Genomic DNA, 72089 nt, shown 5'->3' on the forward strand with positions numbered 1-72089 from the left:
GCCATGATATTAGTTTTCTGAATGTTGAGCTTTAAGCCAACTTTTTCACTCTGCTCTTTTACTTTCATCAAGAGGCTTTTTAGTTCCTCTTCACTTTCTGCTGTAAGGGTGGTGTCATCTGCATATCTGAGGTTATTGATATTTCTCCCAGCAATCTTAATTCCATCTTGTGCTTCATCCAGCCCATTGTTTCTCATGATGTACTCTGCATAGAAGTTAAATAAGCAGGGTGACAATATACAGCCTTGACATACTCCTTTTTCTATTTGGAACCAGTCTGTTGTTCCATGTCCAGTTCTAACTGTTGCTTCCTGACCTGCATGCAGATTTATCAAGAGGCAGGTCAGGTGGTCTGATATTCCCATCTCTTTCAGAATTTTCCACAGTTTATTGTGATCCACACAGTCAAGGCTTTGGCATAGTCAATAAATCAGAAATAGATGTTTTTCTGGAACTCTCTTACTTTTTCAATAAGCCAACAGATGTTGGCAATTTGATCTCTGGTTCCTCTGCCTTTTCTATAACCAGCTTGAACATCTGGAAGTTTATGGTTCACATATTACTGAAGCCTGGCTTGGAGAATTTTAAGCATTATTTTACTAGCGTGTGAGATGAGTGCAATTGTGTGGTAGTTTGAGCATTCTCTGACATTGCCTTTCTTTGGGATTGGAATGAAAACTGCCCTTTTCCAGGCCTGTGGCCACTGCTGAGTTTTCCAAATATGCTGACATATTAAGTGCAGCACTTTCACAGCATCATTTTTTAGGATTTGAAATAGCTCAACTGAAATTCCATCACCTCCACTAGCTTTGTTCATAGTGATGCTTACTTGACTTCACATTCCAGGATGTCTGTCTCTAGGTGAATGATCACACTGTCATGATTATCTGGGTTGTGAAGGTCTTTTTTGTATAGTTGTTGTTTATTTCCAATATATAAGCAGTAATAGTTTATTTCTGTATATAAGTAGTTCTTTATTTCCAATAAGGTCATTTATCAGATATATTCTGCAAACATTTCCCAAAATTTTATTGTTTATTTTTCTGTTTTCTTAACTTCTGAGGAGCAGAAATTTTTAATTTGGAAAAAATCATTTTACTGAGTTTTATTTTATAATTTATACTTTATTTCCTATTTAAAAGCCCTTGAACTAAATCACGTTTGTATCTATTAAGAATCTATAATTTTAAATTTCATATTGATTTTTATGATACATTGCGAGTTGATTTGTATATACTAAAAACAAAAGGTGCATTCATGTTTTTACACATAGATATCCTATTAGTTCAGCACCATTTTTTAAAATGGCTATTTTCTATTACCTGCCACCTCCATCAAAATTCAGTAGGCCATATGTGCTTTTGTTTATTTATTGGACTCATTTTTTTTTCTGTTTCACTGACTTATATATCCATATCGACTACATTCTTTTGATTAATATAGTACCAAACAGTAACTTTTGAAAGTAGACATTTAAATTGCCAACACGTACAGTGGCATGCCTTAAAGAGCAGGGCAGATACACAAACTGGTCTGAAAGTGGCTTCACAGAGCAAGTTGGAGCAAATGGTTAGAATTTGTCTGTGGTGAATGTTACCTCTCCAGACCAGGTATTATGTGGTTTAAACTTTCCTCCAGAACCAAAAGAGCAAGCAAACCGGCCATCCTTTCAGCTTTCCCTGATGTGTGCCAAGAGGAGAGAGAGTGAAGTGGGGCTTGAAGGCTGTCCCAAGTTAAACATATAAATGAAGAGACAGATTCTTTATTACTGCATTATAATCTCTATTATAAATTGGGCAAGTCCTCTCAACAGAAATTTATTTCAACAGTCAGTATGTTGTGTTCCTCATTTTATTACATTGAATATTTTTGTTTCATTCCATGTGGGCCTCACCTTAGTACCCAGACTTTAGGGTTTTATAACATGAAGTGCTATACTGAAAACTTTAAGGAAAGCTGAACTAATTACTACTTTTTTATAATATGTATCTTTTATAATTTAGAGGAGATAATTAGATCTGTCAAGTATTTTAAGTCTATGTTTTGTCTGACAACTGAAAATGAAGCACTTTTTCATGGTAAATAACTGAACCTTTAATCAGAATATTTTTGCTGTTTGAAATTTAATACCAACAAGCTATATGACCTTAATCAAGATTAGTTTACATATAGGATGTGTTCTTTATTTGAGAACTTCTGACTTGAGGGAAAACTATACAAATTTAGTAAAAGTTTATATTTATTAAAATTTAATGACTGCATGCCCAATTCATAGACCTAAGACTTTGAAACAACGAGAGGGAAATTAATATGTTTTCTTTGGTTATTTTTAGAAATACTCTAGTGAATAATTTGGAGCGAACATAACATGATTTTCAGAAAGTAGGACATATGATGCAGCAAGTAATTATAGACAGGTTAAACATTCATTACCTATGGGGAAAAAACAGTAAAAACTACCTTCTAAGCTGTTTTGAAGAAATAGCTCAGAAAGATGATCTAATTAGAAGTGATCAAAACGGATTGCTCAGAGTGGAAAGATAGTGCTTTAAATTTTGTTATCATTATTTATATTAAAAAACACAAAATGATGGTTATTTTCTTTTTTCTTTTTTTTTATTTTATTTTTTTAACTTTACAATATTGTATTGGTTTTGCCGTATATCAAAATGAATCCGCCACAGGTATACATGTGTTCCCCATCCTGAAGCCTCCTCCCTCCTCCCTCCCCATTTTCATTGTTGAGTATTTAAAAATATTTTGAAAAATATCAGGTAAAAATCTGCTTAAGTACAAATGAGAAAAATGAATGAAGAATAAGAGAAGAGCACTTTGTATTTTTGGTTTTGATTATTGCCAAAGAACAATTTCAATGATTTGATGAGTATACAGTAGCAAAAATGTCAGAAATCTGCCAAAATTATTAGAATTAATGGCATTTAATTTAAGGACTAAATTTTTCAGTTGATTTTTCTAATACATAGATTCTGGTGTAATAAGGAAAACATAGAGTGATAAACTTAGGGCAGATACAAAATAGAAAATGTGTGCTAACCTGGTGGGCTGCCGTTTATGGGGTCGCACAGCATCGGACACGACTGAAGCGACTTAGCAGCAGCAGCTAACCAATAAAGGAAATATATACAGTTGGTGTTAATTTCCTTGTTCCCCTCCAAACACTTAACAGCTCAGCTATTCTGTAAAACATTACAACTATAAAGATCACTTTTTCACATTGAGTATGTATGAAGGGCTTTCTTGGTGGTTCAGCGGTAAAGAATCCTTCTGTCAATTTGGAAGAAGCAGGTTTGATCCCTGGGTGGGGAAAATCCCCTGGAGAAGGGAATGGCAACCCACTCCAGTATTCTTGACTAAGAAATCCCATGGACAGTGGAGCCTGGCAAGCTGTAGTCCAGAAGGTCACAAAATAGTTGGACACAATTTAGTGACTAAACAATAGTAAGGAATTTTATGATAACCTGGTACAACAATATGGCCATTCAGTTCAGTTCAGTTCAGTTCAGTCACTCAGTCACGTCTGACTCTTTGCAACCCCATGAATCGCAGCACGCCAGGCCTCCCTGTCCATCACTGTCTCCCGGAGTTCACTCAAACTCATGTCCATCGAGTCAGTGATGCCATCCAGCCATTTCATCCTCTGTCGTCCCCTTTTCCTCCTGCCCCCAATCCCTCCCAGCATCAGAGTCTTTTCCAATGAGTCAACTCTTTGCATGAGGTGGCCAAAGTACTGCAGGTCAGGAAGCAACAGTTAGAACTGGACATGGAACAACAGACTGGTTCCAAATAGAAAAAGGAGTACATCAAGGCTGTATATTGTCACCCTGCTTATTTAACTTCTATGCAGTGTACATCATGAGAAACGCTGGGCTGGAAGAAGCACAAGCTGGAATCAAGATTGCCGGGAGAAATAGCAATAACCTCAGATATGCAGATGACACCACCCTTATGGCAGAAAGTGAAGAGGAACTAAAAAGCCTCTTGATGAAAGTGAAAAAGCAGAGTGAAAAAGTTGGCTTAAAGCTCAACATTCAGAAAGCGAAGACCATGGCATCCGGTCCCAACACTTCATGGCAAATAGATGGAGAAAAAGTGGAAACAGTGTCAGACTTTATCTTTTTGGGCTCCCAAATCACTGCAGATGGTGACTGCAGCCATGAAATTAAAAGACGCTTACTCCTTGGAAGGAAAGTTATGACCAACCTAGATAGCATATTGAAAAGCAGAGACATTACTTTGCCAACAAAGGTCCGTCTAGTCAAGGCTATGGTTTTTCCAGTTGTCATGTATGGATGTGAGAGTTGGACTGTGAAGAAAGCTGAACACTGAAGAATTGATGCTTTTGAACATGGTTTGGAGAAGACTCTTAGTCCCTTGGACTGCAAGGAGATCCTAATATATATATATAATTTCCTGTGTGTATTCTTCCAATAAAATTACTAGGATACAAGCTATTACATCTCTTGAGGGAGGGAGTAAAGATTCATCCTGCATCAATAAACAAATATCAGGACTGAAAATAAGATACCATTCTGAGTTATTCTGAGTTATTCTTATCTATCAGTTCCATCTGTAGGTAACTGAATTGAAGGGGGAAATGTATGATAAAAATAGGAATTACAGTGAATTTATGATGGAAAGCTTGATGCTGGCTCCAGAGAGAATAGGAAACTTTTTTCCAAAACAATACAAAAACTAGTTATGGTTATTACAACGGTTACAGTGTCCTGTTTAATGTTAACATTTCATTTAAAATGAAGTGAACGAAAAGCTAATTGCTCCAGTGAGTAAAATTGCTGTTTAGTTCTCCCCAGGAGGGAGCAAAGCAATGGATGTAAATAAAGAGGGACATAATCACAGCCCTCAGATATGTGAAATATAAGTTTCCTCCAGGGGCCCCTCTTTTGTACTTGAAAACCTAAGGCTACTCGGTCTTGAGTTCACCATGGGGACACTTAAAAAATGTGACGAGTACTTACTAATAGGTCTTATGGGGATGTTCATCTGCTTAGGATTTAAGAAAACAGTGAAAGATAATCACTAAGTATCCATAAGAGGTATGTTTTCCAATCCATTACCTGTGATTTTCTTCATAATTGCAAAATCATCTCTGCAATGTAGGTCAGTTAAGTGGATTTCTGATGATCAGATAAAGCACTGGAAAACTGAATGTAGAAACCTTGAAAATTGAAGAGAAAGTGTGATTTTCTTCTTTTTTTTTGTCTTTCTTGAACTGAATACATTGCTTCACTTAAAGATAAAAAGCCTACATTGGAGGTTATTTCACTCTCTTAAATCAAAGTAATTTAATCAAAATAATGAGATAACCTTCTCCAAGGGTACTTATTTTTCTTAATAATTATAATAACCTACATTCATTGATTGATTTCTTGCTACATATTTACACTCTTATTAAGCCAGACAACACCACCATGAAATAAGTTCTATGTTTATCCCCAGTATACAGCTAAGTAAATTAGGATTCCAAGAAGTTAAGCTCCTTTCCAAAGCCAGTTTGTAAATGATAAAACCTGGAGTCAAAAGTTAGCAAATTTACCAAGTCTAGGTTTTTCACAGCCTGACTTCTCTACAAATGCTTTAGCCCAGTCCATTTAACTAACTTGTATCAAAAATGTTTAAGGTTTATGCTAAATTAAGAAACTGTTTACTTTTCAATTAGACAATAATAAGCTGTATTTAGTTAAAATATTGGGCTCCCCTGGTGGCTCAGCTGGTAAAGAATCCACCTGCAATGTGGGAGACCTGGGTTCAATTCCGATAGAAGAAAATGATTACCTACTCTAGTATTCTTGCCTGGAGAATCGCCATGGACAGAGAAGCCTGGAGGGATACAGTCCATGGGGTCGCAAAGCCTCGGACATGACTGAGTGACTAAGCACAGTACATCACATATCTTAAAAAAATGGTTAAACTCTGTTCAGTATTGTAAAGATAGCATTTTCTGCATATTGATTTGTACATTCAATGTAAATTCGGCCAAAGACAAAGGTGTGTGTGTGTGTGTGTGTGTGTGTGTGTGTGTGTGTGTGTGTGACTGAGAAGCTGGTTTAAAAATATGTTTGAAAATCAAGCCAAAAAGATAATTTATATAAGAAGAACAGATTTGGAGGGCTTACATGACCACATTTCGAGCATGACTAAGTGATTATACAAACAGTTAAAATATAGAGAAATCAACTGGTTAAATAAACATGACTATCAGTAGTGCCAGTCCTTCTTTATATAAAAAGTGCAATATGATTTCTTAATAAATCCTTATATTTTATTTAATTAACATCACATTGGACATTACTTGAATTTTAGAACTGCCTCTTAACTGTTTACAGAGCCAAATATTCCATAAAAATTCTACAGTCATTTTAAAATTTGTTCCTTCTTCCATTTCTCATTCGCAGATATGTGTCAAACATACTGCTTCAATTATCTTCAAAGGTGGTGATGAAATAAATTAGGTTATGTCTTGTGGTGGTTTCTAAAGTGTGCCCCAAAATTATCTGGCATGCCTGCATTTAAAATGTGGACACTAACTTCCCTCAGCTTGAATGTGGGCTGGCCTGAGTGTTGCTAAATAAAAAGATAGAAATGGCGGTGAGTGGTTTTCAAGGCCAGGATATAAAAGAATGCTACTCTTGTTCTCTTTCCTGATTCTTTACTCTGTCAGCCCACCACCCTAAGGACACTCAAAAAACTCATAGGAGACTTCATATGGAACTAAACTGAAAATCTTACCAACACAAACTTGCCAGCCATGTCTGTGAGTCATCGTCAAGACAAATCCTCCAGCCTCCATTTTGTTTATCTCCCTGCTGACAATTTAATGACAACCTTAGGCTTCCCTGGTGGCTCAGTCAGTAAAGAGTCTGCACGCAATGCAGGACACCTGGGTTCGATCCCTGGGTTGGGAAGATCCCCTGGAGAAGGAAATGGCAACCCACTCCAGTATCCTTGCCTGGAGAATTCCATAGACAGAGGAGCCTGGTGGGCCAGAGTCAATAGGGTCACAGAGTCAGACACGACTGATGAACTTTTTATGAGAAACTCTGAGACAGGACTTCTCAGCTAAACTGCCTGAACCACAGGAACTATGAGATTCTACATACTTAATATGGTTTAAACCTCTAAGGTGGAAAGTTGAATTTTAAAGCAACTATTGATAATTAATAAATGTCTGTTCTCAACTCTTTAGGATTTTTCTGGGGATTTATCAGCAGGTATAAAAACAATCATTATTTTAGAAAATTGGCCATCATTTTATGAGAACTGGCTTTAAATATTGTTGAATAGTTATAGGCTTATAACCATATAATTTTGCATTGTGCAACTGCTTAAAAAAATAAGGTTTAATAATGATCAAATTCCTGGTGGATCAGTTGGTAAAGAATCCACCTGCAATGCAGGAGACCCAGGTTTAATCCCTGGAAGAATCCGCCTGCAATATAGGCGACCCAGGTTAAATCCTTGGGTGGGGAAGAGCTCCTGGAGAAGAAAATAGCAAGCCACTCCAGTATTCTTGCCTGGGAAATCCCATGAACAGAGGAGCTTGGTGGGCTACAATCCATGGGGTCACAAAGAGTTGGACATGACTTAGTGACTAAAACAAATATTTGGAAATGGCAACCCACTCCAGTATTCTTGCCTGGAAAATCCCATGGACTGAGGAGCCTGGTAGGCTACAGTCCATGGGGTGGCAAAGAGTCAGACACGACTGAGCAACTTCATTGATACTGCAATATTATAATTTTTATGAATTCATTTTTCATCAAAAAGTATATAGTCTTAATAAAAACTGGCAAATCAATATTGCTTTAAAAAATGCACATAAAACATACCTGAAAATTGCCCTATTTTGTCTTATATTTCCTTTGTTTCTCAAAATGCTATGGATTTTAACAGTTTAGTCTTTAGAAAACTAGAAGACAGGTTTCATGCAAATCAGTTGGCTCACATATTCTAAAGTAGACTTCTGAATATTCAGAAGTACCGGAAGAAACATTTAATAATGTTTTTATAAGTGTGCTTTCTCTCTTTCTCTCTCTCTATATATACATATATATTCACATATTATATATATAGCATACTATGAAAAATCATGCTGTGAAATGTCAAAAGCCTGTAGGAAATGCAATGTGCTATTATTTATTTTTAATACTGCTACTGTGTATAGGTATTATTTTAAAATGAACCATTTATGTTAACTACTATTGCATACCAGAACCACCTTCAAATGAGCTTTTTAAAAATATTTTATTTTTATCTCTCAGGATTCTGTGTACTTTCTAATTTCTTCTGGGTGGTTTTCTTTTGGGAACTCCCAGACATCTGCAAGTAACGTAGCAGCTGGGGATTGAGTCATTCAGAGAATGTAATCCAAGGTGGCTTATTAGGTTAGGAGACCTTGGGCTTTGTGTATGGCAGCTCTAGACACGAAGGGTTAGAAGTAGGAGTTCTCAGGCTAGTGAAGGGCTACTCCTAGCACTTCCATGAATTTATTTCCATTGTATTCATTAGGTCAGGGCAGTCAATGGGCCTACTTAGATTCAAAGAAATATAGACTCCATCTCTTGTTGAGTGAGTGGCCGGGTGACATTGCAAAAGAACACGCGGGGTAAGAAATATTCTTATATCTATCTTTAGTAAAACAGTTTGCTACATTATGTTTATAAACACTTTGAAATACATGAGAACCATAATTTTTAGGTTCAGTGAACAATAATGACAGCGCATATCATCTAGAGCTTCCAACATAGCGCCAGTGATAAAGAACCCCCTGCCAATGCTGGAGACATGAGAGATGCAGGTTCGATCCCTGGATCAGGAAGATCCCCTGGAGAAATCATGGCAGCCAACTCCACTATTCTTTCCTGGAGAATCCTATGGACAGAGGAACCTAGCAGGCTATAGTCCATGGGGTTGCAAAGAATCAGACACAACTGAAGTAACTTAGCACACACACATACCATCTATTTATAATAAAGAAATTTTCTTAATGCAGATTTCCCCAGTTTGACTCAGCTGGTAAAGAATCTGCCTATAGTTTGGGAGACCTGGGTTCAATCTCTGGGTTGGGAAGATCCCCTGGAGAAGGAAATGGCTACTCACTCCAGTATTTCAGCTGGGAGAATTCCATGGACTATACAGTCCATGGGGTTGCAAAGAGTCGGACACAACTGAGCAACTTTCACATAACATAGCCCCAGTTTTTGCCTAAAAATGTTATTATATGAACTTTTGGTCTTCAGATGGTATATTTATGTGTTTTTATCATTTAAATAACTGAATGAGTAATATAAAATAATACCAACTGGATTTTAATGTTTATGTTTAAATAATATTAAACAGTAAATTGTGTAATCTGAAATGATTAATTAACATAAATAATTTGTTATTTTTCATAGAAATTATTGAGGGTAGCCAAATATCTCATATGTTAAAGCTGAAACTCCAGTACTTTGGCCACATCATGCAAAGAGTTAACTCATCGGAAAAGACTCTGATGCTGGGAAGTATTAGGGGAAGGAGGAGAAGGGGACGACAGAGGATGAAATGGCTGGATGGCATCATTGACTTGATGGACATGAATCTGGGTGAACTCCGGGAGTTGGTGATGGACAGGGAGGCCTGGCGTGCTGCGATTCATGGGGTCACAAAGAGTCGAACACGACTGAGCGACTGATCTGAACTGAACTGTAATATCTCATATTGCTATTCTCATGTAAAACAAATCCTTCATTATTTTATTTATAAAAATGAAAGTAAAATATTAATTTAAATCTAGAGATGGAAACAGACAAACTTTTCCCTGAACTTCTTATTAAAATGCATAACAATTGGTATCTGCCAGAATCCAGTTCTTCCCTGGTGGGTCAGATGGTAAAGAATACTCCTGCAATGACAGAGGCCTGGGTTCCATCCCTGAGTTATGAAGATCCACTGGAGAAGGTAATGGCAGCCCAGTCCAGTATTCCTGCTTAAAGAATCCCCATAGACAGAGGTGCAGGGAGGGATAATAATAGTTTTATTATTTTATTAATACAATTTGTGTTTCTCTGTGGCTACTTACAACTGTGATTCACAGATGGTAATTTTTAAATGACAGAGTGATGTTATGAACTACTTCAGCTCAGTTCAGTTCAGTTCAGTCGCTCAGTCATGTCTGACTCTTTGCCACCCCATGAATCGCAGCACGCCAGGCCTCCCTGTCCATCACCAACTCCCGGAGTTCACCCAGAATCACGTCCATCGAGTCAGTGATGCCATCTAGCCATCTCATCCTCTGTCATCCCCTTCTCCTCCTGCCCCTAATCCCTCCCAGCATCAGAGTCTTTTCTGATGAGTTAACACTTCGCATGATGTGGCCAAAGTACTGGAGTTTCAGCTTTAGCATCATTCCTTCCAAAGAAATCCCAGGGCTGATCTCCTTCAGAATGGACTGGTTGGATCCTAGCAGTCCAAGGGACTCTCAAGAGTCTTCTCCAACACCACAGTTCAAAAGCATCAATTCTTCAGCGTTCAGCTTTCTTCACAGTCCAACTCTCACATCAATACATGACTACTGGAAAAACCATAGCCTTGACTAGACGAACCTTTGTTGGCAAAGCAATGTCTCTGCTTTTGAATATGCTATCTAGGTTGGTCATAACTTTCCTTCCAAGGAGTAAGCATCTTTTAATTTCATGGCTGCAGTCACCATCTGCAATGATTTTGGAGTCCAAAAAAATAAAGTATTACTCTGTTTCCATTGTTTCCCCATCTATTTCCCATGAAGTGATGGGACCGGATGCCATGATCTTCGTTTTCTGAATCTTGAGCTTTAAGCCAACTTTGTCACTCTCCACTTTCACCTTCATCAAGAGGCTTTTTTAACTCTTCTTCACTTTCTGCCATAAGGGTGGTGTCATCTGCATATCTGAGGTTATTGATATTTCTCCTGGCAGTCTTGAGTCCAGCTTATGCTTCTTCCAGTCCAGCATTTCTCATGATGTACTCTGCATAGAAGTTAAATAAGCAGGGTGACAATATACAGCCTTGACGGACTCCTTTTCCTATTTGGAACCAGTCTGTTGTTCCATGTCCAGTTCTAAGTGTTGCTTCCTGACCTGCATATAGGTTTCTCAAGAGGCAGATCAGGTGGTCTAGTATTCCCATCTCTTTCAGAATTTTCCATAGTTTATTGTGATCCACACAGTCAAAGGCTTTGGCATAGTCAATAAAGCAGAAATAGATGTTTTTTTGGAACTCTCTTGCTTTTTCCATGATCCAGCGGATGTTGGCAATTTGATCTCTGGTTCCTCTGCCTTTTCTAAAACCAGCTTGAACATCAGGAAGTTCATGGTTCACATATTGCTGAAGCCTGGCTTGGAGAATTTTGAGCATTACTTTACTAATGTGTGAGATGAGTACAATTGTGTGGTAGTTTGAGCATTCGTTGGCATTGCCTTTCTTTGTGATTGGAAATGAAAACTGCCCTTTTCCAGTCCTGTGGCCACTGCTGAGTTTTCCAAATTTGCTGGCATATTGAGTGCAGCACTTTTACAGCATCATCTTTCAGGATTTGAAATAGCTCAACTGGAATTCCATCACCTCCACTAGCTTTGTTCGTAGTGATGCTTTCTAAGGCCCACTGGACTTCACATTCCAGAATGTCTGACTCTAGGTCAGTGATCACACCATCGTGATTATCTGGATCGTGAAGATCTTCTTTGTACAGTTCTTCTGTGTATTCTTGCCATCTCTTCTTAAAATCTTCTGCTTCTGTTAGGTCCATATCATTTCTGTCCTTTATCGAGCCCATCTTTGCATGAAATGTTCCTTTGGTATCTCTAATTTTCTTGAAGAGATCTCTAGTCTTTCCCATTCTGTTGTTTTCCTCTATTTCCTTGCATTGATCGCTGAAGAAGCCTTTCTTATCTCTTCTTGCTATTCTTTGGAACTCTGCATTCAGATGCTTATATCTTTCCTTTTCTCCTTTTCTTTTCGCTTCTCTTCTTTTCACAGCTATTTGTAAGCTTAGACAACAATTAAAAGAAAGAAGTTGATGTGATATGTGACTAAAAAGGAAAATAATTCATTGTAAATATATGGAACTGGACAATGAAACAATTGATTGAAGGAAAAAACCTAATAACAAACTAAAGGCTCTTGGAAATAATTCCTTGAGAAATGTTTGCAAACATCATAATGTTACAAATATTAATATTTATAAAAAATGAAAAATATTCTAATTGATGTAGACAAATAATCTCTTGAAGACTTCTAAATATTAAATAGCTAAGTTTCAGTATTCTTACAGTTGGAATTTGTTACGGTTAGAATTTGAAACAAAGATTAGTGAAATCTATTTAAGCTTCTCCATCTCTGCCCTAATTCATAGAATTTCTGAAAGTCTATCCAGCACTTAATGTATTTTTCCTTACTGTTTCTTCTTTTTCATGTAATTTTTGCATTGCACATCATCTCACTTTAATTTGGTCCCTTACTTTTAACCTCTGATTTCAAGTGCTCTTCACTTTGAGAGTCACAGCAGCAGCAAACAACAACAGTAAAGAGGTTTTGCTCAGGCAGTGGTGAAAAGCATCATGGTAATGAAAAGGATAATTGTGGCTCCCTGCCTTTGCTATAATTGAAAATTGAGTATAGAGCCTTTTCCATTTAACTTTATTGCCTGAGTTCAAACCACTGTATAGGAAGGAAAGCAACACTAGAGTAATTCCTCTAATGTTGTTTTCCTGTCCATGTGACAGTTTGAAACCTAGCATTAAAGTTAAGCAGAAGAAGCAATTAGATTTATTCAATTACAGCTATGTGAAAGAAGTATAATTATTAGTTGCATTAGTGGAAATGCACTGCTTGCTAAATATTTGTTTACAAGCCTGGCTACTAGGTTTCTTCTACCAGACAGAAAAACTGGTAAGCATTTGATAGAATAGCTCAGTTATATTATTTATGTTTAGTTGCCAAGTCGTGTCTGACTCTTGCAACCCCATGGACTATAGCCTGTCAGGCTCCTCTGTCCATGGGATTCTCCAAGCAAGAATATTGGCATGGGTTGTCATTTCCTTCTCCATATATAATTTCACTGACTTCTAGTAAAGACTATTACATTGTGGCAATTGTAGTAACAGGACTAATGACTTTAATGCTGAATGAACATTGTGCCTTGACTTTAGTACGAGGCACATTTCATCAGAATCACATATTATGTTAAAGTGTCATTTTAAAAGCTGGTAAAGTTAGAGGGCAAATAGGATGTTATCTGGAGGAAAGAACACCATGGTATTTGTCAACAATTTTTATTTTAATAAAGTTTCTGAAATTTATTATGTGGTCCTGGAAAACAAAGTTTTCCAAGCTTTGCGTTCAATCCTTGAGTTGAGAAGATCCCCTGGAGAAGGGAACGGCTACCCACTCCAGTATTCTGGCTTAGAGAATTCCACGAACTCTATAGTCCATGGGCTCACAAAGAATCAGACATGACTGAGTGACTTCCACTTTTTTTGAAAAACAAAACATGGAAAATTTAGATGTAAGTCAGATAGCCTGTATTTGAAACCTCATAGCCTCTTTTCAGTGCTGTAATTTTGGATAAACTATTCAACTTATTGGCAACACATCATTAAAATATGTACAAGTTGTATGCAAGTAGATGTTAAATGGTAGGGACATTTGCTTCTTTTCAAAATGAAATAATGGGGATACCCTCCCATCTCCAAAAGCTAAAAAAAAAAAAAAGTACACAAGATACATTAAATCCATTTTCATCAAGGTACTGGAAATTAAGCGACAAAAGACACTTATCCCTGAGAGATTGAAATACAAAGAGGTGAGCACTGTGATTTTTCAGCTTTCTTCTTGGAAAGGATTTCCAGGATGTGGCATAGGGCAAGAAGCCTAGGAATAACCTTTTGGAGTTGAGGAGATGAAGCTTAATGTTTGGGAGACTATGATTGCTAGGATTTACAGAGTAAATCACTTTAGAAAAGAGAGAAGCTACACAGAAAGAAGCTCTGAAAATTCCCACAGGGTGTCATTTGGGTCTTCAGGAGGATGTTGATCAGCAGTGCTGCTCCTCATATTCTAAAGGACCTGGGTTAGTTCCTGTTATAACCAACCATAGCAGAAATCCTTAAAAACCATGGGGCATCCAATAAGCTATTCAAAATTGTTTTGCATATAGATTTGGATAAATTTATCCTACCTTAAACACGATTATTTTCTCACCTAACACGGCTTAAAAACAAGAAGTGATAGAATCAAGCTAGCTCCAAATAACTAGCTAAATCCCAGAGCAAAAGCTCAAGGATGTTCATATAAAAACAAAGATATGGTGCCTAAATAAAGGTAAAATACAAAGTCTGTCACTGAATAAAAATCATTAGTTATCTAAGAAAGTAGAAATTATAACCTGTAGGATGGAGGAAAATACCCAAACAAAACTGTCCCAGATATGAAAGAGATGATTGAATTAATTAGTAAGGACATTGAAACAGTTACATAACTGTATTTTATATGTTCTCAAAGCTCAAGGGAAAAATGATCATATGAAGTAGAGACTAGGAGCATATGAAAGTGAAAGGAAGTGAAATTTTTAGAGATGAAAACTGTCATGTCTGAGTAAAAAATATACAAAATATGATTAAAAACAGATTAGACATTGCATGAGAAAAGAGCAATAAATTTGAATAGATAACAATGTAAACTAGCCAAAATGAGAGAGAAGAAAATATGTTTTAAAAATCAGCAGAGCATTAGTTATTTGTGAAAGAATTCTAGGTGGCCTAGTGTATACAATTAGAATTCTTGAAGGTGGGCAGAAGAAAAAAATGTATTTCACAAAAATGGCTAAAAATAATCCAAATTTCTTGAAACTATAAACTCACACATGAAGAAAGTTAATTAACCCCAAGCACTAGAAATATAGATTAAATATACATAATCAGATTGCTTACAACTAGCAAAAGAAATGGAGAAGGCAATGGCAACCCACTCTGGTACTCTTGCCTGGAAAGTCCCATGGGCGGAGGAGCCTGGTAGGCTGCTGTCCATGGGGTCGCACAGAGTCGGACACGACTGAAGCAACTTAGCAGTAGCAGTTAGCAGCAAAAGAAAGAATATCTTAAAAGCAACCAAAGGGAAATGCCACATGATGTACAAAGGATAAAAAATAGGAATGACACAAATTTTTATCAGTAACAATGCAAACAGCAGACAGTTGTGGAGTTTGGGACTATTCTACAATACAGCCCTCTTTTCTGTCAACAATTGTTAAGTTTTGGACCCTGAAGTACTCAATTTTGATAATTTTCTAGAAGACTCACAAAACTCACTGAAAGCTATTATACTTATAGTAACTATTACAACAAGAAGAAACGGATTAATACCGGCTAAGGAATAAAAGTGTGAGGCCAAGTCCAGGGATGTTCTACACATGGAAATTTCAATTGTCTCCTCCTGGTGGATTTTTGGAAAGCATTAATTTTCCTGGCAGGAATATATGAAAATTGGAAGACTACTCCCAAACAGAAAAGTTTCCAGCACCTTGGTGCTCAGATACTTCGTTGATGTTTGGTCATGTGAACACTATTAACTGCCCAAAGAACTTATTTCAGTCTTAGCCCTTCCAGCAGTGAAGGCTGATAATGTGACCTAAAATCTCCACCATAAATCACATTGTTAGACTTTGGCATGGCCCCAAACCTCAAAGTTATTAAAAAAAAGACACTTTTATCAGGAAGGATATTCTAGGAGCCTAGAGATTATCACCTCCTGGGAGATGAGGGCAAAAGTCAGACCTCTCTTTGAGCAAGCTTAAATTATTTTAGTGCAGCGGATCAAGGTTTTTAAAGTGTACCAACCCAGAGTTCTATATCAATGAATGTATCTTAAAAATTAGGCAAAGACTTATTCAGATATAAAAAATTGAAAGAATTTATCAACTGTAATATCATACTACAAGAAATGTTCAATGCAATCCTACAAGCAGAAAGAAAATGATAAAAGATGATGTCTGGGTCTACAAAAAGCAACGAAGAGCACCACAAATAGTACTATATAAGTAAATATGATGTTTTTCTTATTATTTCAATTCCTTTCAAATATCATATATTTTAAATATACACTTGATGATATGAGATTTATAATACAGGTATAAATAAAATATATAGCAACAGTAGCACAAAGACCCAGAGAAAGACAATGGAAATACACTATTACATCATCTAATGTTCAAGCTGGTTTTAGAAAAGGCAGAGGAGCCAGAGATCAAATTGCCAACATCTGCTGGATCATCAAAAAGGTAAGAGAGTTCCAGAAAAACATCTATTTCTCCTTTATTGACTATGCCAAAGCCTTTGACTGTGTGGATCACAAAAACTGTGGAAAATTCTGAAAGAGATGGGAATACCAGACCACCTGACCTGCCTCTTGAGAAACCTGTATGCAGGTCAGGAAGCAACACTTAGAACTGGACATGGAACAACAGACTGGTTCAAATAGGAAAAGGAGTCCGTCAAGGCTGTATATTGTCACCCTGCTTATTTAACTTCTATGCAGAGTACATCATGAGAAACTCTGGGTTGGAAGAAGCACAAGCTGGAATCAAGACTGCCAGGAGAAATATCCATAACCTCAGATATGCAGATGACACCACCCTTATGGCAGAAAGTGAAGAGGAACTAAAAAGCCTCTTGATGAAAGTGAAAGAGGAGAGTTAAAAAGTTGGCTTAAAGCTCAACATTCAGCAAACTAAGATCATAGCATCTGGTCCCATCACTTCATGGGAAATAGATGGGGAAACAGTGTCAGACTATTTTTCTGGGCTCCAAAATCACTGCAGATGGCTATTGCAGCCATGAAATTAAAAGATGCTTACTCCTTGGAAGGAAAGTTATAACCAACCTACATAGCATATTCAAAAGCAGTAACATTACTTTGCCAACAAAGGTCCATCTAGGCAAGATTATGGTTTTTCCAGTAGTCATGTATGGATGGGAAAGTTGGACTGTGAAGAAGGCTGAGTGCCAAAGAATTGATGCTTTTGAACTGTGGTGTTGGAGAAGACTCTTGAGAGTCCCTTGGACTGCAAGAAGATCCAACCAGTCCATTCTGAAGGAGATCAGCCCTGGGATTTCTTTGGAAGGAATGATGCTAAAGCTGAAACTCCAGTACTTTGGCCACCTCATGCAAAGAGTTGACTCATTGAAAAAGACTCTGATGCTGGGAGGGTTTGGGGGCAGGAGGAGAAGGAACGACAGAGGATGAGATGGTTGGATGGCATTACCGACTTGATGGATGTGAGTTTGAGTGAACTCCGGGAGTTGGTAATGGACAAGGAGGCCTGGCGTGCTGCGATTCATGGGGTTGCAAAGAGTCAGACATGACTGAGCGACTGAACTGAACTGAACTGAACAAAGCTTAAAAAACAAGTTAAAGTATCAAAACTTACATGAGATAAAGGTTCTCATGCTTTACAGGAAGTACTAAACTACTGTTGATGAAAGATAAATTGAAGGTGAATACCATAAATTTTAATGCACGTAATTAAACAGCACAATGATGTGTTATTGCTGATAAACCAATGAAGTATATGTAGTAGTAAAATTACTCAAACCAGAAGAAATCACCTCTGTCCATTTAATTCCCCAGGCAAGAATGCTAGAGTGGGTAGCCATTCCCTTGTCCAGGGGATTTTCCCAACCAGAGATTGAATCCAGGTCTCCTGCACTGCAGGCAAATTCTCTATAGTTTGAGCCATCAGGGAAGCTTCATATAAACATATACTTGAAACTAAATGGAAGTTATAGCCGAGTATGGAAGAATTACCATTTCTCATTTTGATCACAGCGTTTCTTTGTCATGCTGAACCTCTCAATCCTTTCTACTGAGAGGGTAACAGGCAGAAAGGCCAAGGGTCTCAAAATGGAGGAAATAGCCCGCAAGTGTCAGACATTTTTATCTCTCTTAAGGGCCAGGAGGAAACAAACTAGGGATATTCTTTCCTTCTCTATACAAATTTAAAAGGAGGTTTCTCTTTAAATACTGTGTTGCCATAATGACACCTGGTTTCACCTGAAGTTAACTATTCTCAAACCTAGAGATAACCAATGCCTTTTTCTTATGGAAATGTTTGTCTTAAGCTATGCTAATGTACTATGCATTTACCCCAAACTCTGTCTTCAAGTGGGTTCCGCCTCACAGCTCAGAACCTACTTGACAAACCAGTATGTTATACTCAGATATTGTTCCCCTAATCTATGTAAATTAAACCATTTGCATGGTGGTCTGCCCTTCTTCAAGATTCAAGTTAATCGTTTTATGGCCCAGGATAAACTATTTGGTGCCAAGATTATCCCAAAATGCATCTTATGCGTGAGGGTCCTTGTGCCATTCTGAATTTTAAGACATTCCTTTCTTTCATTAACAGACTGCTAGTGACTATATAACATCCAGCTGAAGACTAGCAGTGGGGTACTCTTTCTGCCCCCTTCTGATGCCTATGTCAGAAGCTTTCTCTATCTCCTTTATACTTTAATAAAACTTTATTACACAAAAGCTCTGAGCGATCAAGCCTCGTCTCTGGCCCCGATTGAATTCTTCTCCTCCGGGGGCCAAGAATCCCTGAGTCTTCCCGTGATTCAACAACAACCTTTCACTACAATCTTTTGTTTTCAAATAACACCCATGTGGCAGGAGTTATTTCCCTAGGGCAGTGACACAAACTTTCATTTCTGAAATACTGAGACCTTGTGTTAGGATGTGGATGAAGAGACTTCCTATTACCTTTTACACTACATAAGCAGAATATGAAAGACCTAAGAGATTCCTTTTGTTCTATTCATGCTGCTTTCTGTTGCTGTTTTAGTCATTCCCTATCCCTGAGTTCAGTCAGACTCAGTCCTCTGTGACACTTAACCACCTCACCCCCACCTTTTTTTTCTTTCGTCTTATGTATATATAAGAGACAAGAAGCCTGAAAGACCTGGGTGCTTCTGTGTGTGCTCAGCCACCCAGTTGTGTCCACCTCTTTGTGACCCCATGGACTGTAGTCCACCAGGCTCCTCTGTTCATGAAATTTTCCAGGCAAAAATCCTGGAGTGGGTTGCCATTTCCTCCTCCCTTCCAAATTAGTAGGAATAGTATCATCTCTTGTTGGAAACATTCCTTCCTTGCTTGCTAAAACATTTAAGTCAATAGCGTGCCTGGATACTGGTATAGGAAACAATAATTTTGAAAAAGGATCATATAGAAAATCATGTAATATATTAGGCTTCGCTGGTGGCCCTGCATGCAATGCAGGAGACACGTGCAGAATTCTCAGGTTCAGTCCCTGGGTTGGGAAGATCCCTGGAGAAAGGTAATGGCAGCCCACTCCAGTATTCTTGCCTGGAGAATCCCATGGACATATGAGCCTGGAGGGCTACAGTCTGTGGGGTTGCCAAGAGTTTGACACAACTAAGCAACTGAGCATGCATGCATGTAATGTATTAACTATTTAGTACATTTCCACCCCGTGTGTTACATCCTCAGGTGTATGAGATGTGGGAAAAGTAGCACCAATTTGCCCATGACATCCTGTAGGACAGTATCAAAAACTTACCAGAAACCTTAAATAGAATATCTTATCTTTTTCATGAGTTAACCTCACTGGACGAATGAAAAGAACAGTACATTCCTTGAAGATGGTAACCAGTTTTATCCGATGTAAGGAAGTGTATGGCTTCCATCTCTTACAATATGTCCACTTGTATCTTTATAATCACATGTTTATTGACTTCACTGAGCAAAAATTAGATAGCTGTGGAAGAAGACCAACTCACATCCATAAAAAGGTCATTTTATCCCAATTTATTGGGAATCTTTTATAATCATTCAGATAGACAAATATTCTCATCCTTTGTGAAATGCAAAAAAACTAATTTTCATGCACTTCTCCCCTCCACCAAGTTTAATCAACTAACTGGCAATCTTCCTCTTGTTCCCTCTTTTACACACATGACTTTTTGAAGGAATCAGAAAGTAGGATAAAACTTCTATTTGCTGGAGATAACCATTTCAAATATGTACTCAGAAATTATTAAAAAACATTGGTTGGCATTCTATTAGTCCCAATTGCCATAATTCCTCAGTTTAACCAGTGGAAAGTAGCAAGTAGAAGCCTTTGGATCCCCAGAAATCAATGTCAATTTTCAGGAGAGATCGGAAGATTTTCCATCCATAGTTTACAGTGGAACTGGTAAATAACTGTCATTGTTTAGTTGTTAAGTTGTGTCCGACTGTTTTGCAACCCCATTGACTGCAGCCCACCAGGCTCCTCTATCTATAGGGATTTCCCAGGTAAGAATACTGGAGTGGGTTGCCATTTCTTTCTTCAGGGGATCTTTCCAACCCAGGGATTGAACTCTGTTTCCTGCTTTGGCAAGTGAATTCTTTACCATCTGAGCCACCTGGGAAGCCCTAAATAACCATAAATTATCATCATTCAAATTATTTGGCCCCAGTAAACTGGTTGAGATTGGATCTGCACACAGAGTAAGAAGCCATGGTTCTCTACAACAGTGGTTCAAAGCCATGTCTAATTTCCCTACCTGATTTTTATTTGTTTTCATAACAAATAAAATAGGACCTTGTTAGACTGTCCTTCTGTTTTATTCTAACTGGCTACAAGAATAAATACCTCAAACCAAAAATCACTGTGAGTCATAATTTTAGTTTACTGTGTCAACTGCCTCTTATGTAATTGTTCAAACCATACCTATAGCAAGCAAGTACTATTATTTCCCTTTTAACATTTAAGAATTTTCTTTCATATCCATTGAAATCCCTGGCCTAAAATACTTCTCAAAGTTGTTTCATCCCTTCCCTGTATATTTATTGGGATCTTCAAAAAAGATTGTTCACTTTCCCTCTTGTAATTTATCATCATTTGAGTACTAGCATGATTATTGCTAACAGTTATATATAACTAAATATGTACCAGGAAATTGTCTCAACTCTTTAATGATATTATTTATTTCTCATAATAATCCTATAAGAAAAGCACTATTAAAATTCCATTTTACAAAGAGGAAATGCAGTGACTTGTGAAAAGTTACTTATTTGAGGAGTAGTTGGTCATGTCATAAGTGTTAAAATTACTACTGCATTTTCATTTCCATACTCTTTGGAGTCTTTACTAATATCAAGGAATGTTTGGCATCTCAACTTAATTTACTTGGTGACATAGCTGAAGCTAGGTTTCATTCAACAGCCAAGCAAAAAATCAAAACCATTCCCAGAGGTTCCAATTTGCCTATTAAGGGAAACAAAAACAACAACAGACATAAAAGTCTGTCTGAGTCAGTGAATCCCAACCTTGGCTTCACATTACCTGGGGACCTTGTAAATATTATTGATGACAAGGCCACACCCAAACCAATTAAATTAGTCTCTTGGATAGATACTTAAGCATATTTTTTAAAGGATTTTCTAGAAAGGTGAAAACAGCCTGATCAACTAGATAATAAATGACTATGTTTAAGGGATAAGAGGATGAGTTGGAGTGTGGCTATGCAGTCTTCAGAATCGCTCAAATGATTCTGATTTTAAGACTATTTCCCATTCTTCAACAGTGTGTCTGGTTACATTAAACATCTGGTTAAGACTGTGAGTTCAACTGATGACATTCATCCATCGGTAGGAAAAAATGATGCATTTGGATTTTGGTTAATCATCCCTGTAGCTGCAAGAGCTAGACTATTTTAGCACAGATATAAAATGTCTCAAAGCCTCAGATCACAATATTTTAAAAGATGTGTTTATCTTTTAGAAGTAGCCACTCGGACCCATAGTCTTTGAATTACTGGTATTCTTTATTCTTTATGACAACGATGACAACAGATACTTGTTCCTCAGAGTTTTGCTGTTAATGGACAGTTCATTTTAGTGTCCATTAGCAATAATTTATTTTGCCATTTCATAACTATATGCCATGGGATGGCAGTACCTTTTACTACTAATTGATTTCTTATTGCCTTCAACAGCAACTAAGCCAGATAATCAAGCCCAGATCAGTTTTCCCACTTCTTCCTGAGGTTATGTTGACTATAAACCCAATACACTTCAACTCATCATGTTGCAAAAATAGAGCTTTTTATTACCTTAAACAAATTGCTTCTCATATATTGTATCTCCCTAAAGGTTTTTCTTGATCAACTTTTCAAGTGCAAGTTCTCTATTTTGTCTTCTATAATTATACACACTTTATATTTATTTGATTTTTTTTTTTTGTATTATAAACTGTCTCTTCCACTGGATTATTAGTTCATGAGGGTAACATAAGTGCCTAATTTTCTCATATCTACACCTCAGATACCTATGAATAGTGTATAATTCTGTTCAATCATGCTTAGTATATACAAGCACACATAACACATGCATGTAGATGCATAATTTATTAAGTGCCATGGAAAATATGTTCAAAGACAGCCAGTGACAACTCTTTCTCTTTTGGTACCTAGATGCTGCTCTTTCCATCAAGAGATGGAGTCCATTTTCTTCCCTTTGAATATAGACTGGCCTCATGACTTGTTTTGACCTATAGATTGCAAAGGATGTAAAGCTGTGAAAATTCCATTCTTAGATGTTAAGAGTAATGATACCTCTTTTTCTGTTTTCATGGAACCCAGCTACCATTCCATAGGGAAGTCCAGGATATTCTGCTGGAGATGCCACATGATGATAATAATATGGTTTGTATGTTATATTGAGAATAAATAGTATTCTTAGTATACTATACTAAGAATAAATACTATAATATGTTTCCAAAATACTAAATAAGAGTTCAGAAGAGGGAGAGGTAGAAAAAAAGACAAATGTTTACTACAGGTATACTATGAACATACATTTTATATTGACCTCATATATTAATTAATATTTTGAATATTAAATTTCCAAAACTATATAACACAAAGCACTTATAAACAAGCTACTGAACATCATTTTCACATTTTCTGTAGCTATGTTCTACTCTGAATCCAACTAACTTTTAGGCTAACAAACATTTCATATAGTTTGGGGGTAATTAGGAAGTACAAAGCAGATATGTTTTCTCTTCTAAAGTTGTTGATATTCTAATATGAAGATAAGCAAGTTATCAGTCTTGTTAGCACAATGTGATAAAGTTTGTTGATCAGAAACACAGGTACCATGGGACTTCTAGGAAGGGCACCTTGGTAAGGTTTGGGAATTTAGAGAAGGTCACTGAAGGAGAGATCTCAGTGATTAACAAGGAAAACATGATGGAGGAGAAAAGTGAAGGAATAAGGCAAGTAAGAATCTTTCCTGATGGCTCAGTTGGTAAAGAATATGCCTGCAATGCAGGAGACCCAGGTTCAATCCCTAGGTCATGAAGATCCCCTGTAGAAGGAAATGGTGACCCACTACAGTATGCTTGCCTGAGAAATCCCATGGACAAAGGAGCCTGGCAGGCTACAGTCCCTGTCCATGGGTTCACAAAGACTCGGACATGACTGAGTGACTAACAAGGCAAGTAAGGACATACCCATATGTGAAGGCCCAGTAAGTTGGATCACAAAACACACAGTGCTGAGCAAAATGAAAGAGTCAAGTCATAAGGAAACACCTAAAAATAGTTTTCAGGAATTTGGACATTATTGTGACTGTGATAGGAAATTATTGAGGGTCTTAGATTAAAAAAAGAGACATAATTATGTCTACAAATTTAAAAATATAACATTTCTATAGGGTGGAGTATGAACTGGTGAAAGATAAGACTGCAAAAAGCTGTTGTATCAGTTCAGACAAGAAAGAGTGTTTGCCTAATATAAAGTAGCAGCAGTAAGGATAGACATTCACATGAATGATTATCCTATTTTAAGGAAGTAAAAATCTATCAGTCTCGGTGATTAGATGTAGGAATGAAGGAGATGAAGGGGCAAGGATGATACTCAGATGTCTGGCTTGAATAACGGGGTGTATGATCTTGAATTTAATGATCAAAGAAAACTGACATAAGGAGAATAATTTCTTTATAAAGTTTTCTATGTTTATTGGATTCAAATATCTAATTAAATGTATTCCTTTAAACTTACTACTACAGCTTGCATAGATGAGTGACCATCTTCCACACATAAGTAGACCTTTGTATCATGTAGCTTAATATTCTCATAGAGAAGTTCTGCCTGATTTTGTTTTACTGTCATACATAATCTCATAATTGAGGGCAAAATTCATTTTTCCTGAGTATTTGTAAGATCTTAAATTGATTGTCTAAAAGTTTTTCATAGACTAGGTAAAAATTTTAACTAGAAGTGAATAGGGCAAACCCACTTTTGTCTTCTCTTATGTCAACATGAAGTACTGGTTAGTTCTTCACAAACAGACTAAATGAATTGACCTTGTGACATTATTTCCAGTAACCTCTTTATATTTTTATATATCTTGTGTATGATTTTTTTCACTTACAGTACTGTATTATGACTTCTAATTATTGTATTATATAAAAACATAAATTTAATAGGTAAAATTTTATTATTCTAGAGAAAATAATCTATATGAGTGTACTTGAAGTTTGAAACAAAGAGAAAAAATGACATGTACACTATTAATTCTCAAGAAAACTGATAGATTATATGTTTTATTCTAAAACAAAGGAACTATATGAAACAAGCTTAATATTTCATGGCAGTAATCTGTTATTTCCATAACAAATGATTGGTGAAAGCCATTTCCTTTTCTTTTTGAAATACTGTTCAAATAGAAAAAGTTTTTCTACTCTCAGAACTCTTGTAGTAATATTTTAGGAATTATTAATTTGCTTTCACTACTCAAGAGAATTAGTGCAGCAATGATGATGACTTCCGGTTTTGTATCTCTAGCCAAGATCCCTAATAAGTATTGAATTCATACATCCATTTAGACATTCAAATGGATATTTCACAAGAACTTCAACTTTAATAGCATCTCTAAATTTGCAAGGTTGACTATTCCCTATTTCTTTTCCTGGTAAAAGCATTCATCTTAAACTCAATAACTTTTGAACAGTGGAGACATACTAATTTTTCTTTTGGAACCCATGTCAACAAACTAGTATTGTCCTAGATTTCTCTCTCTTAACTCCCTTAAATATCTCATGTACTAAGCATCTTATAATAATGTTCCTACCATTCATCTTTTTTCTTTCTAAATGCTATTTGTCTATTTAAGAATTTGTCATTTATCACTTCATCTATTCAAAATTACATCTTTCTTAGTTAACCACTTTTCCCATTTCCAATTTATCCTTTATAATGTCTCCAAAATTATCACTCTCAACAGAGAAAGCTAATCATAGTAAAACTATCCCCAGTCAATAATCTTCATTAGTTTGCAGTTACTTAAAGGCTGAAATCTCAATTCCATTGCGAAATAAAAAGGATCTTTTGTTTTTATCCCTTGCCACATTGGTGACAATTTATTAGATGATTATCTTGAACTCTTCATGCCAACGCATTTGTTGTCTTCTCTATCAGAAAGTTCTTACTCCATTAGTTGGTTGAGTTCATGGGTGGAAATGCCTATTTATTTAAATTTCAACTCAATACCTTTCTGATTCTCCTTCCTAAAGATCTTTCTAAACCACTCATAACTCCTTCAGATTTTCCATTGAATCATTTATTAAAGTATTATTTAAAATTTTTCATGTATTTTGTCAGAACACACATATGTAGGTTCATATATAAATATATACACATATGCATATAGATATATTTTGCTATATTACACATATGTATATATCTATATATACATTTAATATAATTATATGCATCAAATTTATTGAGTTCAAAATGTAGATTTTGGGATAATGGGGCAAAGTTTGCCATGTCTTATTGTTTGACTTCTTAGAACCCAGGACAATGACTGCCATGAAATATGTATATGGTAAATGTTAAATGAATGAGTAAATCAGTGAATAATTTTAAAATAACAGTAGTAAATATTTACTAAGCGTTCAATTAACTTCTGCCTGTTTTATGGAATGATGTGAACCTTAACTATGTAATTTGATTTTAGCTGCCATTTATGCCTCATTCATTTTTAGTTATGTTATCTGGAAGAACAAGCAGCAAACAAAAACAATTCAACAACTAACCAAAATTTAACAAATAGTGTTTCTCTACAAATTGTCTCCATAGATTTTAAGGTGAAACCAAGTTACCTTCAGGCTGTACTGTGCTTAGTCACTCAGTTGTGTCCAGTTCTTTGGGACCCGTTGAGTGTTACCCACCAGGCTCCTCTATCCATGGAATTCTTCAGGAAAGAATACTGGAGTGGGTTGCCATTCCATTCTGCAGGAGATCTTCCCAACTCAAGGATAGAACCCAGGTCTCCTGCATTGCAAGCAAATTATTTACCATCTGAGCCACCAGGGAAGCCCAAGAATACTGGAGTAGGTAGCCTATCTCTCCTCTATCCCTTCTCCAGGAGATCATCCTGACCCAGGAATCGAACTGGAGTCTCTTGCATTTTAGGCAGATTCTTTACCAACTGAGTTCTTGGGAAGCTGAACTTCAGGAATTGGTGTTAAGTCATCCATTGAATTCCACAGGTAATTAATTACTGGATCTGAAGTTTTGTATATGTTTCTGAACTATAAGCACAAATATATCTACCCTTTCTTTATGTGGCATCACATCATACATCTTCCTCACAAAGGAGTCGTGGGGTAAAGAACAGTAATAGGTTTGATATAATACCTTAATTTCAAACTAAGGAAGATTGATGATGATAAATTCTGTTTCATATGTGACTTTGTTTCCTCAAGGTGAAACAAGATGGGGATATTTTGTAGTTGTTTCCATGCTTCTTCAAAACTAGGTTAGCTGAGAATGAATAAACATCAGAGACTCTGTGAAGTAAATAGAAAAATACAATGTCTCATTTGCAAAAGGGAAAAAAAATGGACTTTTTACAGAATCAGTAAATGCTAATAGGTTGTGTACAGTAACAATAGTGAAACATCCAATTAATTATTTTCTTTCTTTCTGTTTCTTTTGTTTTTCTTTTCTTTCCTAAATATCTCCCTATATATAGTCTTTCTAAATTTTACCCCAAGGATGCATATTTTTTCAGGGGGTGATTAAAAAATAGACCTAAATTTAAATAGTGACATTTCCTAAGGAATCCAAAACTAACCTCAGATTCTTTAGAAGAATGGATATTTCCAGGAATGACAGTTTTGGAGTAAAAAATAAATAAATAGTTAGTGCTTAGTCTCTTAGTAAGATGCATTCAATATATAAAATAAATTTGCATTAATGAATATTATGCTATTGAAACTGATAGTATTATTAGGACATATATCTTTGATTAGTAATGTATCTTCACCTGTCTTTTCAGTTCACACAGCAGACCAGAATCACAAGGAATTGAAAAATTGTCCCTAAATCAGGCAATTTAGAAGTGGCCAGAGGAACACTTGGTAGAAGGTTTTCTAAATCCACATTCACTCTCTGCCTCCATAGTATTGAACTTATCTAAATGGTCAGTTGACCATTTCTCTAGGTACTTGTGAAGATGTCATACAGTTTGAGAATGGGTTCAGGAAAGAGAATAGCTACAGAGAAAGTATTCCTGGAGTTTTGTGTCTTGGTTTGTTTATGGAAGAAGAGTAGAAAAAGCACTAGTTTTTGTTTTTTTTTTTTCTCCTCCAGTAGAAATAAGTAGGGGAAAGAAGAAAAAAAAAAAACAGTTGTGCATTTAGTACATAATAAGATAATAATGTCTTTCATACTTTCCATTAAGGAATATATAAAGCAAAACAAAGTCTTTACATAAGACAGGTAGTAAAGAGAAAAGAAAAATTAGAATTCTTTCATGCAGCCTTAGTTTATCCCTCCCCCATTTAGTATATGTTGTCTATGTTATTCTGTTTAATTATTTATTATATTTATTATTTATTTTTCTGTATTTTTAATTTTAGCCATTGTTCATAATTGATTTAGATTGGAGTAAGGTTCAATAAGATATTTGATAATCCTTGCTTTTCATGTTTATAGAAGGAACTCAGTTTGTTTTGTGTCAAGACCAATTTTTTTCCTAAAAACTATTTTGAGGATAATTATGCATGGTAATGTTTTGTACTTTATAAAAATTAAATATTTGCTCCATACAATATTCTATACTCAAGTTTATGAGTGATTTATAAATATTAACTCATTACATCTTGATGTGCTGTTAACAAGTTTAGGATAAATCGGATTTTGTTCCTTTAACAAGGATCTTCTATTTATATTATTTTGATATTATAAATTTTATCATGTTTTGTACATTTTGAGTCATTTTAATTTGAAATTTTTCATCTTTTATTCTCAGGAGGTTGTTTTTATTATTATTTCAAATATTTTATCTCATTTTCAAAGGTAATTTTCTTTTATTTGGTCATCTGGGCATAAGTACATGTCTTCTCAATATGCTTTTTCTGTATTTTTTATTGCTTTCAGCTATTATTCTCAAAAAGTTCTATGATCTAATCTTTTAAACCGCTCATTTATTTTCCAGTTATACCCATCCTACAACGTTTCATATATTTCTGTCTCCATCTATTTATCTATATCTATCTATCATCTTTTATGTGTCAGTTTATGACAAACTATGAGAATGACATATAGAATACTAGTAGTACTGAATTGCACATGTTTTCATTCTCTTAAGATTGATTTGTTGAAATGTCTGTTTAAACCATTATAAAATGCCAGTTGTTAACACTGTGTAATCTAAACAGAATATCCCTATTTGATTCTCCTTAATATTCTTCATTGTTATCTTATTTTGCTAATGTTTTTGTTTAGGTGTACCGATTTTACTTATTTTAAATTTGAGTCTATTGGTTTCAGTTCTTCTGCTTCAGATGGAATGCATATTACTTTTGTTATCTTTCTTCTGAGCATTTTCTTCTGGCTTTTAGTTATTTTAGTGTGAGTTCGTATTGCCCTTGGAGAAATCAGCTGTCCTATATACATGGGACATATTATGAAGCCCAGGTTCTCGTCCATGTCTCCTGATGAATTAAAAGATGTGGAAAGCCAAGCGGCACATGGAGCATACACATAATACAGAACTTTCATTGTCACTCTACCAAGTACCTCCTCAGATTAGGTCTTCACCTTTAAACTTATAGCCATTACACTTAAAATCTAAAATTCCTTAGAGATTAGAGTGAGAAGGGTACAGATTAAAATTCAGAAGGCAGCTAGATAGGAACACATATTTTCATTAGTTCTTTCCTCCATAAGAATGCCTGATATATTCAGTTAGCTTACAAATTGGGCTATTGCTGTTGATTTCAGTAGTAAAGGTGTATGCAATGATTTTCTGAAGGCAATGTAAGGCATTATCAAAACTCAACAAGCCTCATCTCAACATATCCAATCCCTGATCTACTGGTTGACCTCTGTACCACATCTTCCAGGTTAACAACAAAATAATCCAGACACCTTCATAGATTTTAGAACAGTCACCCTTCACTTGAGGATACAAGATAAGATAAGAGCTATGGAGAGTCTTTTCACTAAAGTCTAGAGAATAGTAATGATGCGAGTGGCTGAGTAAGGTTAAAGGTGTTTCCTATACCAGAGTTTAGCTTCAGATTCCAAGTAAAAAGTCACACATTTGTTCTTTATTTATTTATAATTGTGTTTGTGATCTGTGAGGACGTCTAAAGTACCTTGTCCTCTTATATGAATCTAAAGGGAGTGCTCATTTTTTTTTTTAATATAAATTTCAACCTGAAGCATTTGTAACAATGCTTAGCATATGGTAGTTAATCAATATGTATTACTGAATAAATGTTATTATCTTAATGTTATTTTAGGTGTAATGTCTAATTGATTATTTAAAAAAAAATAAAGCTATTTGCTGTGTAAACATTTCAGAAAAGATATAACAAAGAACAGACAGTATTTTGGTTTGTAAGAGATGCAAACATGTGAGAGATTCATGAAGAATTCTCAGTATAAAATTGCATAAATATTAATAATGTAAAATTTAAAATTTGAAACAGGTATAATAGAGCCTATCAATTAGACATTATACCTAAAATAACATTAAGATAATAACATTTATTCAGTAATACATATGATTGACTACCATGTGCTAAGCATTGTTACAAATGCTTCAGGCTGAAATTAATATTTAAAAAATATAAATATAATTTATATATATATATATATATTTAGACTCTACTAAGTCTAGAGAATAGTAATGATGAGAGTGGCTGTGTAAGGTTACAGGTGCTCCTCCCTTTGGAGCAAAGAGTAGGTTTACTTATTCTTCAGTTATCATAAAAATAGCATCTTCCTCTAGAGTAAAGGATAGACATGCTAACTCCTATTATAAAAGATCGCATGCCCTAACCTCAACATTTGTTCTTCTGTAATGCAATTTCTTGTATATGTAGATGTAACCTAGCCTTTTTAATCTTTTCCTGTGGTTAATGAATGGTGCATAAAGAAATGACAAAAGTTTTTCTCCTTGACCAAACTCTAGTTAAGTTCTTCTAAACTTTCTCCTCAACTAAGCCCTGACTTTTGAACTTCTGTGTTCATTTCTTCATTCTCCAGTTAGCAAGAATCCTAGCATATTTATTTATTTAGTCTAGCTAAAATCCCCTCTCCTTGATATCTGATCACTCTTATATTTGATCAGGTACCTTATCCTCCATAATCCCTTAGGTGATGTCTGTCCTCACCCTGGTCTGCCCTCAATAATAATCCTGTTATATAGATTGAAACACAATCCTTCCTTTCCTCTGATGTTTCTTCTCCTCAATTTTCTATCCACTGACCACTCACTGCTTCCCAACTATAAATTCCCACTTTTCTTTGTTGTATTTGGATTTGAGCCTAAGCTTGCTCCATTGCAAAACCCCATTGAAGTGAAGTGTACCTACCATGATGGTCCTGAATAAATTCTTCCTGACTGTTCTTTAACAGCTGTCATTGAATGAATAATTTATTCTTTAACAGAACCAGCAGAAATCTGACATATTTATTACTGCTAATATTGTGAGTAGTAAAGTCCATTGAGTCAGATGTTTTTCATGAAACTAGGGCAGGCTAACTTGCTAACAGGGATGTGGGGTAAGATTATAAAAAATTCATAATTCCTGACTTTTGGTGATGAAGATGGGATACTGGTAGAGTGATGGCTCTCTGGAAGAAGAAAGGTAAGGGCCCCATAGGCTAATTAATGGGATTTGAGGGAATCAGAGGAATCACTGTAGAAAATGTGGACAAAATTGTATGCTCAACTGGGCATAAATGGTACTCCACTTGATTGCATGATAAACAGGTGGAATTGAGGAAGGTTTCAGGCTGAGTAATTGGGTAGGTTAAAACAACTGACCAAATGTTTCCCTGCTGCTGCTGCTAAGTCGCTTCAGTCGTGTCCTACTCTGTGCGACCCCATAGAAGGCAGCCCACCAGGCTCCGCCGTCCCTGGGATTGTCTAGGCAAGATCACTGGAGTCGGTTGCCATTTCCTTCTCCAATGCATGAAACTGAAAAGTGAAAGTGAAGTCGCTCAGTCGTGTCTGACCCTCAGCAACCCCATGGACTGCAGCCCACCAGGCTCCTCCGTCCATGGGGTTTTCCCTGGATGTTATCAAATCTTAAACAATATGAGGATTCCCATGCCAATCTTTTGGTAAGACTCACTCAAGATCCTCAGATATTTAATATGAGGGGAAAAGTGTAGAATGTGTGAAAACAGAAAAAAAAAAAGAGAGAACTAAAACTATCTCTATTTGAAGGCTGTATCATTATATGTATGATATGATATATGCTGCTACTGCTGCTGCTGCTAAGTCACTTCAGTCGTGTCCGACTCTGTGCGACCCCAGAGACGGCAGCCCACCCGTCCCTGTGATTCTCTAGGCAAGAACACTGGAGTGGGTTGCCATTTCCTTCTCCAATGCATGAAAGTGAAAAGTGAAAGTGAAGTCGTTCATTCGTGTCTGACTCTTAGCGACCCCATGGACTGCAGCCTACCAGGCTCCTCTGTCCATGGGATTTCCCAGGCAGGAGTACTGGAGTGGGGTGCCATTGCCTTCTCAATCTATGAGTTTTCTTATATTTTCTTTGGGATATATATGTATATCCCAAAGAAAATATAAGAAAACTCATAGATTTATTGATTAATAAGTAACTTGAGTACATTAAAAATAGGATTTACGATATGAATCAATCATAGTTCTATAAGAGAAACAGAGCTAGAAGAGAGAGTCTGAAACAGAGACAGAGAGGGAATTGACTTACTGATTGCAGAGCTGGCTAAACAAGTCCAAAATTCACAGGAGCACACTGGAAACTCTCAGGCAGGAGCTTATGTTGTAGCTCACAAAGAAACAATTGGTTGTTTTTAAACCCTTTCAACTGATTGGATCAGATCCACCCAGATTATCCAGGATAATTTCCTTTAGAAAGTCAACTGATTATAGATATTAATCATATCTACAAAATACCAGTATTTTTATGTTTGAACAACTGGATACTAAAGACTCACTGAGTTGACAAAACTATCACACAATATTATCCAAAACTAAAGTGAAAGTTTTAGTCACTCAGTCGTATCCAACTCTTTGCCACCCAATGGATTCTAGCCTGCCAGGCTCCTCTGTCCATGGAATTTTCCAGGCAAGAATGCTGGAGTGGCTAGCCATTCCCTTCACCAGGGGTTTTCCCATCTCAGGGATTGAACCTGAGTCTCCTGCATTGCAGGCAGATTCTTTACTGTCTAAACCACCATGGTAGTCCCCATCTAAGACTAGGTTTATATTTAATAAGATATGTGCAAGATCTCTATATGAAACTATAAAATTTTGCTGACAGATACTGAAGCAGACAGATAATTGAATATATATTTTTTCATATTTGAAAGACAATATTTTTAAGACGATAGTTCTTCTAAAATTGATTTATCATATCAGTGTGCCTGCATGAGTGCTCAGTTGTATCTGACTCTTTGAGACCCCATGGACTGTAACTTCACAGACTCCTTTATCTGTGGAACTTTCCAGCCAAGAATACTAGAGTGGGTTGCCATTTCCTACTCCAGGGGAATCTTCTCAATCCAGGGATGGAACCCGACTCTCTTGCTTCTACTACATTGGCAGGCATATCCTTTACCACTGCACCACCTGGAAAGCCTCACATCAGTGTAATTCCAATCAGAATATAAGCATATTGATAGATTGATAGGATGATTACAAAATGGGTATGAAAGTGAGAAGTAACTAGATACACAGAAAATGAGTTTTGGAAAACTTATTTGACTTGCTATCTGACTCGAAGATTTATTTGCTACGTTAATCAAAACAGTGTGGTATTGACATAAAAATAGATATATGAAACAAAGTAGAAGATCCAGAAATAGATCTACACACAGGTGCTCCATTGATGATCAACAGTGATGCAAAGATGCTTGAACAACTGCGTATCCATACGGAAAAACAAAAATGAACCCTTAACTGTACCCTCCCCCATACAACAGAATTCAGTTAAAATGGATCTTAAATCTATATATGTGTGTTAAACCTCTGAAAATTCTTTTAAAAATATATAAGGTTTGTGACCCTGGGGTAGACAAGTTTTCCCAACTAGAAAACAGCTATCTATCTATCTTTAACATAAAATCCACTAATTCTACTTTTGGTTATTTGCCTAAGAAAATGTAAAAATATGTCCAAATAGACTTGTTCAAAATGCAGTCTAGACAAATATAGATGAATAGATATATGGAAGATAGAAAAGTAGATATAGTGGGTTGGCCAGAAAGTTCATTTGGGTTTTTCCATAATATCCTATGGAAAAATCTGAACAAACTTTTTGGTGAACCCAATATGTATTTTTTAGTTAGAAAAAAATTCCATATTATCTGTCTCTTAGAACATATTTGTCTACCCTATTTGAAATTTGTCACAATCTTCATGTAGTTTTCAAAATGTTTCCATATCTTTCAACTCGGTAATAAAAGGACAACCATTTTGATTAAAAATAAACAAACAGTTGAAGAGATGCTTCACAAAGTAAAATATATTAATGGTCCCAGAACAACTGCAAAGACATTCAGAAGAACATTAGAAATTAGTAAAGTGCAAATTGAAACTACAATGTGATATGACTATATAACCACTAGAATGTTTAAATTAAAAGACTGAAAATACCTAGTGTTGACATTTTCATTTGTTGGTGGGAATACAGCTAATTTCTTACTTATATACACTTAACATATAATCTACCAATTCCACTTTTATTCACGCACTCAAAAATATGTCCATACAAAACCTTGTACAAAATTGTTTGTGTCAACTTTGTTTATAATAGACAGAAATTAGAAACCTCCCAAATGTGCATCAGTAGGTAAAAGAATAAACAGATTGTATTGTATCCAAACTTGGTCGGCTGCCCAAAAATAATTAGGAATGAACTACTGATTTGCATAACAACATACATGAATCTCAAAAACATGCTGAATGAAAAATGCCAATCACAAATAAGAGCTCCCTGGATGATTCCATCTGTATGATTTTCATGATTATAGGACAGACAAAGCTAATCTACAGTGACAAAAAATAGATCAGTGGATACCTGGGTGGTCTGAGAATTTACTACAAAAAGACCTATGGGTTTTAGGTTGACACAGATACTCTATATTTTGATTTTCATGGTGCTGTATATTTGTCAATACTCATTAGACTTTTATGCTTAAAGCATATATTATTACATTAGATTATACATCAAAATTTTTGTTTTTGAATGAAAAATAAATTGAATCAGTTTATGTCAATAAAATGCAAGGTCCAGAAATGACAATTAAGGAGGATAGAGTTTGTTTTCAATAATTTGTTGGTAGTCAAAAAAGAAAAAAAAAAAGACTTTACATTTTATTCTCAACACAAGCAAAATACAATTTAGAAAAAATAAAAGGCTGTCATACTTAGCCAAAAGGAGGATCCCTTAAAAAAATTATGCAGCACATAGGAAAAATGTTGACATGTAGAAATAATGAAAATACCAAGATTTACATGTACATATTTTTTTTAATTTAATATCTGTTCCTTCAGTGAGACTACAACTGTCTAAGATCAGAGAACTTTGTCTCACATTTTTCCCCACTGCTTGGTACACAGCTTGACATGTAGTAGGAGATCAAATAAGATTTGTCACCTTAGTGGAGATCTCAGTATCTAACTTTACTTCTACTAGAGAAATAGTGTTTCTTGGCATCACAAGCAGAGTTTCTTTCTAGACCAATTTTAAGAAATGGTGTCAGTTAAATTGTTCAAATTTACCTTCATTATGTGTAGGCATTCAGCAGCTGCTAAGACCACTTACAGGTCAGTGCAAAAGTCCACAGACACTAACACCTGCCACAGACTTGTGACTCCATGTGTTTGACCATCAGCCTAACAGAGTTTCAAAGCAGTGAATCTGCAATAACTGATTCTCAAATAAGACTTGAACTGAAGATAAAAAATAATATGAAGATCAACAGTTCATAGTGAATATAATTACACTTGCATGTGATGAAAGGAATGGCACAATAGTGTGGTTTCCATTATCTTTCATCTTGTCACCATCAAGTCAGTGCTCATTTCACTTTTTTTTTTTTTTCATTTCACTTTTGACAAGTTATAAAATTGACAGAATATTTGCTACAAATTGCATGGCATTTCAGGAGACGCAATTTTGAGAGAGTTTTTTTTTCCTGAGTCCCTGGTTGAGTTACTATATAAAAAAACATATGATAGGCAATATGTTCAGAACTGGCAAATTATCAAAATTACTAAATAGACTTGCACTGTGACTAGAAAGTAGCCTTAAATTATGGGCTAAAATAAGTAATGTAGATCGAATGGGAAGAATATTTTTTTTTCCATCAGCTTAAGGAAATAGAGCAAAAGTGAAACCCTTCACTAATATATTTACATACATATAAGGATCTACCAAAGCATCTAAAACAATGATTAGTGCAACTGAAGGGATTCTTCTTGAAACTTAACTAGGTTATGTTTGTATTATCTCACATTTGGAACTGAACTGGTAAACCAGGTTTCAACAACCCTGATTTAAGGACTCAAATTTGAGAATGTAGCTTCCTGAGATAAAAGTATTCTTTTTCAAACAGCTAAGAGGGGAGTGAGACCACTTTTAACAGTGTGGTTTTCATCCATTGTCACATCTTACTTAAATCACTAGAATTCTCTAAACAAGTATTTGAGGTTTATTTTAGAATTTTTGTGAAACACCTCGATTTCCATTGAACTTGTCATCCCTGGTGGGGATGAGAAAGCAGAAAGGGCAAGACAGGCCACCAGCAAAACTGGAAATGTGTGTCCTTGAGGTCGCCAGTTTGTATGCTTACAGGCTTCATCCCATTAATGACATGTGTTCATCCGTCTCTCTCACTGTCTATCAGCCAAAGCTTACCCTGCTGATCCTACCTTCAGAACCGGCTATTGTCAGATGATCTGAAGAAACTCATTCAGATGTAGGCATGCATGAATACTACCTACAGATCTTTTCAGAATACATTATTAAGGAATGTAGATTTCAGCTGAATGTATAAAGTGAGAATAGTTTGATTTCAGATATTAGTGACATACATGTTTCTGGTACAATCAAAATGTAGCTATTCATTACTACAGAAATGTTGTCTCATGAAAAGGGAGTGTTGTCTCATGAAAAGGGAGGCTACCAAGAAAGAACTAGAACTGGATAACTCTCATTCCGTGTATATATTCTGGGACAGATGACCCTGGTGTTAACCCTTTTTATTTACATGCCATTTGCTATCCCAAACAGACTTCAACCACAAGAGGGCAGATTTTTATCTTTTGAATATGTCTATAGCAAAAATCTCTAGACTTTAAAACAACAGGATTAGGAGAATCACTGAACAACAATTTGAAGGAATAAATACTGTTATTTTTTTGTCTTGAAATACATGAAGATAAAGTATAAAAATGCAGATAAATAAAGAGTATAAGAATTTGGACTGCCTCAATATAATCCTGATGGTATGATTATTACTAGTATTTTAACATTGGATATATTATTACATAAACCACTTGTGTCTCAGGGCCTCATTCATAAAATTCTTACTTAACCCCTTTAGTAAACTGAGAGTAGCAGTAAAAGACACATCATTGAATTCTTAGAAGAATTATGTATGTTCAGTTCAGTTCAGTTCAGTCGCTCAGTCATGTCCGACTCTGCGACCCCATGAACCACAGCACGCCAGGCCTCCCTGCCCATCATCAACTCCCGGAGTCCACCCAAACCCATGTCTGTCGAGTCGGTGATGCCATCCAACCATCTCATCCTCTGTCGTCCCCTTCTTCTCCTGCCCTCAATCTTTCCCAGCATCAGGGTCTTTTCAAATGAGTCAGCTCTTCACATCAGGTGGCTAAAGTATTAGAAGTTTCAGCTTCAACATCAGTCCTTCCAATGAACATGTTAATCCATATGAAATGTGTTACAAGTTTCCGAGAGAAACAAAACATTGAATTCATGTTAATTCTTATCTTTCCTGGTCAGGATTCCTTTAATACTGAGTGCAACAGGCATAGCTACTAGCTCCTGAAACACTGAGATGACTGATCAAGTAAACCTACATTAATGGCTAATAAGCAGCTGAATCATGACTTGAACTTTACCAGTTCTAGGCTAAGGTCTCTTCTTGTAAGTCACAGTTGTTTAGTTGCTCAGTCATTTCTGACTCTTGCGAACCCATGGATTGTAGACTGCCAGACTCCTATGTCCATGGGATTTCCCAGGCACAAATACTAGAGGGGGTTGCCATTTCCTTCTCCAGAGGATCTTCCTGACTGAGGATTGAACCCACATCTCCTGCATTGGTAGGCATAGTCTTTACCAGCTTAGCCACCACAGTTGTTACCTTATAAATTTCTATCCTGCCGAGCTAGGAATGAAGGGAGAAGTCTTACAAATGGGAGACTCTCTCATGGCATGTCAACGATTCTAATGTACCAGACACACTAGATTTTATCTAGGGGTGTGCTTGTCCTCCAACTCTGATAGAATTCCTGGGGTTTTTACTGGTTGAATGTGACCACTAACCTTCAAGACCCATAAGCCAGTTACACACCTTTCTGTGCTCAGCACTCATAAGAATCACATTTAGATTCTAGCTGCAGTCAGAGAAAACTAAGTTAATAAGACAGTACTAAGCTCAAAATGTATCTAAGAAATTGAGTTAAACTTTGATGTGAAGGTTAAATTGACCTTCAACAGAACTGTTCTCTAATTTTTCTTCTTTCCTTTTTTTTGTGAATGTGTTGTTTCAATCTACCTTTCTGTTTCTCATTGTCTGAGAAATCTTCATCTTTTTTCTAAGCCTTTCTGTCTTTCACCATCTTTCAACCTAGGCTTCACATATTTTACTTTTCTTTGAACCTTTATTCTGTGAACTATCCTACCATATTATATTACACTTTGAGTCTTATATTCCTATTATATTTCACAGCCCTGGGAACTTAGTTTTAAGCAACACTGGTTTTAAGATTTCATCATTTTAAATCTTGAGAGGTATTTGGAGATTATTTAGTTCATCTTTCTATTTTACCTATTAGGCTGCAAAATTTGAATAATATTTTTAAGGATAAAGACTTGGCAGGAGATTAATTACCTTATTTACTTATATTTCTATAATCCTATTGATGTATTGAATTGGATGACTTTCTTCATCATATTTACATTCACTTAAACTTGATTTTGGTGTCTGCCTTAGTATCTATTATTGTCTACCTTTATTTTTTGTAGTTACATATTTTGCAAATTAGAAATAATCTTGGTGACATACTCCCATGCTGCTCTTTACAAATGAAGTCCTTCTTTTTTTGTTATCCTTCTCAGAGACATGGTCAACGTTTTTAAATTAAAGAACTTTACTTTTTAGAGTAGTTTTAGGTTCTCCACAAAATTGAACAGAAAGTACAAAGAGTTCTTATATAACCCTATGTCCACATATTCATATACTCCCCTACTATTGGCAGTGCACACAGAGTGGTATATTTGTTACAATTGATGAGCTTACACTGACACATCATTATCGTCTAAAGTCCATAGTTTACATTACAGTTCATTCTTGGTATTGTGCAGTCCGTGGATTTGGACAGATGTGAAATGATACGTATCTATCATTATAGTATCACACAGAGTATTTTAACAGCCCTGAAAAATCCTCCGGTGTTGTTCCTATCCATCTCTTCCTTCCCCTTTACCCCTGGTAACTACTTGATTTTTTGTTGTCTCAGTGATTTTGCCATTTTCAAAATGTCATATGGTGGGGCTTGTATAGTATGCAGACTTTTCAGATGGATTTCTTTCACTTAGTAATATATATTTAAGCTTCTTCCATATTTTTCATGGCTTAATAGCTCATTTCTTTTTAGTCTTTAATAATACTATGCTGTATGGATATATTGTATTTTTCTACTCACCTACTAAAAGACATCTCAGGTACTTCAAAATTTTGGCCATTATGAATAAAGCTTAGTAGGAGATTTTCAAGTTTTCCACCATTAACGATGATGTTAGCTGTAAGTTTCTTACAGATACATTTTATCAAGTTGAGAAAGTTGTCTTCTTTTCTTAGGTTCTTGAGATTTTTTAAAAAATGGGTGTTGGATTTTGCCAAATGATTTTTCTGCATCTGTTGTAACATCATGTGATTTAACTGCTGTAATCTGTTTCTGTGATGGATTGCATTAATTGGTATTCAGAAGTTGAACCAGTCTTGTATTACTGGGATAAATCCCACTTGGTCTTGATATATAATTTTTTAATGTATTGTTGGACATGGTTTGCTAGTATTTTGTAGAGGAATTTTTCACATATGTTTATGAGATATATAGGTCTGTAGTTTTTTTCTAATGACTTTGGTTTTTTCTAATGTCTTTGGTCAGAATAATGCTGACCTCATGAGTTAGGAAATACAGCCTCAGTTTCTATCTTCTGAATGAGGCAATGTAGGTAATTGGTTTAAATTTTTCCTTAAATGCTTGGTAGAGTTCACCATCCATTTGTGACTGGTGCTTTATATTTTGGAAAATGGTTAATAATTTATTCAATCTTGTAAAGGGGGCAGGAGGGCCATTCAGATTGTCTATTTCTTCCTGTCTAAGCAGTCATCAAGTTTTTATACATGCTTTTTTTCTTTCATATATGTAAATACATATATATATTCTCTATTCTCATTATATTCATTTGCTGATAAATCTATAGAAAACATGGTATACAAAGTAAAGACCTAAATATATGTACATGTTTCACATACTTCTATGTTTGATGAAGGAAAAATATATCATGCAGTTTACTGTCTTAACATAGAAAAATAGTTTTGTGGGAGAATATAACAGAAGGATTTTAGTAATGATAGAGATGGTGGTGGCTGTGGTTGTATGTGTTGGAATATCAGAAAATAAAAGGAGACCTGTGAGTAAATGTTAATTATATAGGTTAAGAGTGAAGGGAAATTGAAAGAAAATTCAACAATTCAAGTGTAAGAGACAAATAATACATACAAGGTCTTGAATTTTGTAAACATTAAAGACCACTATAGGTTTTACTCATTTAGTTAGAGGACATAATGCTAAAAGTAAAATCTAAAATATAAGTATGTGAAGATTATTCTAGCCCACCATCTAAGGATTTTGCAGTACATTACAAACTGAATTAGAGGTCATTTTAAAGAATTTTGATTGGTGGAGTGAACTGATTTGATTTAGTCATTAAAAAAAAAAAAGATTACTCTAGGTGCTACTTGAAAATGGACAGAGAAGAAGGGAGGAGGAAAGGCACAAGAGAGTTTCTTTTCATGTCTAAAAGCTAAATAATTTGCAGGAAGAAGGGCGTTTCCTGCAGAGACTTTTTTTCATTGTTCTTTAAAAAACAGCATTTTGTTATTAGCAGAATTTTATTACTGCAAACAGTAAATAACAGTGCAAACAAAATTTATAAAAGTAAAACATTTACAAATTGAATGCATTAGAAATTGAAAATTAGAATTCAATGAAGTCTAGAATCACTAAAATATGAAATTTTTATCTGATAATATGAGAGAGTAAATACCGCAATTGTCAGAATTTAAAACTTATTTAAATTTCAAGCAGTTCTGGGTTCCCTTACCCTACTGCTCTCCACCTGGGTGCCCTTTCCCAATAAAGTCTCTTGCTTTGTCAGCACATGTGTCTCCTCGGACAATTCATTTCCGAGTGTTCGACAAGAGTCCGAATGACCACTTGGGGTACTCAGGGGCCAGTTTGCCTGCCAATGGACCAGACCCAGTGGCTGCAACTGGGACCTTTTTGTCCCTGGTCTCCTCCTGATGCGGACAACCAGCCAGAGTGCCCTGACTGGCCCCTACAGTGGATTGGTCTATAGAGAAGACAGCTGACCTGATCTCACCTTAAAATGATGCTCCAGCAGGAGAAACTATACTACACCAGGATGAGAAGATGACGACATCAGAGGTAGACAGCTTGCCCAAGATGCTGGACGTGATTTGTATGATCATTTATGTTTTCTTGACTTCTTACACTTCTGCATATAAATCAAATGCTTTTCTATCATAGGCCTGATTCTATGCTAGTTTTAGAAATCAATTCAATTGTTGGGTTTGTGGCCAATTACCTGTGTCTAGTTCTGGGTTACCTTGTTAAATTTCTCTACTACAAGACTCTAACTGGTTGGCCCTGAGAAAATTTACTTTAAAAAAAATTATAGTCATATTCAGGTTACTGTGATATTACTAGATGGGATCCCCTCACTGGGCCAATTAGTTATGCCTGCTCTGACTCTGGCCATAAATTTGAGCTTTTTTCTACTACTCAAGCTCAATCAGAGCAACAAAAAAAGTTTCAGCAAAGGAGGAAAAAATCTCCCACAATTATGGGGTGGATTTATACAGATAACACCAGGCTATGGTAATTTAGGTTTAAAGTCTCCTCTGTGTTGGAAACAATTAGATCATACTAAGGGCAGACAAACTGAAACCATACTCACAGAAAACTAGTCAATCTAATCACACTAGAACCACAGCCTTGTCTAACTCAATGAAATTAAGCCATGCCCGTGGGGCAACCCAAGATGGGCGGGTCATGGTGGAGAGATCTGACAGAATGTGGTCCACTGGAGAAGGGAATGGCAAACCACTTCAGTATTCTAGCCTTGAGAACCCCATGAAGAGTATGAAAAGGCAAAATGATAAGATACTGAAAGAGGAACTCCCCTGGTCAGTAGGTGCCCAATATGCTACTGGAGATCAGTGGAGAAATAACTCCAGAAAGAATGAAGGGATGGAGCCAAAGCAAAAAGAATACCCAGCTGTGGATGTGACTGGTGATAGAAGCAAGGTCCAATGCTGTAAAGAGCAATATTGCATAGGAACTTGGAATGTCAGGTCCATGAATCAAGGCAAATTGGAAGTGGTCAAACAAGAGATGGCAAGATGAATGTCGACATTCTAGGAATCAGTGAACTAAAATGGATTGGAATGGGTGAATTTAACTCAGATGACCATTATATCTACTACTGTGGCCAGGAATCCCTCAGAAGAAATGGAGCAGCCATCATGGTCAACAAAAGAGTCCGAAATGCAGTACTTGGATGCAATCTCAAAAATGACAGAATAATCTCTGTTCGTTTCCAAGGCAAACCATTCAATATCACAGTAATCCAAGTCTATGCCCCAACCAGTAACGCTGAAGAAGCTGAAGTTGAATGGTTCTATGAAGACCTACAAGACCTTTTAGAACTAACACCTAAAAAAGATGTCCTTTTCATTATAGGGGACTGGAATGCAAAAGTAGGAAGTCAAGAAACACCTGGAGTGACAGGCAAATTTGGCCTTGGAATATGGAATGAAGCAGGGCAAAGACTAATAGAGTTTTGCCAAGAAAATGCACTGGTCATAGCAAACACCTCTTCCAAGAACAAAAGAGAAGACTCTACACATGGACATCACCAGATGGTCAACACCGAAATCAGATTGATTATATTCTTTGCAGCCAAAATGGAGAAGCTCTATACAGTCAACAAAAACAAGACCAGGAGCTGACTGTGGCTGAGATCATGAACTCCTTATTGCCAAATTCAGACTGAAATTGAAGAAAGTAGGAGAAACCACTAGACCATTCAGGTATGACCTAAATCAAATCCCTTATGATTATACAGTGGAAGTGAGAAATAGATTTAAGGGCCTAGATCTGATAGAGTGCCTGATGAACTATGGAATGAGGTTCGTGACATTGTACAGGAGACAGGGATCAAGACCATCCCCATGGAAAAGAAATGCAAAAAAGGAAAATGGCTGTCTGGTGAGGCCTTACAAATAGCTGTGAAAAGAAGAGAATCGAAAAGCAAAGGAGAAAAGGAAAGATATAAGCATCTGAATGCAGAGTTCCAAAGAATAGCAAGAAGAGATAAGAAAGCCTTCCTCAGAGATCAATGCGAAGAAATAGAGGAAAACAACAGAATGGGAAAGACTAGAGATCTCTTCAAGAAAATCAGAGATCCCAAGGGAACATTTCATGCAAAGATGGGCTCGATAAAGGACAGAAATGGTATGGACCTAACAGAAGCAGAAGATATCAAGAAGAGGTGGCAAGAATACACAGAAAAACTGTACAAAAAAGATCTTCATGTCCCCGATAATCACAATGGTGTGATCACTGACCTAGAGTCAGATATCCTGGAATGTGAAGTCAAGTGGGCCTTAGAAAGCATCACTACAAACTAAGCTAGTGGAGGTGATGGAATTCCAGTTGAGCTATTTCAAATCCTGAAAGATGATGCTGTGAAAGTGCTGCACTCAATATGCCAGCAAATTTGGAAAACTCAGCAGTGGCCACAGGACTGGAAAAAGTCTTTTTTTATTCTGATCCCAAAGAAAGGCAATGCCAAAGAATGCTCAAACTACTGCACAATTGCACTCATCTCACATGCTAGTAAAGTGATGCTCAAAATTTTCCAAGCCAGGCTTCAGCAATATGTGAACCGTGAACTTCCAGATGTTCAAGCTGGTTTTCAAAAAGGCAGAGGAACCAGAGATCAAATTGCCAACATCCGCTGGATCATCAAAAAAGCAAGAGAGTTCCAGAAAAACATCTATTTCTGCTTTATTGACTATGCCAAAGCCTTTGACTGTGTGGATCACAATAAACTGTGGGAAATTCTGAAAGAGATGGGAATACCAGACCACCTGACCTTCCTCTTGCAAAATCTGTATGCAGGTCAGGAAGCAACAGTTAGAGCTGTATATGGAACAACAGACTGGTTCCAAATAGGAAAAGGACTCCGTCAAGTCTGTATATTGTCACCCTGCTTATTTAACTTCTATGCAGAGTACATCATGAGAAACGCTGGACTGGAAGAAACACAAGCTGGAATTAAGATTGCCAAGGAGAAATATCAATAACCTCAGATATGCAGGTGACACCATCCTTATGGCAGAAAGTGAAGAGGAACTCAAAAGCCTGTTGATGAAATGAAAGAGGAGATTGAAAAGTTGGCTTAAAGCTCAACATTCAGAAAACGAAGATCATGGCATCCAGTCCCATTACTTCATGGAAAATAGATGGGGAAACAGTGGAAACAGTGTCAGACTTTATTTTTGGGGGCTCCAAAATCACTGCAGATGGTGACTGCAGCCATGAAATTAAAAGACGCTTGCTCCTTGGAAGGAAAGTTATGACCAACCTAGATAGCATATTCAAAAGCAGAGACATTACTTTGCCAACAAAGGTCCGTCTAGTCAAGGCTATGGTTTTTCCTGTGGTCATGTATGGATGTGAGAGATGGACTGTGAAGAAGGCTGAGCGCTGAAGAATTGATGCTTTTGAACTGTAGTGTTGGAGAAGACTCTTGAGAGTCCCTTAGACTGCAAGGAGATCCAACCAGTCCATTCTGAAGGAGATCAGCCCTGGGATTTCTTTGGAAGGAATGATGCTAAAGCTGAAACTCCAGTACTTTGGCCACCTCATGCGAAGGGTTGACTCATTGGAAAAGACTCTGATGCTGGGAGGGATTGGGAGCAGGAGGAGAAGGGGACGACAGAGGATGAGATGGCTGGATGGCATCACTGACTCGATGGACTTGAGTCTGAGTGAACTCCAGGAATTGGTGATGGACAGGGAGGCCTGGCATGCTGCAATTCATGGGGTCGCAAAGAGTCGGACACGACTGAGTGACTGAACTGAACTGAACTGAAAATTTCAAGAGTGATATTTAGTAAATTAATCTTCTGTGCCACTAGATATACATTAGCTCAGTGAATATGTTATGATCTCACTGGAAGGACTGTTCTCCATGAATGTAAAAAATAACAATAAAAAATGATTTTAAATACTGGAGGGGGTTCAAATTACAGTTTTAGAGATGGAAAGCTGATTTGACAGTGTATAAAGCATTCTAGGCAGCCATCTTTGATTTAATGTAAGGCATGGATAAAATTAGTATTTGATATCTGCAACTATCATTAATATGATGGTTTATTTATCTGTTTACTCTGTTAGCAAGATGAAGACATCTCAAGTATATATTATTATTTATTTATTTCCAACCATAAAGTCTCTGTCTTGGACTAGGGGAAGTGATGAAGCAAGTACTTAAATTATTGCAGGGTATATTTCAGTAAGGAATCTGGTTCCAGTGACTAGTAATTCTGGCAGGTATTCTCTAAGGTAATTAATCATCATCCCTTATTTTTAGTAGTAACTAATTTACATGTCAGAGATGGACTGTGGCTTGGCAAGTGATAAAGTGATTTTAAACTATTCTTCCTGATACTGCAGACAAGTTCAAGTAATTATGACATGTTTTGTGAGTCTAATTTTTAGAGAATATGAAAGGCATGGCCTGTACAAGCATGAGGGACTGCCTTATTTTCTTGTCATTCAGATATTATATTGTTTTTATTAATGCTACTTCTGAAATTGCTAAATTAAATCATATTCTAAAAACTATAGCAGTGACTGTTTTCATGCATATTATATTTTAAATTTTTAATGTCATGTGGCTAATTTAAGTTTATTATAAAATGAAAAAAACAGACAAGTTAAAAAATAACAAAGTAACTCACCAATAAAATACTAAGTGAGAGCTCATGTTTGTAAATAAAATTTTTTGTTGAATTTTTCTTTTAACTCAAGTGTCTTCAATTCCATTTTCATTATATAACCTCTAGTTTAGTAACAGGCACCTCAGAAATGACTGGTTATGTTTTTTTTTTTTTTTTTTTTTAAAGAAGAAGGAAGAAAATGGCATAATGGCATTGTTTTACAGTTGAATGCAAATTCATTTCCAAGTACATTAATCTTTTGCTTTTAATTTAGTGGAATTTTTCCTCTGAGGCATTTTCAGTTTGTCAGTTCTTCACTAGAGCAGTTATATGTTGTGCAATGTAATATGATTTCCTGACTGGATTTCAAATTAACCTTTTTCTAAAATGCAATACTTGACCACTAAAGGTATTGTTAACACCTCACAAGTTCAGTGTGCTATTAAACTTAAGTAAATCGACAAAATTCATATTAAGATCAGATTAAAGATTTACACTTGGTAAAAGGTTAAGCAAATCTCCATGCATTTTGATATTTTTAATTTGCATCTTTAATAGGCTGTAGCACAACAGAGTTGCTGGTCTCATTTCTACATATTTCATAAGAGGAAAACTTGTTCTTTTCCCACAATGTCAAATTATTCTAAGTTGGACATTTAAAGTCTTCAGCATACCAACATGTTTAAGCCACCAAAGCTTAATACTTTAAAGTACTTCAGCCTTGAAGATGGTGCTGAGAGATTCCATCATTGTGATCATCACCCCTCCTTATCTAATGCCTCCACGCTCACTGTTACTGGCTGACTTTGTTCCTTCTGACCTGGAAGCAGAAACCCCTACTGAACTCCTTAGTCTAAAGAAAGTGACTCGCCTTTAGCAGAAACTTGAACATTAATTCCATCAGGCCTCTTAGAGAATCTCTCTATACATTTTTCTACTTAGTTAATGCAGCTTTCAAAATTGTCATTTGCCCCTTGAGGATGATTTAGACAACAGAGAAGTCTGTGATTTAAGTTTTCTTCAGTAGCTAAATTATCCCCTTCCCACCCTAGGTGTTAAAAGATGCAATTTAACATGGACTCTTTGGGTCACTAGGGCAACCCAGAGCCAACTTGCAGCAGGAAGGCGTTAGAGTATATTAACTCTTCAGAGTATTAGGGTGCCTTTCATATGTACAGCCAACATGCTCTCCAAACTACCTAATTTTCCACCAGAGAGTTTTGCAATCTAGCTGGGATGAAGAGTTAAGTGAGTGTTTCACTTTTTAAAGACTCTGCTCTAAGTGACAAAGACGTGATTTCAAAGAAGTATTTGTGGGTGTGTGTGCAGTGTGCAGAAGGGTACACTGAGAGGTTTTATGCACATTCATGATTTTTGTGTTTGTGGAAATTGTCTGTTCTTCAAATTCATTATTAGATTTCTAGTTTCTAGGGCTGTTATAATATGCATTTGGAGCAAAACATTTAGATGGAAACTGTAACTGTAAATTAAAGACAAAGGAAGAAATTATGATCAAATGGTTTCTTGAAGGCACTATTCTGTTAGGCTGATAATTAAATACTAACTGTAGCAATCCAAGGCAATTGCTACAGATAACCATGTTGAGATATGCAGTCAAGGGAGTTACTGTTGAAGCCAAACATAAAGTGTACCAGTAACAAGTAGTCAAAGAACTCAGTCTTCCTCTGCATCCATTTACAGCAATAGGCACAATACAGTAGCATCATCTATTTTGAAAACCAAGTATTAACTGGACACCAGGAGGCTAAATATTTGCTTGAGTTTGAATGACATATTGAAAGATGAATGACCATGGAAATTTTAACTTCATTTTTTTTAATAGATAAAACAATAAAAAGTTGAAACTGTTCAAAATGACTATATCTGTATAGTGACTGCCAAAATAACACTGTATATGCATGGGAGGGAAAAAAATGGTGCAGGGTAAAAGAAATGTTCATGTGACTTTCTCATTTCTCTTTATAATCTCACTGTTTTAGGTGTAAGAATAATTCAGTTTCAGTTGCTTCCTTAACCTCTGAAGATCTTTCACAAAGAGATGCCTAAAGAATTCCCTCTATATACCTTTCTGTGTACCATGCTCTTTTGAAGACAAAACTAAGCAAGCTATGACAAACCTAAACAGCATATTAAAAAGCAGAGATATCACTTTGTCAACAAAAGTCCTTATAGACAAAGCTCCGTTTTTTTCCAGTAGTCATGTAAGGATGTGAGAGTTGGACCATATAGAAGGCTTAGCACCGAAGAACTGATGCTTTCAAACTGTGTTGCTGGAGAAGATTCTTGAGAATATCTTGGACAGCAAGGAGATCAAGCGGGTGAAACCTAAAGGAAATCAACCTTGAATATTCATTGGTAGGACTGATGCTAAAGTTGAAGCTGAAACTCCAATACTTTGGCCACCTGATGCAAAGAACGGATTCGTTGGAAAAAACCCTGATGATGGCAAAGACTAAGGCAGGAAGAAAAGGGGCGACAGAGGATGAGATGGTTGCATGGCATCATCAACTCAATGGACATGAGTCTGAGCAAACTCCAGTGAAACTGTCAAGGATAAGAAAGCCTAGTGTGCTACAGTCCATGGGGTAGCAGAATTGGACAGGACTGAGCAACTGAACAATATGTATCTTTCAGTATTCAAAGTAACCACACTTAATGGATGACAAAGGCATTCTCAAATTAGAAACTATTATGAAGGAAATACTAAATTTGGATGTTGGCATATCTAATGTGAGGGCTTCCCTGGTGGTTCAGTGGTAAAGAATTCGCTTACCAATTCAGGAGATGTGGGTTTGATCACTGGGTCAGGAAGATCCCCTGGAGAAGAACATGGCAATCCACTCCAGTTTTCTTGCCTGGAAAATCCCATAGACAGAGGAACCTGGGAGGCTACAGTCTATGAGGTTACAAAAAGTTGGACACAAATTAGTGACTAAGCAACAACAACAATGTCTGATGTGGGATATGGGTATGAGCGCTTTTGGTTAAAGCTTTAACCTCTTAAACTAAACAACAGGATTCAAAAACCACTTCAGTGACTTGGTAGCCAAATGACTTAGTCATCAACTATTAATATCTCCTTTATGCTTGTTTTCTCATTTGCCAAATGATGGTTCAATCCTTGAGTCAGGAAGATCCCATGGAGGAAGAAATGGCAACCTACTCCAATATACTTGCCTGGAGAATCCCATGGACAGAGGAGCCTAGCAGGCTACAGGTTACAAAACAATCAGATGTGACTGAACAGGCACACATAAGGATAATATTCTAGGGCCTGAATAGCCTTGCAGTGTTGCTGTGAGAATTAAATGAGATAATGTTTGCAAAACATTTAGAAAAATGTCTGACCCATAAAAATCAGAGTTATTAAGATACGGTGTCCAACTCTTTGCAACCCCATGGATTGTAGCCCACGAGGCTCCTCTGTGCATTTGATTTCCCAGGCAAGAATACTGGAATGCATTGCTATTTCTTTCTCCAGGGGAGCTTCCCAACCCAGTGACTGAACCTGGGTCTCCTACATTGCAGGCTGTTTCCTGCATTGCAGGCAGATTCTTTATTGATTGAGCTACCGGGAAAGCCCCTTATTAAGATATGAAAAATGATAGATAAATGTTAGTACAAATTCTAAATACTTCTCTATATTTTGTTTATTCCTTGATTCTTTTCATTTCAGTGACATTCGCAGATTTTAATAAAAAAAATAAACATAATCTGTTGCCTCTATTTGATATTACATCATAGACAAATGGGCTTCCCGGGTGGCTCAGATGGTAAAGAATCTGCCTGCAATGGGGAAGACCTGGGTTCAATCCCTGGGTTGGGAAAATCCCATGGAGGAAGGCATGGCAACTCGCTCCAGTATTCTTACCTGGAGAATCCCCATAGACAGAGGAGCCTGGCAGGCTACAGTCCATAGGGTCTCAAAGAGTAGCACACAACAGAGCCACTAAGCAGAGCAGAGCAGAGCTCAGATTTTATTACACAGTTCAGGTAACATATTGTGGCCCATAAAAAGCCTTCCTTATTTTTTCCAACCAAGTTAAATTTTCTTTCACTAAACTTCTGGTTGCAGGTGGTCTACACCATACTTAGTTACACAATGTCCCTTGCAACATATATCAAGTTGTAATACATGCTATCAGTTCATTCTGTCTTAAATGAAAACTTAGTCCCTCTGGGCACCAATGGAAGTCTTTTTCTTCTTACCCTGAACTTTGTGAAAGTGATGAACAGGACACAATCATCTGTATAATTATATACTTGAAACTTGAAGTCAAACCCCTTGCAGTTTCATTTTTGGTACCTTAACTACAATACCATAAAACATGTACCGGCAAGGCTATTTCTCCAGAATTTTTACTGTTTTCTTCACACACCATACACCCCATTTCACTCTTGACATGCCCTCATCCTATTCTCTGGTTTTCTCAAGACATAGCTAACTTTCCTCCTCTCCCAGTATTAGCATAAACCACCAAGGATTGGTTTGCTCCACACAGAGCGGTACCTGCATTACCTTCCTGTCCAGAAATAGTAGCTTACCTGAATTGTCTGTGTCCATACAAGGAAATGGCGGTATCACTTCTTTCATTCATTACCAGCTCTCAGAATAACTTAGGACTTTTCTTTTCAAGAAAGTTCCATTTAAAATTTGCATCTTGATAAGGAGGGCCACCTGTTCTTTTAGCTAATCAATATTCAGAAAAATATTCTGAAATGCATTTAAACATTTTTTTTCCTTAAGAGTATTCTGTGGCCATTATCAAAGGCAATTGAGAATTTTAGCAAATGATGACCCCAATTGATAGTACTTTTCATCATTTATACAATATGTCTAGCATTCATAGGCCAACCTGTTCCTCTAAAACCAGGCACAAGATAATATGTACTTAAAATTTTGTTTACTTAAGTGAACACTTTGACTACTATAGTGGGAGGAAAGAAACCTTTTCCTCTACCTCCTAAATTCTATAACTGTGGTCCTTTTAATTAAACTGACAAAAGACAAATTAGCAAGACAGAAAAATCCAGAGTTTATTAACATGTGCAGTATGAATACCCATGAGAGAAACTCTGTTAATATCCCAAAGGAATGATTAGAACTTGGGGTTTATACGTTTATGAAAGTGAAAGTGAAAGTCACTCAGTCGTGTCCAACTCTTTGCGACCCCATGGACTGTACAGTCCATTGAATTCTCCAGGCCAGAATACTGGAGTGGGTATTCAGTCCCTTCTCCAGGGGATCTTCCCAACCCAGGGATCAAAGCCAGGTCTCCATTGCGGGCAGATTCTTTACCAGCTGAGTCACCAGGAAGTCCAAGAATACTGGAGTGGGTAGCCTATCCCTTCTCCAGTGGATCATCCTGACCCAGGAATCAAACTGGAGTTTCCTGCATTGCACACAGATTCTTTACCAGCTGAGTTTTATAGTTTATGCTGCTGCTGCTGCTGCTGAGTCGCTTCAGTCATGTCCAACTCTGGGCGACCCTATAGATGGCAGCCCACCAGGCTCCCTGATATTCTCCAGGCAAGAACACTGGAGTCAGTTGCATTTCCTTCTCCAATGCTTGAAAGTGAAAAGTGAAAGTGAAGTCGCTCAGTCATGTCCGACTCTTCGCGACCCCATGGACTGCAGCCCACCAGGCTCCTCTGTCCATGGGATTTTCCAGGCAAGAGTACTGGAGTGGGGTTATAGGTTTATATAGCGTCTTAATAATGAACAATGAGTTTGTAGAAAAATGCTAAGACTGAGGGAAAGGGGTATAGGATTTTAAGGCTAGCTGGCAATGGGACAGTAAATATAGGAGAAGAAATTAATGCAAGGAAAGCGTTATTTTAGTAAGATTTGCTATTTAGATTCTTTTCTGTTCTGCATCTGGGCTGATAATAGTTGCTCCAGGTGATTAAGAGTCTAAGCCTCCTTTTAGGGAAATAGGATATGAGGGTGGGGGCTTCTTTTTCCACATCTCCTGTTTCTCAGTTGTCTTCAGCTCAAAATAATCCTGTGTCAAAGCATCATGGTATGCCATATTCTGTTCTCCTATAATGCATTATATCTATAGATATTTCATTGATGTTAATCAATATAATATTTTTAATTGATACACTGGCAAATCTATATTAAACAAAATTATAAAACTTAGTTTTGGCACCCTCTGATGTATTGATTTTTATACACTGTGTCATCTAAAGAATTATACAAGCACTAGGCCTCACATTCCTCACATAAGTGCAGGATGGTAATAAGACTTAGTTTGTAAGTTATGGCTAACTAAGGCCCTTGGGCCCAAAATATGAATGAATGACCCCAGGTCAGTTCTTTGGTTAGATCACAGTAGCTACGCTTGACAGCTGTTAACTTCTCTGAATGTAGGGACATAATTAAAAGTAGGATTTCTTAGAATAGTTGCATAAATATCAGCTTCAGAAAATGAGAAGGAGGATTTGAGTTCAGACAAAAGAAAACAATTGAAAAGGTCTCAAGTAAGATAAACAGGAAAATAAATGCTTAATAAATGGGAGGTAGTAATATTTTTGTAATTATTGCTGGAATTATTGGGTTCCTGCTTGTATTAAAGGTCAAGCAAATATTTTAATCTATAGACTCCTGAGGTTAGAAGAAACTCAAATTTTAAAATAATCTTATCTATAATCTGTGGGTAATCTTTTTCTTCCCTAAGTATGACTAAAGGAAACATCTAGAATAAAGAGCAGCTAGTTATATTTTAATTCCTGTCCTTATACTTACCTTGAGCTGGTACTCCCTCAACATTCACAATGCAGTTGTATTTATAATGAAGTTCTAGAAAAGGGGGCAAATGCATCTCTTAAGATTGGGGTCTTAATCTTAAAATTAAGATTTAGAAATGTACTGACTAGTAAGTGCTTCTTGCTTCAGCACCTTCCAATAAGGTCAGGAGACAGAATCCACTCTAGTTAAACTAACAGAAAATGTAATTTAAATAATTTTTAACTAAGTATTAGAGAGCTGAAAAGTCAAAAAGGACACACTATGTTGTTACAGAGATAGTAATTGCAGGAAATAGGACTGAAGAAAATAAGGGAAGAGGTTTGGATCATTAAAGTTCACAGGAGGAACCCTGCAAAATCAGGATCCAGTCCTCTCTGAGGAGGAGTGTTGGGTTACTGAGGCTCCAAACTCAGATGCTTGAACTTCAGGGGCTCAGATCAGAGGCCTGTGGTCCTCAGGACTCAATCAGACCTCTGAGAAGGAAGAGCTAGCCAGCTGGTAGCTGTCAGAAAGAGGTGAGTATAATTGTATATTTATCTTTGCATAATTAAAAGCTCTTGGAATATAGAAATTCATATATGCAGTTCATAACTGACAATAAGTAAAAGTGAATTGAAAATTTGAGACTATCTTTGTGATTGCACCAGAATCTAAATCAGTTGGATTCTAGCATATTTATAAAGAAACATTATTAAATTTTAATCTTACTGGAAAACTATGAGTAAGTTATGTTTCAAGCATTGCACCTAAAATGATTTAGAATTTGTATCTCCCCATCTGCTGTATATTAAAATTGACTTAATGTGTACTGCTGCATTTTGTTACATTTGGTACCAATCCTTTTCCCCATCTCAGACAAATACCAGTTTCTAAATATTTTAAATAGAAAATATTTTTTCCCCCAAGAGTGAACATTATTCATAATCCATTGCAATCTTTCAGATCACTGAGAAAAGGAATGGGTTTACTAACATTCTGGAGTAGGTACACAAATAAACCTGAAAGTTTATTTTTAAGGGAAAAAAATAGTTGCAAGAAAAGATTTTATTAGAAGCTGTACAGAATGAATATGCTATCATCTAAATTCAGCTAGACCCCACACAAGTGCGAGAATAGCACGAGAGATTAATAACATGTACACCAGCATATTTTATTCATGGTGATAGCCACTACACTTCCAAAATCTGAAATTCAGAGGCTATAAATCTCTAAAGAAATGATAAATGCAAAAGGTTGAGAAAATGGACCGGAGCTCTAGAATGATGTCTTGACATTCACACATGCTACATTGGCATCCATTAGCCATATGTCATCTTCCCTTTTGAGAGTGAAGACTTCTTTCACCTTATAATTATTTACATATGTTAAATAAATAATGTCCTCTTCTGCTTTCAGACGGATGTTCCTCTTCTTCTTTGAAATGGGGAGTTTCAGAATGGCATACCAAGATCCACACACAGCTTATTATGGGCAAGGGAAAAACATTATTTCCTCCTCCACAAAAGGCTCATGGCCAGGTTTTAACCCCATAAGTTCCTATGCAGATTTTGTTCACAAGCAAGCAGGACTAAGCCTAAGGAAGATGATGCCTCACCCCAGTAAGAGTAGAGATGCATTGTTCTCTTGCTTCCAGGGCTTGCTTGTCTGTACCTCCCTCCTGGGAACACTCTACCCAGCTAATCCTGCTCATTTATTAGGGTTTTAAAGTGAACTTTGTATTTGAGTTTTGCATTTTAGAGTATAAAGCAGACTCAAACAGATAGAAATAGTGATCAGGAAAAGAAATTATCCTTCATTATAACTAAGATGGATATTCTATTTAAAAGTCAGAGACTATATTTCACCCCAATCAGTCTCCAAAGTGGAACATATTTCATTATGCATACTTACCTACCATGTAGGATACTCACTGACCCCACTTTAAGCCATGAGTGTGAGAGTTGGAAATACCAACTCAGGTTACAGGAAATCCACTGTTCACTGTTCTTTTATTTCATTTCAGTGTGCTTTTCTGTGTTTGGCAGTAAACTGACTGTTAGGTTATCCTGGATGACCTTTGCTGGGAAAACTGGGGAAAGTCAATTTGCTTGTATCTCAGCCTGAAGCATACTAAGTTAGCCCTGTCCGAGTAGTTATGGTGAGGAACAGGAGTGAGCAGACCAAATTTTGCAACAGGGAAAGCACAAACACAAGTACAGTTAAGCAGAAATATACGTCATGTATTCAAACAACCCTTTTGAGCAAAATATATCACATGGCTAGGTCCATTGTCAGATTGTGAAGTGAAGTGAAAGTCGCTCAGTCGTGTCCGACTCTTTACAACTCCATGGACTTTACAGTCCATGGAATTCTCCAGCAGGCCAGAATACTGAAATGGATAGCCTTTCCCTTCTCCAGAGGATCTTCCCAATCCAGGGATCAAACCCAGGTCTCCTGCATTGCAGGCAGATTCTTTACCAGGCGAGCCAGAAGGGAAGCCCAAGAACACTGAAGTGGGTAGCCTATCTTTTCTCCAGGGGGATCTTTCTGAACCAGGAATCAAATGGGGATCTCCCACATTGCAGGCAGATTCTTTACCAACTGAGCTATCGGGGATGCCCTAGTGTCAGATTGAGAGGGGTTAAAATATTTTTAGGGCAAAGGGAGCAGATACAGGGAAGTAGTTAATTAGGGTCTTCATTCAATTATTCTACCACTATCAGTAATTCTGATTTTTATACACACGTAAAATACTTATCAGTTGAGACTCTCATAGAATAGGCACTTTCCTTGTGGCTCAGTGGTAAACAATCTTTCTGCCAATGCCAGAGATGGAGCTGACACATTCTACCCTTGGATCAGGAAGATCCCCTGGAGGAGGAAATGGTAACCCATTCCAGTATTCTTGCCAGGGAAATCCCATGGACAGAGGAACTTGGTGGGCTACAGTCTATGGGGTTTGCAAAGTATCAGACATGACTGACCATGTACACACAGTCATAGAATAGGCCTTCCCTCTCAACTATTTCTGTCTTTTCCATATGAAAATAGTACCTGGAGATAACACAGTAAAAGTATTCTGGTTGTAATACTAAGACTATGAAAACGTTAGTTTGCTTTCCTACAGATTGAAATTAGCTTCTCAGCCTCCTAGGTGTGAAAAGGACATGCACCCCTTGTAGCAAAAGTTAAGTTTCTTGACCTTCTTCCTATTCATGTCAAATGTGCTCCCTTTACTGGAAGACCAAAGATCTGCAGCTACTTTGTATAATGAAGGAGATACTTTGTTTCAGAATTTATAATAGGAATTGAATTTACTAGGACTTCCCTGGTAGCTTAGACCATAAAGAATCTGCCTGTTAAGGCAGGAGACTCTTGTTTGATCTCTGAGTCAGGAAATCCCCTGGAGAATGGAATGGCAACCCATTTCAGAATTTTTGCCTGGAGAATTCCATGGACAGAGGAGCCTGGGGGAGGCTATAGTCTATGGGGTCACAAAGAGAACTTTCTCAGCATCCTATCTCCCCACAATCTAGAATATATAATAGATACATAAATTACTTTGAGTGAATAAATAGTTTTTAAGCCTTGAAAGTGAAAGTGAAGTTCCTCAGTCATGTCTGACTCTTTGCAACCCCATGGACTGTGGCCTACCAGGCTTCTCAGTCCATGGGATTTTCCAGGCAACAGTACTGGAGTGGGTCGCCATTTCCTTCTCCAGGGGATCTTCCCGACCCAGGGATAGAACCCTGGTCATTGTAGGCAGACACTTTACCCTCTGAGCCACCGGGGAAGCCCAGTAGCTTAAAGATGTATAATTATAAGTAAACATATTTAATATATTTGGAATAATTCAGGGTTTCTAAAACCACTATAAATTGAGAAGAATAGAATGCTGTAAACATGCTACTGGTTCTGTGATCAAAGTAGGAAATTGAGAGGTGATATATGTGTTGGAAAAGAGGTTGTTTGAACAAAAGAGCTTCTTGTTGTATGTTCCTGAATTTAAAAACAATAGAAAGTGGGTTGGTGCCTCAGTTGGTAAAGAATTTGACTGCACTGGAAGAGATGCAGGTTCAGTCCCTGGGTGGGAAAGATCTCTTGGAGAAGAAAATGGCAAACCGCTTCAGTATTCTTTCCTGGAAAATCCCATGGACAGAGGAGCCAGGTGGGCTATAGTCCAATGGGTGCAAAGAGTCAGACATGACTAAGTGACTAAACCACTAGGGAAAAGAAGTAAAAAATGCTTGTTTCATGTAAGTAATTAAGTGACTTTCTTGTTGGCTCCCTCAGCCTCTGCTCTAGATGGAAGGTTTGTTTTATCCAAAATTCATCTGTTGAAACCTAATACCCAGGAAAATGGTATTTGGAGGTGGGGCCTCTGGGCAAGCTCTCATGAAGGGTAATAGTACCCTTGAAAAAGAGACCCCAGAGAACTCCCTCAGTCCTTCTGCCTTGTGGGGACACAAGAAGTTGGCTGTCTTTAGGCCAGGAATCAGGCCCTCACCAAAGACCAAATCTGCTGGTGCCTTGATCTTGGATTTTATAGTCTCTTAAACTGTAAGAAATAGATTTCTGTTGTTTGTAAGTCACCCAGTCCAAAGTATTCTGTTATAGGAGCCTGAACAGACTAACACAACCTCCTAAACTTTGCTCATCAGCATTTCTCAAGCCATCCTGAAATTTCCTTTTCAGTGCTCTGTAGGGTAAACAAGGCCTTAAATGTTTGCATACTAAACCTGTGTATTTTCTGTTCAGGCTGTATCCCTTGTATTTGGTATATAGTATAGAAGATATCGGAGAAGGCAATGGCACCCCACTCTAGTACTCTTGCCTGGAAAATCCCATGGATGGAGGAGCCTGGAAGGCTGCAGTCCATGGGGTCGCTGAGGTCGGACACGACTGAGCAACTTCACTTTCACTTTTCACTTTCATGCATTGGGGAAGGAAATGGCAACCCACTCCAGTGTTCTTGCCTGGAGAATCCCAGGGACGGGGGAGCCTGGTGGGCTGCCATCTATGGGGTCACACAGAGTCGGACACGACTGAAGCGACTTAGCAGCAGCAGCAGCATAGAAGATATGAAATTAATAATTTCGTCAGACTGTTGCAAAGAAGACAATTAAGATTGATCAGGTTATAAATAATGTATCTGAAAGAAAAAATAAAGATCAGTGTTAGTACTATGGTAGCAATGTCTGAGTTGGAGTTGGTAATTTGTGTGTAGAAAAAAAAAATTGCGATTAAATCAAATATAACTTTGAACACATTGGGTGGGAAAGTTGGGAAGGCACACATTCAGTACCCATTATAATCGAGAAGATCATCTGGTTCCCTGAAAACAGAGAGATTTGAGATGTTCATACCTTAAAAAAAAAATACAGTGTTCAAGTATGTTGACAGTCAAAGTAATCAGATTTATTAGATGTTGTTCAGCAATGAAAACAGGTAACATATATTACACTCTGTGCCAGACCACTAATTATTTTCATAACAATGCTCTGAAATCTTAATATTACTCTCATTTAAAAAATATAGAAATTTAATTTGAAAGAATAATTTAAACAAGGTCACACAGCTCCCAATGTTACAAAGCTCGCAACGTTACACAGCTAGTAAGCAGCAGAGCAAAACCGTGAATTCAGGTAGTCTGGTTGTACATCTGAGCTCTTAACTATCCTACCTCTCTCTAAATTATTTGAAAGAAACTATGTTCCTCAATATATTTGAAAACTATAAAGATACAATATGAGGTAAGAAATCATTAGTTTACTTGATACTGTCTATAATCATGTTATCTAATGTAGTAATCATAGCTTATGTGTGACTATGGAGCACATGAAATATGACTCATATGAATTTTTAAACTTTTCAATTGAAAATAACATAAATATCTCAATATTTTTTATGTTGATCACATGATAAAATTGTAGTATTTTGGATATATCTGTTAAATAATATATATTATTAATCATTTTATTTCTGTTCATATTTTTAATGCTGCTACTTGCTGCCCCAGTGGCAGGCACTTGGGAATGAATAGACAACACCCAGACAGAGGTCAGGTTCTGTGCTTAGCATTTCACATTGGCTAGCTCCTTTCAGACTTTCATGCATTGCAGAAGGAAATGGCAACCCACTTCAGTGTTCTTGCCTGGACCATCTGAGGGACGGGGGAGCCTGGTGGGCTGCAGTCTATGGGACCGAACAGAGTTGGACACGACTGAAGCAACTTAGCAGCAGCAGCAGCTCGTTTCAGAAGTGTGGTGGCTGTGACGGACAGCTCAGAAGCGCTGCTGAGAGGAGCTACCCCACGTCCGAGGTCAGGGGCAGTGGCCAAGAGGAGCTACCCCACGTCCGAGGTCAGCAGACTGCCGAGAGGAGTAACCCCAAGTCCAAGGTAAGAGAAACCCAAGTAAGATGGTAGGTGTTGCAAGAGGTCATCAGAGGGCAGACACACTGAAACCATAATCACAGAAAACTAGCCGATCAATCACACGGACCACAGCCCTGTCTAACTCAATGAAACTAAGCCATGCCACATGGGGCCAGCAAAGATGTACAGGTCATGGTGGAGAGGTCTGACAGAACGTGGTCAACTGGAGAAGGGAATGGAAAACCACTTCAGTATTCTTGCCTTGAGAACCCCATGAACTGTATGAAAAGGCAAAATTATAGGATACTGAAAGAGGAACTCCCCAGGTCAGTAAGTGCCCAATATGCTACTGGAGATCAGTGGAGAAATAACTCCAGAAAGAATGCAAGGATGGAACCAAAGCAAAACAATACACTGTTGTGGATGTGACTGGTGATAGAAGCAAGGCCCAATATGTAAAGAGCAATATTGCATAGGAACCTGGAATGTTATGTCCATGAATCAAGGCAAATTGGAAGTGGTCAAACAGGAGATGGCAAGAGTGAATGTTGACATTCTAGGAATCAGCAAACCTAAATGAACTGGAATGGGTGAATTTAACTCAGATGACCATTATATCTACTACTGCGGCCAGGAATCCCTTAGAAGAAATGGAGTAGCCATCATGGTCAAAAAAACAGTCTGAAATGCAGTACTTGGATGCAATCTCAAAAATGACAGAATGATCTCTGTTCATTTCCAAGGCAAACCATTCAATATCACAGTAATCCAAGCCTATGCCCCAACCAGTAATGCTGAAGAAGCTGAAGTTGAACTGTTCTATGAAGACCTATAAGACCTTTTAGAACTAAATACCAAAAAAGATGCCCTTTTCATTATAGGGGACTGGAATGCAAAAGTAGGAAGTCAAGAAACACCTGGAGTAACAGGCAAATTTAGCCTAGGAGTACGGAATGAAGCAGGGCAAAGGCTAATAAAGTTTTGCCAAGAGAACGCACTGGTCATAACAAACACCCTCTTCCAACAACACAAGAGAAGGCTATACACATGGACATCACCAGATGGTCAACACCGAAATCAGAGTGATTACATTCTTCACAGCCAAAGATGGAGAAGCCCTATACAGTCAGCAAAAACAAGACTGAGACCTGACTGTGGCTCAGATCATGAACTCCTTATTGCCAAATTCAGACTGAAATTGAATAAAGTAGGGAAAACCACTAGACCATTCAGGTATGACCTAAATCAAATCCCTTATGATTATACAGTGGAAGTGAGAAATAGATTTAAGGGATTAGATCTGATAGAGTTCCTGATGAACTCTGGAAGGAGGTTTGTGACAATGTACATGAGACAGATATCAAGACCATTCCCATGGAAAAGAAATGCAAAAAAGCAAAATGGCTGTCTGAGGAAGCCTTAAAAATAGTTGTGAAAAGAAAAGAAGCGAAATGCAAAGGAGAAAAGGAAAGATATAAGCATCTGAATGCAGTGTTCCAAAGAATAGCAAGAGAGATAAAAAAGCCTTCCTCAAGGATCAATGCAAGGAGATAGAGGTGAAAAACAGAATGGGAAAGACTAGAGATCTCTTCAGAAAATTAGAGATCCCAAGGGAACATTTCATGCAAAGATGGGCTCGATAAAGGACAGAAATGGTATGGACCTAACAGAAGCCGAAGATATTAAGAGGTGGCAAGAATACACAGAAGAACTGTACAAAAGAGATCTTCATGACCAAGATAATCATGATGGTGGGATCAGTTACCTAGAGCCAGACATCCTGGGATCTGAAGTCAAGTGGGCCTCAGGAAGGATCACTACAAACAAAGCTAAAGGAGGTGATGGAATTCCAGTTGAGCTATTTCAAATCCTGAAAGATGATGCTGTGAAAGTGCTGCACTCAATATGCCAGCAAATTTGGAAAACTCAGCAGTGGCCACAGGACTGGAAAAGGTCAGTTTTCATTCCAGTTGCAAAGAAAGGCAATGCCAAAGAATGCTCAAACTACTGCACAATTGCACTCATCTCACATGCTAGTAAAGTAATGCTCAAAATTCTCCAATCCAGGCTTCAGCAATACATGAGCCATGAGCTTCCAGATGTTCAAGCTGGTTTTAGAAAAAGCAGAGGAACCAGAGATCAAATTGCCAATATCTGTTGGATCATGGAAAAAGCAAGAGAGTTCCAGAAAAACATCTATTTCTGATTTATTGACTATGCCAAAGCCTTTGACTGTGTGGATCACAATAAACTGTGGAAAATTCTGCAAGAGATGGGAATACCAGACCACCTGGCCTGCCTCTTGAGAAACCTATATGCAGGTCAGGAAACAACAGTTAGAACTGGACATGGAACAACAGACTGGTTCCAAATAGGAAAAAGAGTATGTCAATACTGCATATTGTCACCCTGCTTATTTAACTTCTATGCAGAGTACATCATGAGAAACGCTGGGCTGGAAGAAGCACAAGCTGGAATCAAGATTGCCAGGAGAAATATCAATAACCTCAGATAGGCAGATGACACCACCCTTATGGCAGAAAGTGAAGAGGAACTATAAAAGCATCTTGATGAAAGTGAAAGAAGAGAGTGAAAAAGTTGTCTTAAAGTTCAACATTCAGAAAATAAAGATCATGGTATCTGGTCCCATCTCTTCATGGGAAATAGACTGGGAAAAATTGGAAACTGTGACAGACTTTATTTTTAGGGGCTCCAAAATCACTTCAAATGGTGACTGCAGCCATGAAATTAAAAGACACTCCTTGGAAGGAAAGTTATGACCAAGCTAGATAGCATATTCAAAAGCAGAGACATTACTTTGCCAACAAAGTTATGTCTAGTCAAGGCTGTGGTTTATCCAGTGGTCATGTACAGATGTGAGAGTTGGACTGTGAAGAAAGCTGAGAACCGAAGGATTGATGGTTTTGAACTGTGGTGTTGGACAAGACTCTTGAGAGTCCCTTGGACTACAGGAAGATCCTACCTGTCCATCCTAAAAGAGATCAGTCCTGGGTGGTCATTGGAAGGACAGATGCTGATTTTGAAACTCCAATACTTTGGCCACCTAATGTGAAAAGTTGACTCATTGGAAAAGACCCTGATGCTGGGAGGGATTGGGGGCAGGAGGAGAAGGGGACGACAGAGGATGAGATGGCTGGATGGCATCACTGACCCAATGGAAATGAGTTTGGGTAAACTCTGGGAGTTAGTGATGGGCAGGGAGGCCTGGCATGCTGCAGTCGTGGGGTCTCAAAGAGTCGGACACGACTGAGCGACTGAACTAAACTGAACTAATAAAATGTTAACTTACATTCTTGACTATTTTAGTTTGGTCTGCTGTGACAAAGTTCCATAAATTGTGAGTGACTTATAAACAGAAATTTATTTTTCACCTTCTGTAGGTGAAAGTCCAAGATCAAGGTAACAGTATTATTGGTTCTGGTGAAAGCCCTTTTCCAGGTTGTAGACTGCTGACTGCTTGTGCAACGGTATCCTCGTATGGCAAAAGAGAACAAGCTAACTCCTGCCTCTTCTTAGAAGGGCATGAATCTCATTCATGAGAGCTCCACCTTCATGGCATAATTACCTCTCAAAGACTCCACCCCCAAATACCATTTCATTGAGGAGTAGGTTTCAAAATATAAAATTCAGGGTACACAGACATTCAGTTCATAACAGTGGCTTATTGAACAGATCTGGCATATGTGTTGTAAAGGCTATTTCTTATTGGTTTTTATAGCTAAGTGTCTTTGCTATACTTTAAATGAGCTTAGCTCTTTCCCTCATTACAAGTATTGAATGAAATCTGTCCCTATCACTTTAATTAGTGTCTCATCTGCAGTAGCTACCACAGCATACCATAAAAAGAGGAGGACTCTTTAAGAAGAGGAATCTTCAGTCATATTCCTAAATAAATTGAACACATTTGGTAAATCATCTGTTAATCAATCAGTACAAGCTGGTTTAATGTACATTCAACAGATCTATTATTTGGCAAAATTTAGTTATACTGGGGATTTTTTGAATACATATAAAATGAATCAAGTTTCAAATCACTGTGTACCAGCTTAGAAGATGAATTTGTATTCTATAGAGGAGAATGTAAGTATTTTAAAGTGGGCTGGGAACCATGTACACTATTTTTCTATTGCTACTGTAAGAAAGTATCACTAATTTTACAGTTTAAAACCATACACTTTTATTATTTTACAGTTCTATAGCTCACAAGTCTGAAATCAGTGTGAGCTAAATCAGTGTTGTCAGGGCTTTGCTTCTTTCCTGGGGCTTTAGGATAGAAATGGTTTCTTTGATCTTTTTAGCATCTAGAAGTCACCCACATTCATTGGCTCCTGGCTTGTTTCTTCCATCTTCAAAGCCAGCAACATTAGTCTAAGCATGTCTCATACTACCCTCTCTCTGGTTCTATTTTCTAATTCACTTTCCACTTTTAAGAATCCAGATAATCCAGGGTAAGTTTCTTATCTCAAGTCAGCTGATTAGCAACCTTAATTCCATCTGGAACCTTAATTATCTTTTGCTGTGTAATCTAACATTTTCACAGGTTCCAGTAAGTAAGATATAGACAACTTTGGGTTTTCATTTTCCTGCCTCTCGCATGATGATTATTAATTTTATAAATTTATATCAAGAGGAATCCATAAGCAAGAGACATAGAATGTATTTATTTCCTATTATTCCAAAATAATTCTATTCAAAATTTAATTCTATTGAAATAACATATGATAGATATCTTACCATAGTGCTGAAGAGTGTGTATGTATGATGTGTAGTGGCTTGAGAGAACAAGATACTATGTCTGTTAATGTGAATGAGAATTGGTTGTGCCAAGAAAGACATTAGGGGGTCTTGATGTTTAAGAACAAACTAGCTCATGAAGTGATACCTTTATGCTGCTGCTAAGTCACTTCAGTCGTGTCTGACTCTGTGCGACCCCATAGACGGCAGCCCACCAGGCTCCCCTGTCCCTGGGATTCTCCAGGCAAGAACACTGGAGTGGGTTGCCATTTCCTTCTCCAATGCATGAAAATGAAAAGTGAAAGCGAAGTAGCTCAGTCGTGTCCAACAGTGGTGTCCGACTCTTTGCGACCCCATGGACTGCAGCCTACCAGGCTCCTCCATCCATGGGATTTTCTGGGCAAGAGTACTGGAGTGGGGTACCATCGCCTTTTCCATACCTTTATGCTACCTTTTATATATATATGAGACCTCTTTATAAATTGTTTTCTTCTGTTTTATATACTATATTATTTTCAGAAATATGTTCTTTATCTGAGTGTTTAATGGGATGCTCTCTCACATTCCCCTTAGACTGTTTCTTCAAATTGGTTAATTCATGATTTTAAAGACCTACCACCTGTTTTTACCTATTAGAATAATGGATGCTGACAATACAGTACTGAATCAACAGGCCAAGGTCTCTGCCACCAAAAATTGGAAAACCTTTTTCATATTTAATCTATTTCATATAACTTCCTATACAAATTTCACATTTTATAACATATTTAAAGAATGATTTGCACTTTTTTGGCTTCCTGTTCACTTTCATGACATCATCTCATTGTTAAAGTCATATTGCAAGTATTTCTTACTTCATAAGAAGCAAAGTTGGAAAATTGAGCTATAAAAACGTAACAAGTGTTAACATCTGTAGAAAGCTATACAGTTTAAACTCATATGGGGACATTTAACCCTTCTTGTTTTCATAAAAACCATTTTTTACTAAATAATGATAATAGTCTAATAAAATCATTATTATTAGACTATTTAGTAATAATAAAGATAGAAAAATCTGTTTAGCTTTTACATGGGCTGTGAACTTCTTGTGGTTTATTTCAATTTTTGCATAATTTGTAAAATAAATGTTTAACACTTAAATATTAAGTAAATGTTCATTAATCTCAGACTAAGTAACTGACAGAACCAAGATTTGAATAAGACAGTATGACTTATAAGTACATATTCTTAGCAAATACACCATACTAAAAGTAGCATTATGGTATATAAAATTTCTAGGCTAACAAAGCAAAGTACCACAGACTAGACAGCTTAAAACACAGAACTTTATTTTCTTATTTAGGGCTAGAAGTCCCAAGTCAAAATTTCAGCAGGGTTCATTTTATTCTAATATCTTTCTTCTTTGCTTTTACATGGCCATCTTTTCCCTTTGTCTTTACATGATCTTCGTTTTGTGTGTTTCTGTGCCCAAATCAACTCATAAACATATCAGTCACACTGGATTAGGGCACACGCATATCACTTCATTTTAATCTAATTATCTCTTTAAAACTTCTCCAAATAGTCACATTCTGGAGTACTAGGGGGATTAGAACTTCAACATATGTATTTTGAGAGGACAGGATTTACCATGCAAGATATAGTTTCTTAGACAAGAGGGGAAAACATAGATTCATTATTGTCCATGACAGAAACACATGAAATTACTCCAACTGAGACCATGACATGTGTTTCTTACTTCTACAATAGCATACTCTGCTAAGTTACATTTGGAAAGAAATAGTGAATAGCAAGGATTGGGAGGCTAAGAAGCATAATCAAAACCCTTAGAGACAAATGAATATACTGGATGTCAAAATCTCTGTGCAAATAAAGCATGAAATCCATCCATTGTGCTGGAAGCTTAGAAACTTGCTGATAATGGGGTTTTCTGTTGTACTACTGGCAATACTACCACGTGGGAAGAATTTTTACTGAACTAAGGGGTAGAGAACCAATTTACTCGAAGGAGTCCAGTCTAAAGTTTAGTTTGTTCAGAAACACTCAGCAGAGCATGAACAGGAACTGAGGATGTGGACAGCAGGGGTGAGTGCTGTCAGTTGCACTTGGAATGTTAAAACAAAGAAGAATGTGGAGGCGGAGGCAGAGGTCAGTCTCCTGCTGATGTACAGAGCTTTCTTTTCACCTCTCCCGGGGACAGCAAAGGGCTGGTGTCTGTGTGGTCCTCTTGCACAAAATCCTCAGAGTGAGACTTTGTTCTGCTGGGTTTTCCTCCTATCTATCTTTCTAAGAACACATGTAAGCTTCTCAATCCTTGATAAGTGTCCTATGTGTCTGATCTACACTTTCCCTGTTTATTACTATTTTAATAACTTGGTAGCACTGTATCTCCTAGGGATGGTTGTGCTGGAGAGTCGCTTTTATTGCAGATTCCTTTTCTCCAACCTCTTGCCTTTCAAATAAGACTTATTCAGGGACTGAGCTGTACTGAAACATCCCTTTTCAAAGACTAAATTGATAAAACAAGGAAGGGGCTGATGCAACACTAACGCATCTAAATATCTAGACTAAAACCATTAATTATCACCAGGTATTGGACATTTGGGGCTTCCATGGTGGCTCAGACAGCAAGAATCTGCCTGCAATACAGGAGACCTGGGTTCAGTCCCTGTGTCAGGAGGATCCCCTGGAGAAGGGAATGGCAACCCATTCCAGTATTCTTGTTTGGAGAACTCCATGAACAGAGGAGCCTGGCAGACTACAGTCCATAGGGTCACAAAGAGTTGGACATGACTGAGTGACTAACACTCACTTTCATTGGACATTTTAATGTAAAAATAGACTAGATGAAAAATAAAATACTCTATCCCAGATACGAGTTTTAAAAATAGGAGAAATCTAAAACATATAATCTCCTCACTTCTTTCTGGGCTTTTGTGACCCAGGCATATTATTAGTTATTGAATAAAAACAGTGCAAATAAGGATATAGATCAAGTGCAAACTTCTATATTCTGAAACTATTATAGAACCTCTTTGGAACTCTCATCTCCTTGAGGAAACTGTTGCTTATCATATTAAAGATGTGTCTTCAATTTAGGAATCCATGCTTGTAAGGAATGCCCTAGATATTTTGTCCTATTCCAGCCTTTTATTTACCTAAATATTCTGCCTAGATGACTTCATGTAATCTCTTGGCTACAATATCATCTCTATGTTGATAACTCAAATATTGTATTACCGTCTCTGTCTCTTCCCCATAAATGGAGATTTATACATCCACTTGTCCATCTAATATAAATAGTTGGAAGGCTAATAAATATCTCAATATTAAAATAGGCAAAGTAGAACTGCTAATTATCTGTCAAAGCTTACTCCTCAAGCTTTATTCTTTATAGTAAATGAATAGCCATTCACTCAACTGTGCCATTTAGCAACCTAGGTTATAACTTTTATTCCTTTCTGTGATTCACTCCATATGTAATTTATTGACAGTTCTTAACTCTAAACAGTAATCCAAGTTTCATCTCATCTCTTCATCTATACTGTAGAAGGAAATAGGGCTGGCCCAGTTAAACAGACAGAAAAAAATTTATTCAAAGACTATTGCAATAGGGGCCCAAACTATTGAAATGCAGGAGAGGAATTGCATTCAACTCTTCTGAAGCAAAGAGCAGGAGGATTTTTAAATGCTGGGATGAACTAATGAAAAAGTCCTAAAGGACATTAGTGGAGAAATTGCTCAATGTGATTGTCATTGGGCCATTTGTATTCTCGAATTGTAGCTTATCAAAGGACTCGGGTTCTTACCCTTCCACAGAGACTGAAAGATCAGGACTCTGTCTTTTTTGTTGACTACATTTCAAATGGATAGTTTCCAGTTCCTTGAGAGACATTCTTTCTCATAGAGAAAACAATGAGACCATAGAAACCAAGCAGAAATTCATAATGGCAAGTTTTCAAAAGTAAATATTCTAAGAAAGGGGAGGTCATGACCTATAGATTGAAAGAGAACTGTCTAAAGTTTAGCTGAACTGAGGAGAATTTAAGGTCATTTGGTCAATAATATGATTACTCTGACTAAAGATATAGTCACTCTTTGCCTGAACTACTGAAATGTGTTTCTAAGTAGCTTTCCTTTTTCCTCTTTCGCCTTCTTTGTGATCCACTATGGATGAATGCAAATAGACTGTTTTTTTTTTTTCCATTTAGAATTTATTTCTGATAACATAGAGAATATTTAAAGTGAATATTCACTTTTATTCACTATATTGTTGACAAAGTGAATTTATAAACATATAAATAAATTATGTCAATCCATGTTTAAAGTCTTTCTAATATTTCTCATAACATTAAAAAAAAATAAGATTCTTTAGGCATATTTACTAACTCCTAGGTGATCTGTTTCTCTGTTTCTTGATCACTCATCATACACATTTCTTTCTTTACCTTAAAATATCTTCATGGTTGAGCCTTTAAATTAGTTCTTTCCTTGGCTTCAGGTATGTGGTGGTTAATTTTATTTATCAATTTAACTAGGCTAAGGGATGCCCAGGTAGCTTAATTTCAAGTGTGATTATGATGATGTTTCTGGAAGAGATTCGTGTTTGATTCAGTAGATTGATTAAGAGACACAGCCTCACCACTGTAAATGAACATCACCCAATCCACTGGGGCCAGACAAAATGGCAAAGGAAAGGTGAACTCTCTCTCTCTTCTTAAGGTAGGACATCCATCTGTTTCTGCCGTCAGGCAATGCAGCTCCTGGTTCTTGGGTCTTTGGCTTCAGACTGATCATTATTCCACTGGCTCCACGGTTTCTCCTGCCTTTGAACTCAGGCTGAATTATATCACTGGCTTTCCTGTTTCTCCAGCTTACAGATGGACAATTATGAGAGTCCATGGCCTCCAAAACTTCATGAACCAATTCTCATTATACAAACCAGTTCATATAATATACATAACAAAAATATATCTTATGAAGAACCCAGACTAATTCAAGGTACTCTTCCACATTTTGCCAGTTACTAAGCTATTGTTTATTCCTTTATATCAACCCTTCTGTATCCTGTTATGTAATGCTGGACCTAGGCAACTGTAAGCTGAATTTCTTTTTTTGCCAAATGAGTCCCTATTATACTTTTGACAATGGCAAACACTGTGGATACTAGAATGCTGGAGAAGATAAACCTCTTTTACCATTGGCTTCCTATTCTTGCTAGATATTGCCTCAGAATGGCCCTTAAGCCTGGTAAGAAAATTGTTTTAATAGCAGTTTCATTTGTTTTTCCCCTCCAGTTACCATCTTCTTCATACCTCTAAGTCCAGCCTCTCCTCTCCCTGTGGGAAGCAGTTCTAGGAATGGTCTCTGCTGTGTGTTGAGTGATCACCAGAAAGATATGTTGAAGTCCTAACTCTCGCACCTGTGTAATGTGGACTTATTTGGAAATAGGGTGTTTGCAGATTTAATTAATATATGAATTAAGATGAGGGCCTCCCTGATAGGTCAGTTGGATAGACACCTATAGAGAGGAGACTGCATTTGAAGACATAGACATTCAGTGGGAAGACGGTCATATGATGAATTGGAGTTATACACCCATAAACCAAGCTACACCAAGGATTTCCAGGAGCACCAGAAAATAACAGAAAGCCATGGAACAGACTCTTCCTCTGAGCCTTCCTGAAGGAACCAATCTTGCCAACACCTCCTATTTGGACTTCTAGCCTTGTGAATTCTGAGAGAATGAATTGCTGTTGTTCTAAATCACCCAGTTTAGGGTATTTTGTTACACAGTAATTGAAAATTCCCAAGATTCTCCACTCCTACATTCGCAAGGTCCTGAAACTCCTGTGGTTGTGTTATGCTACTTAGCACAGTTGACTTTAAAAAGGTGAGATTATCTGGGTGGGCCTAATCTAATGACAGGATTCCTTAAAAGCAGAGAATTTTGAATATTGAGATGAGCAAGAAACAAGGAATGCAGGAGGCATCAAATGCTAAAAGCAATTGTATGACAGCCAGCAAGGAAGTGGGGACCTCAGACCCATAGTCACAGGAACTGGAATCTATCAACAACTTGGATGATCTTGGAAGTGATTCTTTCCCAGCACCTCCAGATAAGAGCAAAGCTGGACAGTATTTTGATTTTTCCTTTGTGAGAAAGAAGATGCAGCTCAGCCTTCCCAGATTTCTGACTTGAAGGATTGTGATATAAAAGAGCTGTTTCAAGCCACTTTGTGGTGGTTTGTTATACAGAAAGAGAGAACTCTGTCCTTGGGGGTACCAGCAGCAACATAACAATACCCCCTCCTTAAAGGTCTGAGTCCCAGATCTGAAAGTCCCTTCCTTTAAGTTTCCTTGGTACCAGAAGAAGCTATGCAGTGTTTCCTTCTCAGTAAATTGTCGACCTCCCCAGGTTCCCTTCTCCAGGTTTCCAGATTCTGAATGCCCCAATTTTCTCCCTGATTCCGTTAACCTTAAGAATGTAAATTGCTTCCTGAAATTATATTCTCTTAGCTCAGTGTTCCCTTTGTGATTTTACTATTCATCAATGCTTGTTAAACAATTCCTTGTATCAAATTCCTTCTGTTAAAGTAACTGCTGTGGTTTCTATGAGCCTTGATGCAGTTTAATTGATACACCCTGATTCTCAAATTATCCCCTTTGAGAAGAGTGACACCTAATATAAACTAACCACTCAGACACTGTGCCACAGCACACATATTAGTTACCTTTATAGCTTATTTTTCAGTAGTTTTGTTTCTTTGTGCACTTGACTGATTGGTTTTTCAAGTCTACTCAAAAGAATGAAGGCTATGTTCTGAGCCAAAAGGTTGCTTAAATGTGATTGCTTGTGTCTGCACATGCTCTAGTCAATGGCAGTAGGAGCAAGGGGTTGTCATTTATTTCAAAATTTCAACAATTTAGGGCAAACCAGATTCAGCTTTCCCAACAGTTAGCAGTCTACTGAAAGACTGACTTAAATCCTAGGGCAGACTAATAAATGAGGCCAAATAGAGAACACTGAATTACCTTAGCTAAGCACTTACCAATATATGTTTTATTTAGGAAACTAATGCTTTTCTGTGAAAGTGAAAGTCGCTCAGTCGTGTCCAACTCTTTGTGACCCCATGGACTATACAGTCCATGGAATTCTCTAGGCCAGAATATTGGAGTAAGCAGACTTTCCCTTCTCCAGGGGATATTTCCAACCCAGAGATCCAACCCAAGTCTCCTGCATTTCAGGCAGATTCTTTACCAACTGAGACATAAGGGAAACCCAAGAATACTGGAGTGAATAGCCTATCCCTTCTCCAGTAGATCTTCCCGACCCAGAAATTGGACTGGCATCTCCTGCATTGCAGGTGGGTTCTTTACCAACTGAGCCATCAGGGAAGCCATACTTTTATGTAGTCATTTGGAAACTCAGAATGTATGTTGTTTATCCTATAATAAATGATATAAGACATATTATCAATTTTGTAATTAAAAAGCTTTTGTTCTCTACTTTAGTTCAGTATCTTCAAAAAATGTTCAAAATGCAACACTTTCTAAAAAGTAAAACCCTGGACATATTTTGGAATAAATAGAACATATATAGATTTAGGTGACTGCCCACCACTCTGCTCTGCTCATTCTACTTTTCTCACCTCCAACATAGGAACGCCTATGCTTCTCATTGCCTGATCTCGTAATTTATTGCCTTGGTGAAAACTGATAAATTTTCCTAGAATTGGTTGATGTCTGTCTCAAATAATTAGTTATTTGAATTCAAAATGTGTGACTATATAGACCTAAGTCAGTGTTATTGACCCTCTGGCCCAAGAAAATAATGGAAATTTTTGATAAATATTATTAAAGAGAGTACTGGTTTATATTACCAATGTGTGTGTATATGTATGTGTGTGTAAACGTTGCTCAGTCATGTCTGACTCTTTGTGACCCCAGGGACTGCAGCCTGCCAGGCTCCTCTGTCCATGGAATTCTCCAGGCCAGAATACAGGAATGGGTAGCTGTTCCCTTTTCTCAGGGATCTTCCCAACTGAGATATCTA

At 37.1% G+C, this 72089-nt stretch overlaps 1 long non-coding RNA gene across 2 annotated transcripts; it reads right to left on the reverse strand.

The window, feature by feature from the left end:
* Nucleotides 1–11052: 11052 nt before the first annotated feature.
* On the reverse strand, nucleotides 11053–32404 carry LOC147370837 (uncharacterized). 2 transcript variants are annotated; one of them, XR_015166188.1, is made up of 4 exons: nucleotides 32324–32398; nucleotides 26766–26917; nucleotides 26228–26399; nucleotides 11053–12044 (listed from the first exon to the last, which is right to left on the reverse strand). It is a non-coding gene; the product is annotated as an uncharacterized LOC147370837 (long non-coding RNA). The 2 variants fall into 2 exon arrangements; XR_015166189.1 differs by lacking the exon at nucleotides 26766–26917 and having other exon boundaries at nucleotides 32324–32404.
* Nucleotides 32405–72089: the final 39685 nt, after the last annotated feature.

Source organism: Bos grunniens, chromosome 6 (genome assembly GCF_055505025.1).
Source record: "Bos grunniens cultivar Pamir isolate PY7600 chromosome 6, Bosgru_T2T1.0, whole genome shotgun sequence".
NCBI lineage: Eukaryota > Metazoa > Chordata > Mammalia > Artiodactyla > Bovidae > Bos > Bos grunniens.